This window comes from Adiantum capillus-veneris, chromosome 28 (assembly GCF_014529385.1).
Source record: "Adiantum capillus-veneris isolate H3 chromosome 28, ASM1452938v2, whole genome shotgun sequence".
NCBI lineage: Eukaryota > Viridiplantae > Streptophyta > Polypodiopsida > Polypodiales > Pteridaceae > Adiantum > Adiantum capillus-veneris.
In genome coordinates, this window is record NC_140958.1 from 97,946,100 (window position 1) to 98,018,188 (window position 72,089).

General features: G+C 42.9%; 2 protein-coding genes and 1 pseudogene across 2 annotated transcripts; 2 read left to right on the forward strand and 1 right to left on the reverse strand.

Moving 5' to 3' along the window:
• Window positions 1-9,856: 9,856 nt before the first annotated feature.
• On the reverse strand, window positions 9,857-44,451 carry LOC147420951 (uncharacterized). Its single transcript, XM_086504184.1, has 11 exons — window positions 44,297-44,451; window positions 43,828-44,176; window positions 43,254-43,332; window positions 43,040-43,134; window positions 12,044-12,148; window positions 11,878-11,957; window positions 11,451-11,544; window positions 11,228-11,335; window positions 10,783-10,869; window positions 10,612-10,680; window positions 9,857-10,527 (listed from the first exon to the last, which is right to left on the reverse strand). The coding sequence occupies exons 2-11, from the start codon at window positions 44,128-44,130 to the stop codon at window positions 10,363-10,365; spliced, it is 1,185 nt and encodes a 394-aa protein (XP_086360310.1). The 5' UTR covers window positions 44,131-44,176; window positions 44,297-44,451; the 3' UTR covers window positions 9,857-10,362.
• LOC147420952 (uncharacterized) lies at window positions 32,678-34,200 on the forward strand (annotated as a pseudogene).
• LOC147420953 (uncharacterized) lies at window positions 35,261-35,999 on the forward strand. Its single transcript, XM_086505066.1, has one exon. It carries the CDS (start codon window positions 35,274-35,276, stop codon window positions 35,739-35,741), a length of 468 nt encoding a protein of 155 aa, XP_086361192.1. The 5' UTR covers window positions 35,261-35,273; the 3' UTR covers window positions 35,742-35,999.
• Window positions 44,452-72,089: the final 27,638 nt, after the last annotated feature.

A 72,089-nucleotide genomic window follows, 5' to 3' on the forward strand; every position in this document is an offset into this window, starting at 1 on the left:
AGAGGATGTGCTCCACCAATCACGAGATCAACTCAAATGTAAAAGTCTTGGAATTGTAAGTAGACATGGTTTTTAAACCATTCATGCACCATTCTTGCTTCCCTCATCACGAAAGAACATCCTAATATCATCTCAGATGACATAGTGTGCTTGGAAAAATCCATAACAATGAAGGTATGCCTTATTTTATGTCCAAGGACCTTGATCTTGAGATCTTCTAGCATGCCAAAAAGGTTTTCCATTGGCCATCTTTACCACTATGTTTTTAGTCCCAAGGTGAGGTCTTCCCATAGATTCCCAACAATTTTTAGTTACAATGCTAACCCCAGCACCACCATCAAGGATTCCCTTCACAGTTAATCCCTTGGTAGTGATTGGTATGGTCGCATTGGATTCGTCACCTTCAAAGTATTGTCCCAACTTATTAATAAGTATTTCAACAACAAAGTTCTTATATAGGTTGGGTTGTGGATCTAAGTGTTCCTCCTCTATTGGCACCTCCCTAGCTCCATCCATCTGTGCAAATTGTGGTAGCCCAACTTTCAGTTCTCCATTGAGGAAAGCTCAAAGAGCTAAGAATAGCTCGGGGTCTCCATATAGTTTAGACATGATGGTGTTTCTAACTTCTGAAGCCATGAAATCTATCAATTTAAAAAAATTTAATGGCACTTTTTGGGCTTAAGTCCTTTGACATGGGGAAGATGGGATCTCCATTTCTTCGATAGGGTTAGATAATCCCTCTGTAAACATTCTCTCCGACAAGAAGGGAGTACGCCCACTTCCCAATGACTTAGTCACTTTCTTCTTGGATGACACTAGGTATGGCTAGTGGTCTATGGTCTTTGTGAGGTTAATTTTTTTAGGGAACATTGTGTCTATAATCTGGATCTGCCTAGATTCTGGCTCTAGATCCCTTTGGGTCTCTTCTACCCAACTCATTAATTGCTTGACTTGCTCAATCTCCTCTATAGGGTTTGGGTAAGTTCCTATCTTCTTCTTGGGTTCCTTGGGTCTTAGCCATTGTGGCTCATGATGATCTTCCTTGGTTGTTTCTTTCCTAGTGACCATTTTAGTCTCCATGGTCTCATTCGAATCAAAATCCTCTTCAGCGCCATTCATATACACGGGGTTGTCACCAGTCCCTATGTTGGTCTTTGAAATGGGATCTAAATTCGCTCCTTTTTGCGATCTTTTCCTTCGTGTTTTCTTATTCTTCCGAGATTGGGCAATTGGTGATGTGTCTCTTTCTTCAAGAATGTAATTTTGGTTTTGGAGCATCGATCGCGTGAGTACATTTACTAGTACCACACGTGTACTTTGAGATGGCTCCTCGATAACCTCAATTAAGTTCAATGGCATGATCTTTGGTGCATTTGGATTATTAGGACATTGGGCAATCAAAAGATCTATGCTACATCGCTTACACATGAGATCGGCATTGTAGTTGTACTCGCTTGATTGATTTGCATTAGTGTGGCATTCTTCTGTAGTCTAATAGGACACTTGGCTGCACGATGTGGATCCTCACACTCGTAGCATTGAAGAGGTAAATATCTTTGTCTCTTTAGCAATAGTCTTTATGGTCATTGGCTCATGTCCCGTGCTTGCGAGCTAGTAGATTTAGACTCAACAGACACTCTTTCTCCTTGAATCATTAAATTGTCCTCCAATTGGATCGCATTGGTGGTGACTGCTTCCAAGTGGTGATACCTCTAATGACTAGGCCATTGTAGATATCCTCATGGTGTAGTCCCCTAATGAATCTATCGAGAAATTGGTTATTATAGAAGCGCTCATTTGGATTACAACGAGAATTCAAATGCTTCAAGCAACTAATAAAGTCTCTCACGGACTCTCCTTCCTCTCGTTGGGCTTTTTGGAGCTGAGAGACTATACCTCTAAACACTCCCTCTTGTATGTACTCTTTCAAGAAGAGTCTCCTAAGAGTAGGGTAAATCATTTTCTCTTCCACCCTTAGAGCCCTATACCAATCCCCAGTCTTCCGAGGCTTAAAGCATTACTCTTATGCAGCTCATTGTGTTCTCCTAGGGAATTGCATATTTGTTCAAATACTACGATATGCTTTCTCACATCCCCGTCTCCACTAAATTTTTGTGTGAGCTTGGCTATTTGTATTGTCTTACTTCTAGGATCTCTATCAGGCATGTTACACATATTTTCAGCAATAGATCGGCCGTGTGAGCAGGTATAGTGGGGACAGGTGCTCTCGGGATTGCATGTGGAATGGGGGTTGGCATCGTGTTAGGCATACGGGTGATCCTCGGGTCCCAAGCTGGGTACAATGTTGTGCCATGTGGTGGCCCAAAGTTCGTATGTGTGGCCCTGGGCATAGCAAACGTGGGATGTGACATGCTAATGCTTGCTGGTATGGTCTCATTGAAATAAGGGGCTTGGATTTTGTGGTCGTGGAGCATAAGTTGTTGAAACAATGGGAGGGGTAGGAGCTACATGAGCATGAGGGCCCATAGATGCATATGATTGATACACACTTGTAGGTACTATTGTAGGCATTGGGCCACCATGTAGCAGTGCTTTACTAATAAATGAGGTCCGTGGCATATTTTTTGTCATGCACATTAGTGGGATAGACATGGTAGCCGTGGTGTCATCAAGAGAAAGATGAGCTAAACTTGGAAAGGTAAAGCTATCGTTTGTGGGCTCAACTTGTACTGAGACCCCCGGCAAAACAACATATGGAGGATCCATCGAGCTTACCGAGGGAGTCTCCATTTTTTATAATGTTGGTTGCTTAGCCTTCCTTGTATCCAAGAATATCATGAGACCCATTGAAGACATGTGGATCCCTCTATTCTGCCTCTCTAGCTCAATAATCCTATGGATGACATCACAAATTTTTTGTTGTTGCTCCTCTATGCTAGTAGCATCAGATGTGTATTGTAGGACATCTAACCAACCCATGTGATAGGTGTGACATGTGTATAGGCCGGTTAAAGTCTCCGTTTGTAGTTCATACTCCCAATTTTCATTTAGAAACGCTCCATCTAGTATTGAGGTGCTAGGGGTGTCCATTGAACTAGATACAATGTGGCTCTCTATGGTTTGACCCTTGGTGGTTGCCAATTCAGGAGCACTCGATTGCTCGACTAGCATGGATGTTGACATAGGGGCCTTTGCCTTTAGCTCTCTCCGTTGCTCTGCCTTGCGTAAGCTTTCGATTTCATTTTCCCTAGCTGCAAGGATATATTACTCAACCTCTTGCACTTCGGCAAGGCTTCTACCATGAGGTAATATAACCTTGGAGGGGGATAGCTCTGAAGAGTCAGAGAGTACAATGAATGGAGTATTCACATGCACACTCTCCAAGAGCATGGGGTCTACATTGGTCATGAATGGTGAATTTACTTCCCCACCCCCTTCATTTACATTGCTAGCTCCATGTTCGGAGCGAGTGGCTCTAATAAAAGTCTCTTTCAAGCGGCTAAACATGCTCGGCCCGGACCATGGACCCATGGCATGCATGTCTTGGCTTGAACCATCGGGATTGGGCGTCGGGTAACCTTCCAGAGGAAGAGTCACTAGATGCAATATGTGGGTCCTGAGTGGTACAACCTTGGGTTCCCACTAAGGGCCTAGAGCCTAATATGGAGTAATAATGGGTGCCCATGTAATCGGAGACACTCTCTATATGATCATCTTCTAGCACAATCAAAATCACACTATCCATTTGGGATATTTGTGCTTAATTCCATAGAAAAATCCATGGCCCAAAGTACCTGTAATATACTTTAGAACACGCATGTCCGCCTTTCAATGAGATTCCTTAGGCTTGGTAGCGAAAAACCTCCTCAGAACACCAATTGCTAAACGAATATCTGGTTGAATATTACACAAGAAATCAAACTTCCCACAAGCTTTGTGTACTTCTTGATGTCGACTAAGGGAGAAGAATCCTTCATGAAGAGTTTTACATTCACCTCCATTGGAGTGCTCACAGGTTTATAATCCATCATCCCAAATGTTTTTAGAATTTTTGTTGTATGCTTTTGCTTAAGAGATGACCATGCCCTTTGTGGATGGTCAAACCTCAATCCCCAAGCAACAATGTAAACGTCCAAAGTCTATCATTTCAAACTTAGAACTTAAACTCTTTCGAGTTTTTGAAATAAAGTTTTCATGACTCACATAGTGATAATTAAGTCATTTTTACATACAAGATAACAATGACTTGCTTTTCATTCTCTCCTTTTAAAGTAAAACTTTTTTTAAAACCTATCTATTTTAGCATGCCATGCTCTTGGTGATTGCTTTAAGGCAATATAAAGTCTTTTTCAACTTGCAAATCTTCCCTTTTGAATGGAACAACTCAAACTCTGGTTACTATTCTACATAAACCTTCTCCTTGAGAAGTCCATTTAAAAATGTTGATGCAACGTGCATTTGAAAAACAACCCATCACAAGATAGCAACAAGAGTGAGTACAACGCGAATAGTGGTCATTCAAGCTATGGAAGCGAAGGTTTCACTATGTCAAACCCTTCAATTTGTGAAAAAAAATTGTGCTGCTAACCTTGCTTTTTTTTAATAAGCCAGCAGCCTTGTGTTTGACTTTCTCAACCCATTTGATGCCGATGAACTTCTTCTTTGGTGACAATCCACTATTTCCTATGTGTCACCAAAGAAGAAGTTCATCGGCATCAAATGGGTTTACAAAGTCATTAGAGCCATGTTGACGATGAGTTTAGAGGCTCATTTTTGCTTCTCTACTCTCTTTTTCACATACCACCTTCTTCATCACGAGGATTGTGACAATAAGGATTTTGATCATCAAAGAGCTATTGAGCCCACTTTGGTAGTGGCTTTTCCTGTGTGCAACAAATTTGTTATTTCTGTTTTAATTCTCATTATCAAATAAGTCCTCCTCAATTTCTACTTGACTTTTATCTAGCACAAGTTGGATTTTCTTTACTTGATGAAAAGGTAGACGAAACTGTTTTCTCCACCGAATGTGGCCCTTCTTCAAATACATCACGACTAGTGTGTATCTTCTTTGCCTTTGGATCATAGAGTCTCTATGCCTTAGACTCTTCACTATATCCTAAAAAAAACACAAGTCTTGCTTTTTTCTAATTTTATTCTTTTGGAATCAGAAGCATGTGCATAACAAAAACACTCTAAAGTTTTGAAATGCAATATCAAAGATTTCTTACTAGAATAGGCTTCTTGAGGGGTTTTTTCAAAAGTTTTTTTAAAGCTTCAATTGAAGACATAAACTATTGTATTTATTGCTTCAACCCAAAAGGAGTCTGACATATCCTTGGCTTTAAGCATGCATCATTTCATCTCTACCACGATCCGATTGCGAAGTTCTATAACTTCATTCTGTTTTGGTAGGTAAGTAGTAGTAAGATGGCACTTGACGCCATGCTTGTTGGAGTAGTTATTGAATTGATTTGAAATAAACTCTCCTTCTCTATCTATGCAAAGTTTCTTGACCTTCTTTCTAGTATCTCATTTTCTACAATTTTGTGCCACACTTTAAATTTTTCAAAAGTCTCAGACTTCTCACGAATGAAATACTCCCATTTCTTTCTCGTCGACTAACATCAAAAAATAGAAAGATCAACCCAAAGTATAAGTAGATATTTTATTCCATAGATCCGCATGTACCGCCTTTAAGGCCATAATAAGTGATTGCAAAAATCGACAGTAGATTCTTCTTGATTTGTCGTACGTATAACACATTAGAGGGTTGCTTAGTTTCACCTATGCAGCTAAAAAAGAAATTCCTTTTGCTGGACATTTTGCATTATTCCCGAAAATTACACTGATGGGTTCTTGTAGAGGGTTCGAGGAACCATACCAACCTTTCTTACTAGTCATGTGTCTGAATGCTCCACTATCTAAAATCTAAGAACCATCAACAAACCGAGTTTGTGCAGATGAGCATACCTCTTCTATGGTGAGTATAGTTCAAGCTTTGCTTTGACATTGTTGGCAGATTACCTTTCCTTCCAAGATGCTTTCATGGTGTTGTTCTTCTCATTTCCTTTCTTCTTTCTCCAGTTTTTAATAACATGACCTTTCTTGTCACAATAAGAATAGCTACTTGTAAATTTCCTCTTCTTGGGCTTCGTCGACGTAGTCCGGCGTTGTGAAAGTAGCATCAGCCTACCATCCCTATTCTTGAATTGTAGCTCCTCTTCAAACAACATTTCACTCAGTTCTTCAAGTATAAGAGAGGTTGACAGTGTTGAGTGTCATAATAAGACCATCATATATGATTGGAAGTATGTGAATGCAATGCCGAGCTAAATATTCTAAAGAAATGGCCACACCAACATCAAGTAATTGATCTTATAGGTCCTTAATTCACTTAATAAAGGACTCCATCCACCTTCTCTCCGTTAATAAGTTTCTCAACAGCAAGCTAATTTTCAAGATTTTGAATTTTGGTGTGATTGTGCACCTCATATTGGCGAACCAATATGCTCCAAGCTTCATGTGCTTTAGTGACATAGTGAATCAAAGTGAGAACAAAAGCACTGACACATAATGATGCACAACACATTTGCATTCCTTCTCTTCAAGGCACGTAAAATTGCATATGGAGGATGACAAGATTTGGATTTTTTGCATCAAATGTTGCATCAAGCTCAGAGTCATCACCAATTTTTCCCAACGCTATATCTTGTAATTTATATGAATCCAAAATTATAGAAATATCAAATTTCCATAAAGTGTATTTGGTGCCATCAAGCTTGCCTTTCGTGAAGGCTGATGGAGGAATGCGTAGCAGTGTAGCATGGACAACAACATTTGAAGACACTGACACAAGAACAGATTTATATTGCAAGGTACTATAAGTACTTCTCGTACAATCTCTAGCTATGAGCACCTAAAGCTCTGATACCATGTAAGAAATGCAGAACAAAATAGGATCTTGTAGTTAGGAGAGTAGAGAGAGATACGATTCAAAGTAGATTAGACAAAAATCAAAATTTAGATTAGCACTTGGCCTCATCCACCCATGCGATCTCAAGATAGAGTGTAGATGGCAATATAAACTACTAGAGATAGTAGGCAAGAATACAAGGGACTGGTTATCCTTGAAGATAGGATTCCATGGTTCATGGAGATGGCCTCTTTATATAGTGCTACGGTGGGTGGTAGATAAGTGTGTATGTATGTATGTATGTGTGTATGTTCTGTGGAGTATTGAGCATGTCAACCCACCGTTCGCGCAGCCAGCCACCAAACCATAGTACTAATGGCATGTACATAAGGCTTAGTATCATATGGAATATTTTAAGAATATTCCTTCAAAAATTTTCTCGGAGGCATTGTCCATGAACCTCTACCTAGGGGGCCGTTGGCCATAAAACCCCCAATTGACCCCAAAGTTGGACTTCTAAATTAGCTATGTACCATCCACAATCACAAATAAAGTTCTCATTAGTGTGAAAGCTGGAAACCACCAAATATATGTGCACTATTGGCTTATGTTAATATAGGGGGCCTACAAACTGTGCTACATGACGGTAGGTAGCTATACTAACAGCAAAATATTATAGGAGTGAAGCAATAATCATCCATGAAGATAGCTTAAGATCTAGATCCATGGTTGAGAGGAGAGGAGGTGTAGAAGGCCTACGCATCGGGGGTCTACCCAAGGGACAAGAGGGCCAAAGAGGCTCTCACTCTCCTCCTCACCTAGCACACTCCCGGCTCTTTCTGGATCTAATGGCAGTGTGGCAACCCCCCTCTTGTTGAGAAACAATCACTTGTTGCGACTAGCATGGGGCAACTTTGGGATGTCGACAGGCATCACTGGGAATGCTGACATCTCTCGACGGTTTGGGGACTTGCAAAGAAGATGAGCTTGTTAGAGTTTGCCTCTCTTCCTTGGCCATGGGCACTATTTTGGTCATGAGGAAGGGCATGTGTAATCATGAAGAAGGGCTCCGAGCAGGCTGTGTTGCATGGTTGGTTGGTGATGGATCTAGATCGCATGCAGGCTTGGTGGATCTGGCTTGTGGAGGTGCATCTTGGGGCATGGCACGTTCTTGTGGTGTTGTCATGTTGTGCTACTGGAGGCTATGAAGGTGCACCAATTGTGTGGTGATCATTGGGGTGCAGCATGTTCTTGCTATGTGGATACTTCATTTGGCTCCTAGCAATTCTTGATGACTCTTGCATCGGGCTCAGCGGACATGCATGGGCGGGGTGGAAGCCCCCCATGCACAGTGGCATTCCCATGTCTGATTACATCTCCTTGTCTTCTATCGCCAAAGTAGCTCACTTTGGTATGCTCAGTCAATCGTTCGGGTGGCTCCCAAATTAGCCATGTTCTTAGACTTGTTATGTGAATCCCCTGGCTCATGATTAGGGTTTGGGATGTAGTGCTTTTTTGGTAATATATACTACTTACTCACCATTGTGAATATTGCCTATAAAAAAAAACAGATCCACATCCATGCTAAAGCAACATAATGGTTATCTAAAACGGTGCTTTTGCTCATGAGAAAAGTAATGCAAGGATTATTAGCAATTGTACCGTTTAAATGAACAAAGAATCTAGAGAAGTGCAACCATGATCAAGCATATGCCTATGATCACCAAATGCAGCCTATGATTATTAGCACTCTGAGGAGCCCATCGTAGATGCAGACTAAAAGTTCCTACAATAATGGGCCTTGTTTTACAAGCAAATAATAGCATGTGCAAAACACTCAACAAGGCTGTAACAGTGGCATCTCACAAGAAACAACTCTTATGCCGGTGGCACAGACTGTTGCAAACATAGAACACGAGGTGACTTTGTGACTTCAGATATCCCTTGTGAGAAATTATGGCACAAGCTTGTTACCCAAAAAAAAGGGTACCCAAGCACAGATACGACTGTTTCCAATGTGTTGAATCATCAAAGTCTCTCGAAATGGTTAAATCTGCATTCAATGCCAGCTTCGAAGATCTTGTGTTCATTTGAATGGCTGAAAAAACTTGTCCGTAGCTAATGATGGGGCATCGAAAAGAAAGACTGGCTGAGTTAGAGTCGGGTTAGTTGCAAGAAGAGGTGGATGGGGCGACTCAGCTGAGATCTAGTGAAGCTTCCCAATGACTCGTGGATTTGGGTGATCCAGGGAGGACCAATCGTCACTACACACCCTCCTATTCATTGCTTGTTAGTGTGTATATAGCTCTCTCGCAAGCGGAAATTGCACATCGGGCCAGATGTGAAAGACAGCATGTGATGAAACTTATTCACAACATAAATACCCTCGGGTTTCTATTTTAGGGGTAGGAGAGATCACACTATACAAGCCTTGATCCCTCGGTGATGTAGCACTACATGGGACGTAGCTTAGTAAATAGCATGCTCAAAAGATGTACATGCACTATACAAGCCTTGATCTCTCAGTGATGTAGCACTATATGGGACGTAGCTTATAAATAACATGCTCAAAAGATGTACATTCCCTGCCGACTAGTTAAAGAGAAACAACATAAACCAGCCCCTCTGCACTCAAAAGGACCAAATAGTATAATACAGTTTGAGGCAGATAGATTCCCAGAGAGATTCCATGTAAAATTATAGTACCTCAAAAGATTTGCCCTTTGTGGATGCAGACCAAAAGTTGGCACAATAATGCACTTTATTTTACGAGCAAATAATAGTATCATCAAGTCTTACCAAACCACAGCAACCCATAGCAGCCCCAAGGAAAAAACTAGTGGGTTAATATTTACTGCCAGTTTTCAGTTCTTAAGACTGCCATAACCAAGTATACAATCTAGGGGAGGTCACCTAGAGAAAAATGTGCCTATCACGTTGAACAAGTACTGACATGGAGATACGACAGTTTCAACTCAAATGTGAAGAATAAGCAAACTCACTTTTCAAATTATTTCTCTAATGTACATTTAATGCCGGCATCGGAGATCCTCCGTTCATTTGAATGGCCAAAAAGACTTCATTGTAGTCAATGATGGGGTGTCCGATAAGAGACACCAGCACCACATAGAGACCCTACTGCCCATATCACTTGTCTCAAGCCTAAGAAAATCTGTTTTCCCAGGCCAGACAAGAGATTTACAAAGGTCTTTAGCATACTATTTACAGGTCTTAGCAACGGTCAACCTGTCAATGCCTTTCCATATAGTAGGCTGGACAGCCTTCTCTAACTGCGGCGATCATAATACAAGAGATAGTGAATCTTTGATTGGCTTTCACCATCTCAAACTACTGAAACAAACCACGGGCCCGAAATCAATGGGCTACGTAAATTAGTGAATGTGGATCCTTCAGCGCTGTATAGATAGTCAAAAATGCGAACAAGCAAGCCTTCAGAATGGCATGTAGACAACGATGTGATCATCCAGTTAATGGATTTTCACATTTCCTTCTTGCGTCGTCGAACCCGTCCTTTGCAGAAGATTTTTGCCCTTCATCCTCAGTTTAATTCTCCGTTTGGCAAACAAGGTTTGCATAGTGTTCGCAAAATTCCCCAATGCCATGATAAGCAGTAAGATGCCACAGCTAATCACCTGTATTCAAACACATGCCGACATAACAAAGCATGCAGAAAAGTGTGAAAATGTGTTTAGCACTCCGGCAGATTTTTCCCTTACCTGCCACTCACAGTCATCTTTAGTGAAGGCAGTCAGCAGCAGCAAAAATCCTAGATAACCTTGAAGAAACTGGAAGAACCCAAAGAAATTATCAGCAACAAAAGTGAGATCAATATTGGACAGATGAGCTGATATTATGAATCAGAGGAGTCTTGATATAACGAATCCTACCTGTAGTATGAACAGAAGGGGGTAGAGAAGCCAAAGCTGGCCGACAACACCCGCAGTTTCGCCCCAAACAACATCCATTCGTCCTGCCTATTATCCATGGTCAAGAATAATAAACACCAGCATGATTACAACAAAGACTTCACCAAATGCTGTAACACTCTACCAAGGGATTATATCAAGAGGAAATGACCTACGTTAAAACAGGTATCAACTCGTCTAAAGAAAATGAAGAAAAGACACAGCAATGAGAATAAAGTGGTTTCCAGTATCTTGATGCCTGGTATTGTTTGACACCACCAACAATAGGTCTTGATTTAAAACAGTGCAAAAACCATCTAGAACAACCACACAGGCTTTTAGTAAGATGGTCTTTTAGTGAGATGGTTCATAAATGCGCCCATGTTTAGAAGAATAGCTACTAGAAAGCAAAGCTCCAAAAGCACACCTTTCCAAGTGCAATGCGAGTATAAAGCCTTTGACGTTGGTATCGATTCTGAAGAAGCATAGCCACACCTTGCACCACAGCCCAAACCAAGAAAAATCTAACTCCGTGCTGCCAAGGGACACCAGAAATTGTAAAAGGAGCGACCCAAGTGATGTAAACCTGATACACAAATCCAGGCTCTGGCCACTGGAAGGGGACTTTTAGCAACCTACAACTAAGCTACCTGCTTTTTCTGACAATAGGGCGGTTCTCCTTTGAAGTCCCAGGTAAGAGAGACCACAGCCATCAGCATAGCACAATAATGATGATAAACCCACCTGCAAAGACATCCATGGCGCAAATCATGGTGAACTCATAACTGGGAGTATTGCTTGTGCATGGAGCGTTATTGAAATAAAGCTTTTCTAGCTCAAATAGTTTTGATCCCTGAAGTTTGACTTATCGCACAACACAGATACAGAACCACCCCTCCATACAAAGAGAGTGGCAACTTTCTGAATAGTTACTAAATTAGTCCTCCACAAGACGACCCTGATATGCACTAAACAAACTGATTCTCTCTCCACACTGCTGTTAGCAATGAAATATCCCTGACAGGTGCATTTGCTTGAAGCTCAATTGAACCAAAACAATGACAGCATTGAGATTACCATGGTCGAATGTCACTTCCATTGATTCGCAATATATTCTCACGTAAAGCAAGGCTTGTATAGAAGAACAGCAACCAGGCCTGCAAATAAATGGCAAAGGAACCATCCTTCTTGTGACATTAAAATTTTTACAGTAATTACTTCATGAAACAAGATAAAAAGTCACCTGATAAGCTTGGACAGGCAGCGCAGGAAAGCAGCCTTTCCATAGCCAATTTTTTAACAACAGAAGGATTGATGGAAATAAAAGGAACAAAATAGCTGTTCTATCCTGAAACGAAAAAAAATGTCATCCAACTGGACAAGCATCATATAAAAAGAATTCCTTGCACCATTACTCCACATATCTAGAACTTAGAACATAAGACAGATAAACCATTTTCAGTATATAGTGATAGTGATTGGGTGAACCCTAAAACTGAGATTTGTTTTGAAACTGCTCTTGCTGACTTGCCCAAAAATCAACCAAAAACTTTGGGACACCCAACAGTGTGAGAAAAGAATTCAAAGGACTGACTAAGTTAAGTATTGAGTCAAGTTGCATTACAAGAAGCCACCTTATATCTAGGCTATTAAAAAAAAGTCCAAAATGTGCACCCACAAGGATAACTCCTAAAATAACAAGGCTTACAACTCTGTTTACAACTTCTTAGGAGAAGAGAATGCGAACTTTTCACACTTCATGATGAAAATGCTTCAGTATATATCCACCAAAAATTGCTGAAATTATCACATCGTGAAGAAAGAACTGGTATTTACCGACATTACTGCCCTTTCCCAAAAGAGACCCAAATCCTTCATCCTCCAACCAAGATACCCCAAAACCGCGAACTAGTACAATTGCCAACACATCTACTTGACGGCTAACTCTTGAAGAGATGGCACGGTACAGACCAGAAGTAAGGTATTACAAATGTGGCCTTCAAGGCCATATTGTCTGAGGGTCCAGCTCTACGTCCAGATGTCCCCCAAAGAGTGGCCCATGGTGCACTTATAAACTTACAAGGGTAGCTCATGCAAAACTGTCAAGCATCTGACAGTGCAAAACGCAAAATTCCATATGTTGTCACGTGGCACCTGTCAGCACAAATTGCAGAAAATTCATACAGTGTTTCCACGTGTCACTGTCAGCACAAATCACGGTGTCCATACAGCCAGCCATGTCAGTAGAATTTATGCAAGGCTTTTATTTGATAAAGTCCTCTAGGGGAACCTTTTTTATATTTAGGCCCCCTCGGCAAAACTTAGTAAGTTCATATTTTACAATTTTTTCTGCTCTTCCTCTCTTTAGGCCTCTTTGTAAGGATTCTAGTTACTAATCCTTAATTAAGTACTTAGACCCATGATTAAGACTCAAGAAACTTGAACTTGACTCAGAGACAAGACTCAATAGACTCTATGTTTGATTGATTGAAACTGTGATACAAGGGCTCCTTATTTAGGAGACGAACAGGTACATATCAAAAGGTATGACCCTTCACAAAGAGACACATCCTTTAGGCGAATAGACACATCCATTCGATGAAAAGCCGCAACCATTGGTTGAAGGGGCATGACTAGTCGTCGAAGGAGTGTGGCTGTTGGTAAAGAGGCATGACTTTAGAGTGAAGGGTTGTGACCATTTGAGAACAGGGGTCCTCGTGGGTTAGTCACACTTTGCATCTGCATCTCTAATGGATCAAGAAGAGTGTATAATGTAATAACAAGTCACAATCGTGACATTCCCTCCCATTTAAAATAAAGCCCAGGGTAGTATATGCTATGATACCACTGTAAGGATTCTAGTCACTAATCTTTAATTAAGTACTTAAACTCATGATTAACACTTAAGAAACTTGAACTTGACTCAGAGACAAGACTCAAAAGACTCTGTGTTTGATTGATTCATTCATTGATTGAAATGTGTTACAAGGGCGTGCTTTAAAGAAACTAAAGAGACAAGATGAACAGACATGACCATAGGTCAAAAGACATGACTCTAGGCCAATAGTCATGTCCCTCTACTGTAGTCGTGACCCTTCGGCGTAAAGGTGCAGCCATTCGCTGAAGAGGCATGGCTATTCGCCGCACAGGTGTGACTGTCACAACGTGATGACATGGCTACCAACACCAGAAACCCTAAATTCTGCCAAAAAATTCCTGCAAACCCTAATTTCTGCCAAAAACCCTAATTTTTGGAAACCCTAACCCTAACTGCTGACTGGAAACCCTAATCAGGCGGGGAATGCCACGTGGCAACAGGTATCGATTTCCAAGATTTGCGGCGCGAATCATGGAGGTGGGAAAAAGCATCAACGACGCAATTTTTAATTGCTTTTTGGCTATGCAATGAAATTGGAGAGAGAGAAAGAGTTGTTATGCTTTATTTTACTTGCTCTCATTGAGAGAGAGAGAGAGAGAGAGAGAGAGAGAGAGAGAGAATCTGCTTTTGCTTTCAAGCTTTTTGGGGCTCTGCTTTTGGGCATCCCTTGTAACATTTAAATACGCGGATTAGGGCTCACTTCTTAGAGCATCTGGATGCAGAGTCTTAAGAGTGAAACCCTAACCGCTCTTGTACTTTGACATTGATTTAATACATAAAGAAATACCAAAAGGGACGCCAGTCTTTGGGACCAATATCTCTAGGCACAGAACTCCGCCAGGCTAGTGCAAATCTATTGTGATCTGTGAATTGTTTTGAAGTGGTTATTTGGTGTTGTCGCGATTGATTCTTGACTTGGAGTGTCCAAGTCTGTTACAGCGACTCTTAGGCGAAGAGACACAACCTTTTGAGAACGGGGGTCTCTGATCTGCTACATCTTCATATCTGCAAAAGAATCAAGTGAAGAAGGTAATACAAAGACAAAGAATACGTCACAGTCGTGACCTTCGCACCCATTTAAAATAATAAAATCCAAGGTAGTTGAAGAAACTCCGGGAGAAGGAAATTTTTGTACTGCTTCTGCATCCAAAGCTCTTTCTGTTAGGTCCCATGTCATGGCACTGTTATTGATCAAGACTATTTTGCCAAACTGAAAACTGATCATATCTGCAACTTGATAAGTGCCTTTGTCAAAGTCTTTTATAACTTTGAGCTTTTTCCAAGAAAAATTTGAATCTTTATCTGCTTCAAGTGAAACTATTGGTAAATTGACTTGGGTTTTCTGTTGAGTGATGACCATTGGTTGGAAATCTGCAAGGTATTCCATTGGTTTGTCTAAAACAGTAAAATCCTCTTGAAGGGATGTCGTAGACTGAGACAGAGTAGTGTTTGAACTTACATCCATCTGTAAAGGTTTACTTGTGGAACAAGTTGTGTCCAAAGATTCAATTGCAGCGACTGAAGTCAAGCTGCAAGAGTTTGCATTTGATTTATCCTTGCACCATTGAAGGCAAGGAATGGAGCCTTCAAGTTGAAAAATTGTCATTCACCTAAGCATTTGGCATCCATTCGGAAACAAAGACTTTATTCTACAAGGGCGGTGACGAGGGGACTTTTTCTGCCTGGATCACGGCCAAAAATGGGGTTATGTGCTTGTCCGTTGTTACACAAGAACCGGGATCTTTTAAATCTTCAGTTGTTTCAACAGGTATTAAAACTTCCAATTGAGAAGGGGGAAGGTTGAGGGAATTGTTGCCTCTTAGACCTCTAAAGAATCCTCTTGCACAAGGAAAGGATCAATAATCTTCAACTTCACCACCATCAAACAAGAAAGACTTAAATGTAGGGCACGGCTCACGAGGGGGAACTTGTCCAGCGTCGTGGCATTCACGATCGAGTACTCGACTAGGGTCAGATATGTGTGCCACTAAGTAAGCCCATCTTGACATGGCTAATTGCCTTTTAAGATGAGATCCTTTGGAAGCTTCATGTTGCTGCTTTTGTTGCTGATGACTCCAATAAGAAGTTAATTGCTTAGAATTGTAACATTTCCAAGAATATATATGCTGAGACTTTTGTTGCTCGCACGAAGGTACTTTGTGTCCAATTGCCTCTAAGAAACCATGCTTTGGGTGAGAATTTGACTTCCGAAGGCTTTTGTTTGAGTGGTTCTTCCTGGTCGACCACTGAAGCATCGGAAGAAGATGGTCGAGAAGCAGCTTGTGTAGTCCAAGAAGCAGTTGGGTAACTCCGAGAAGAGGTTTGCATCTGTATTTGATCCAAGCGAGTGTGAATCGATGCGAGGCTTGTTGAAATTGCTGCCATCTGCTTTTTGAGAACTGCTATTGGGTCCTCGGCTAAAATATTGTCGTCGACATCCTGTGATCCAGTCATGCTGACTCCTTACAGAAATTAAATGATAACTTGGAATAAGCTCACGAACTGATCTTTTGAGAGCAGGAACTGTTTTTTTGGAGCGGATTCCGACTCTGGCCGAGGCTCGAAAACAAGAACGGGAACGGGAACCAGTTCTATATGGAAGTGATATCGGAGTATCCAAGATAATTATTACCTCGCATGTTGAAGGGTTTTCCAGCAAGTCGGCATTTGGAATCTCGTCTATATACGAGAGATACGACGGAGGCACATTGAGGATTTGGTCGGCCATGAGGGCAAAATGTGCCGCGTGCAACAAGTGCACACAGAGCCAACGCTAGCGCGTCAAGCAGCGTGAAAATTCTGGAATCTCTCACTAATCATCATGCTGGGTTCTTTATTGTTTTTACGTAAGTTTAATTGAAGGGGCTTTCACACGGGAGTTTAAAATTATAGGGTGTGTTCACGTTGGCTTTAAATTTGGGGGAGGCCAGCCAATTTAATAAACCTTGGGTTTGATGTAGGATTAAATTATATAGCGCTGCTGGATTTGACGTTAAAACATAAGTGAAGAATTCAGCCAACAAAAAGGTGCCAGCGTGGGATGTTTTTCAGCAGATCACGTGAGTGTTTTCAGCCCGGCGTTTCAGCAATTCAGCCAGCGAATTCAGCAAATTAGCCCAGCAATTCGGCCCAGCGCAGAAATTCAGCGTTTCAGCGATTTCAGGCCAGCGCTTTGCAAAAGGGCATGGCTCTCCGCAAGAAGGTGCAAGCACCGGCGAAGGGGTGCGTGAAAATTTCAGCCGAGCAGCCCATCTATTTTCACAAAGGGGTACATCTCATGGAAGGGAAGGGTTGCGAGCACGGGAGAAGGGTGTTTATTGGGCCGTCTTGTGTCCTTTCGCATGAAGGGGTGCGAGAACGAGGGGTACTACTCAAGAAAAGGGCACTTGAAGAGGCACCGACAGACGGGTTCCCAAAATGCACCAGGTACGCAATCGACGCACATCTATGTTCGGTTCTTTAGTTATAGAATTGGAACACAAAATTTCATGTTACCGCATGCTCGTTTGTGTGTGTACCACCTTTCTTGTGCTTCCATGTAACTCCGGGAAGGGGGGGAGAGGATAGCGGCGAGGGTGAGAGGCTCACAACCTTCGGGTCCAAGGAAAAGAACTTTGCTCTGATACCACTGTAAGGATTCTAGTTACTAATCCTTAATTAAGTACTTAAACTCATGATTAAGACTTAAGAAACTTGAGCTTGACTCAGAGACAAGACTCAAAAGACTCTGTGTTTGATTGATTGAAACTGTGATACAAGGGCACCTTATATAGGAGACAAACAGGTACATATGAAAAGGTTTGTGTCACGGGGACGTGGCAGCTGTTAACTATGTCACGAGGGTGTGGCAACTGCTAACTTTAGTTGTTGGTTTCTTTCCAATGGGTTTTGTTTTATTTTTGAGACCCTCTTCTTGAAGTAGCAAACGGTCGGACATTGTATGGCCAATGTGAACGGCAGTTTCACCCGCAGACGGTCAATGTGAATGTCCCTCCAGTAGTACAAGGCTTTATGACTAGGCAACTTGAGGATGATGCAGTCAGGACTCAGTTAGTTGCTGCAGTGAATGTCTTTTAGCAGCTGGTGCAGAATCCAAGGTTTATGTAGTCCTTGCAAGCGCCAACAATGCAACAGCAAAATAGACAACCTACGCCACGTACGGAGCGTGTTGAGGCTCAAGCCCAGGTACTTCATGCGGCTCAGGAGGAAAGGGAACACTCGCATGTTGCGGAGTCAGCGGCTCCAAAACAGGTTCCTCCTGTGCTTGAAGAGGTGGCTAGAGCGCCTATTCCACAGGCTATGCGAGTTCAGCCCGCCACCTTTCAGAGCCCGCATGCTGTCTTGAATGGACAGGGAACTGGATACCAGGCTATGCACCCAGTTTTTCCACCACCCACGGTACATCCTGAGTATTTCGGGGGTGGATCAGTGTTCCAAAGTATGGCTGGTTATGCGCCTGGAAGTCAGCCGTACATGCCAGGAACAATGTTTGGGGGTATGCAAGGCATGATGCCAAACCCCATGTATGGTAGTATCGGCATGTAGCAGGGTTTTCAGAGCAACCACGGCCAGTTTGGGGTGCCACAGGGTCATTTTCGCATGGCTGGTTTTTCTGGACAGCAGCCAGATATCACACCTCTGACGCAAAATGTGAATGGCCAAGATGTGCCGATCGTGCCTACTACAGTGCCCATGTGGCAGACCATTCCTTATGACAATTTGGGGGCACTGGAGAAGCCAAAAGCTTACAAAGAAGGTGGTGCAGCTGTAAAGTTCAGTACTTTCAATGGCTTTGAAGATAAAGCAAAGGCTCTTACTTTCCTCCAGCAGTTTGATACAACTTATGCAGGAGGGAATTTAATAGAGGCCTCAAAGGTCAGGAAAGCTGCCACTTTCTTAAAGGACAATGCTCTTACATGGTGGACGACATTGTTAATGCAAGGGCAGGCACCCGCCACTTGGGTTTACTTCAAGCAAATGTTTGCATCTGCTTGGCTGTCAAATGAATTTGAAGCCGACGTCATGACAGCTTGGCACCAGCTTACTTCAGCTTCGTGCAAGAGCTTGCTGGAGTACAATAGGAGGTTTTGTAAAGCGTTACTCTCAGTGACCTCCTACAGATTTGTGCCATTGACAGAGCAGATAGAGAAGTACTATTGTGGGTTGCCTAAAGGGCTTCGCGATTACTGTACAAAGAACAGAGTGGCTATCCTCACTCAGCTTATGGAAGTTGCGAACACTGGTCTTGCCTTGTTGACAGGAGAGGACAGTGGGTTTCCGAGTAACGACAAAGGAGGACAGCAAAAGAAAAATTCAGCGAAGAAGCCCTTTGTGAAAACGACACCTGATGCGTCACAGGCGTTAGAAAAGGCCACCAAGGACAAGGATTCAGTCGGGACTTCTGGAGTGCAGGCAAAGAAACAGAGAAGGAAGCCTTTTGTGCGCAAGTCGCTCGAGGAAAAGAAGGTCCTAATGGCTGAAAACAAATGCTTTATATGCGAGCAGCCTGGTCACTTTGCTACTAATTGTCCACAAAGGAAAAGACCAGCTGACTCAAAGGATAAAGAGGACCAGAAAGGCAAGAAGCCTAAACCCACGGCAGGTTTAGTGCCAGACATGGTGGGTGACAGGCCCAATACAGATGCCAATGAGTTATGCAGGGCATGGGGTAAAGTTAGGGATCATATGGCACTCATCTTCTTTGATCCAAGTGCCAAAGCCAACTTTATCTCACCAGAGTTAGCTATGAAGTTGGGCATCAGAGCTGAAGAGATGGGGTACACACCAGAGGCAGGGTTGGCATGTCCTGGCCACTCAGAGTGTTACTCCCATCATTGGAAAGTTGCGTCTGCATATTATGTCGTATGTGGACACAAAAGAGTTCTACATCATGCCGTTGGAAGGATGTGACGCCTTGTTGGGGATCCCGTGGATGTTCCGAGTGCATGGAGTCTTGGATGCCTACAACAAAAAGATCATTGTACAGCATAGGGGCAAAACTCACATCTTGGATGTAAAGCTTAAAGGAGAGTCAGTCCCTATTGTATCTGCTTCTGCTATCACTTCTGTAATAAAGAATCATCTTTCTGTTTACTTGATTTTTGCACGTGATGTCTCAGATAGTGATCAGTCAAATTTATCTGTGTTAGATAAAGAAAGATCAACATTTTTGCAAAAGTTTAGTGACTGTTTTTCCGACTCGTTACCGTCGCAATTGCCGCCAGAGAGACCTGAGGACCATCTAACAGATTTGGTGCCAGGGTGTAGCCCACCAAATAGACCTCCCTACAAGGTAAGTACGGCGCAGCAGAAAGAGATTATGGGCTACGTTGAGGAGTTATTAGAGAAGGGGCTGATTCAGACTAGTTCTTCACCCTTTTGCTCCCCAGTGCTCCTAGTGCAGAAAAAGGATGGCTCATGGCGCATGTGTATTGATTACCGTGCGTTGAATAAGAATACCATCAAGAATAGGTTTCCTATTCCTAGAATTGATGATACTCTCGATCGTTTAGAGGGTGCTTCTTGTCAGAAGCTTCTTGGGATTGTGTTCCTACTATGGAAGGTTTATCAGAAATTTTGCAGAGATAGCATCGCCTCTTCACCCATTGCAAAAGAAAGAGGTCACTTTCAAATGGACCCAAAAAGAGATTTCAGCTTTTAGTCTCTTAAAGGAAAAGTTGACTTCAGATCCAGTAATTGTTTTGCCAGATCTCAAGAAGTCATTTGTGGTCCAGTGTGACGCGTGTGGTAGTAGCATTGGAGCAGTGCTAATGCAAGATGGACGGGTAGTAGCTTATGAAAGCCGAATTTTGCAAGGGCCAGAGAGAACTATGCAAGTCTATGAGAAAGAGCTCTTGGCCGTGATTCATGCGCTTTCTAGCTAGAAACACTACCTCTTAGGTGCTGATTTTGTTGTCCAAACAGATCATCAGACCTTGCGATACTTCTTGACACAGTCAAAGTTATCCGAAAAGCATATGCGATGGGCAAACATTCTTTCCATGTTCCACTTCCTGATTATGCATGTGGAAGGCAAGAAGAATGTTGTGGCTGATGTGTTATCAAGAAAGCCACAAATTTCAGCTGTGTCGATTCCTTATCATCATGAGTTAGATGACATGAAGGAACAATATACTGATGATGAAGATTTTGCAAGGATCTTTGAGCAGTTACAAGAAGGGCAACATCATGAGCACTACCTCCTCAGAGATGGTTTTATGATGATGCATGGCAGACGTTGTGTCACTAGGCCACTGCGACATAAGGTCATGGAAGAGAGTCATGTCCCACCGTATGCAAGGCATCGTAGCATTGATGCAACAATTAAAGCGGTAGAGACATTCTTCTATTGGCCTACCTTGAGGAGAGACGTGGATGCCTTTGTACGAGCATGCATAGTTTGCCAAAAGGTCAAGTTTGACAGGCAAAAGGCACCAAGGTTGTTACAACCACTGTCAATTCCGGATAAGCCATGGGAAAGCATTGCTATGGACTTTATCTTTGATCTTCCAAAACGCCAACACGGAATGATGGTATATGGACCATTATCTGCAGGTTCAACAAGCAGGCCCATTTTATCCCTGTCAGGAAGAAGATAAAATCTGATCAGATGGCACGCTTGTTCATGTACAATGTGTTTAAGTACCATGGTATGCCCAATCGATTATCAGTGATCGTGATCCTCGCATGACCAGTTTGTTCTGGAGAGGATTGTTTGAGAACATGGGCACTACGCTCAAGTTCTAGTCTTCGTTTCATCCACAAACTGATGGACAGTTAGAAGAGGCTAATTCTACTGTCTTAGATCTGTTGAAATGCTATGTGTCAGATAATAAAGGCAAGTGGGAACAGTATTTGCCTATGCCTGAATATGCGTACAATAATACGGTGCATTCGTCTACTAGCAAAGCACCTTTCGATATTGTTGAAGACGGCAAAAAGGTTCCTCCCATTTTGCATACAAAGGACAAGATCCTTGAGGCAGATCGATATGTTGAGAACATGGATGAGATGTATAAGAAAATTAAAGTTGCCTTGGAGAAGACTTGGGCAAAACAGAAAAAGGCTGCTGATTGTCACCGTCGTGAATTGCTATTATCACCTGGTGATTGGGTTCTGTTAACGTTCGAAAAGGCAAGGTTAAAGAAAATAAAGGGCAAGGAACGGCTGTTTCCTAAGCTCAGTATGCGTTACTATGGGCCTTTTCAAGTGCTTGACAAGATCGGCGATGTGGCTTACAGGCTGAAATTGCCTTATGCGTGGAAGATTCATAATGCGTCTCACGTGAGTCTCTTAAGACCCTTCATGGGTGATGTGTCGGAAGATATGCCTGATGAGGATCAACCAGAAGTTCAGAAACTTGATGAGATCCTGGTACCTGAGCAAGTTTTGGCACATAAGGACAGAAAAGTTAAAGGACAAGTTGCAAGACGCTATTTGGTGAAGTTCAAGAACTATCCGCCTATGGATGCAAAGTGGATGGAAGAGCATGAACTGTCAGAGTCACCAAATGTATTGCAGCTTTACCTTAAAGCCTTTGGGTTACAACCTACCTATGCCCCAACCCAATGTGTGCAAAGGAGGGGTAATGATGGAGCTAGTACATCAAATGTACATATGAATTCAGTGTAATAGATGGAAATGACAAAAGTATTAAGGTCTCATTAAGTCATTTGTATCTATGTGTTACGACCTTTCTTGCGGATACATGCGATGATAAAAGAGTGTTAATAGAACAAGATCATCAATGGCGTGTATTTATGGTATGCAGTCGAGGACGTTTGAGATTTCAAGAGGGGGGTATGTCACGGGGACCTGGCAGCTGTTAACTATGTCACGAGGATGTGGCAACTGCTAACTTTAGTTGTTGGTTTCTTTCCAATGGGTTTTGTTTTATTTTTGAGACCCTCTTCTTGAAGTAGCAAACGGTCGGACATTGTATGGCCAATGTGAACGGTAGTTTCACCCGCAGACGGGAAGTGGTCGGCACTGGAATTCGTATCGTAAGAGGATGTCTAGACTCAGAGCAAGCTCATATAGGTCCCCCCGTCGCACTTAGCAAGTTGGTGGATACTAGGAAGTGAACTCAATAAAGGCATAAAGTCAAGGTGGGACTATCACCAAAAAATATCCGACAGTTGGGCCACATTGCATTTTTGGATGCGGTCCCAATGAGGATAGATGGTCAGATGACCACAGGGAGCCCAACGGAATCATTTCCTAAAATTTAGGGAACTGCTATTTTGGGCCGCGAAATGTGTTCGCGTCATTACCTCCGGAATGACTAGGGGAATACTTTACAACTCTTCCGTGAAGTCAACTGGGCAACCAATCGGGATATTTTTAGGCGGCAACCCCGAAACGGGCAAAAGCTTGTAAATGCGCCAAGTCACTTTTTCATGAACTTGCCTCATGCATAAAAAAAGGGCGCTGATTTTTAAGCTGGGAGAGGCTTCATTTGGGTTTTTGTCAAAGGTTAAGAGCTATGGAGTGCTTTCTTTCCCTCCCATGTACAGTGTGGTGCTAGGAGTGATGCCCTACACGCTACACACTGCTCTCTCTCCCCTACGTGCAGTTATGTGATGCCCCACAAGAGGGCTCTTCATTTGACTGATGTACAGCTGTGTGGGTTCATGCTTTTGTGTTGAGGCAAGAGCCTCCTTCAGTAGGAACAAGGGTAGCTAGCTGCTACTCCAAAGCAGGCACCGGTGAGGGTCATAACCTCACCATACAGGTGCAAATTCAGCGTTGTGTATGCGCAGAAAATTGACTGTTTTTCAGCCATACGGACGCCAAAACACTTGGGAATGTTAGGTGCAGCGGAATGAATGTTTGCGCTTTGCTCAAGATGAGTGCTCCGAACTGTGCTCAAGGTTCCTTTTTGTTCTTATGGAAAGGAGAGCCTTCCGTCCTTGATGAGAGAATGCTATGATCACAAACAAAGTGAATGGACACTGTGCGTGCAAGTGTATGAGACTGAGAGATAGAGAGAGAAGAGAATACGACACCAGAGATGTTGTAAAACCCTCCTCCGAAGGCCCCACTCTCGTTGGCGAGAGTGGTCTACTTATGATTGCACAATCTGGTACAAATTGTATGCATGTGACTGATGCAAGTCTAGGCTATGTCGACGATGACGACGGGGATGACAACACCGACCTAAGGGCTGAAATCTGCAATCTTGTATCTGCTGTCCAAAAACGCTATGGCTGAAATCTGCGGCTAGTCCAAAAACGCTGATTTTGGGGGTTGTTTCTGTAGGTCTTTGTCGCTGAAATTCTGCAGGTCTTAGGCTGAAAACTGATGGTCTTTCCGGCCTGAATCTGCTACTCTTTAGGGCTGAATCTTGCTAGGATCAAAAACGCTAGGCATGGGGGTTCTGTGGCGATGGCAAGGGCTGAAAACGCTGATGTGTTGCAGCTTTGCCGGCGATGATACTAATGCTGAAAACGTTGTGCATAAGGATCTGCTGCGGTGACTACTTGTTCCAAAAACGCCAAGGGCTGGGACTTGCTTGGCGATGATGCCTTGTTGCAGAAACGTTAGGTTGGATGCTCATGAAGAAAACGCTAATGCTGAGTCTTGCTTGGAGGGGAGAACCGCCAAGGTCTTGCTTGAGAAGTTGCCTGTTGAGCTTAGCTCCTGTTGCCTCTTCTGCCAATCAGTGCTAGTCTAGGTTTGCTTATATACAAACTTACTCAATTTGCCCTACCTACTTTCCAACAAAAGTCACTTAAAAATAGTAAGTGAAAAATGTCAAAAATAGGTAAAATAGGCTAAATGCATTGGAAAATTCCCCTGAAGGATTATGATGGGAATTCTTATGATCATGTTGTGTGCAACCAGAGGATATGCATCTATACTAAGTGATTGGGCATGCACGGTCTACGAATAGACTCACAAAAGTGCAAGATCACTTCTAATCTAAACTGACTTGACTGAACTGAACCCTTGTCGTGCTGTAGCTTGTCCACGGACACATACGGTTGGATGTGTCACGTGACACGGAATCGTGCCCCACTGGCAGAGGACAGCTAGGGGACTGTTTGGGGCTGAAAACAGGGCAAAAACAGCGAGCTGAATTGACTGTTTTTGGGCAGGAATCAGAGGGTTTACACCAGTGCAAGTGAGATCCAACAGGGGAATTGATTTCGCGCAAGATTTAGGGTTGTTATGCTGCCGAAATTTGGCCAAATCAGGTAGTATCTAGTGTGATACAGGTAAAGGATTCCCAGGACCTTACTTTGTAATTTACCCTCTCAAAGAATAAAGAAATACCGAAAGGGGCGCCAATTTTGGGGCCTACAGGTTGTCGGCGTCTGTTCGGGGCATTCTAGCTTCCGAGCCGTGTGTGTATTCAAGTGTTAATTCCCGTCGCAGGTTCTCTTTGCAAAGTGCTCTGTGTGTGTGTCTAAAGTAAAGAATTTCGGGTGAAAGCCAACACCTACCGCCCTACGGACCGGTTTCAATTTGACCCTTCACAAAGAGACACATCCTTTAGGCAAATAGACATGTCTTTAGGGGAATAGACACATTCATTCAATGAAGAGCCGCAACCATTGGTTGAAGGGGCATAACTAGTCGTCGAAGGAGTGTGGCTGTTGGTGAAGAGGCATGACTTTAGAGCGAAGGGTTGTGACCATTTGAGAACAAGGGTCCTCCTGGGTTAGTAACACTTCGCATTTGCATCTGTAATGAATCAAGAAGAGTGTATAATGTAATAACAAGTCACAATCGTGACACTCTTGGACGATTCTTGCAAAACTCTCAATCAAGTTAGTTCACCGACATTATTGCTTTGATCAAGAGATTGGCATGGACCACCTTTTTAGGCGAAGTGTGTTACGTTCCCAGACATCAAGATGGGAGCCTGCAGTTATGTCCGGCTAGTGTGAACATGGCCCTTTGGTTATGAAGTCCTGTAAATAGGACTTCAGTCTCATTTGAGAGACATCTTGTGTGATCACCACACTTGGGACTCTTGGCCCTTGGCAGATCTGTCTGCACACCGGTATTGGTGTGGGTTTGGTGGTATGGGACACCGGCCCTTGCGTCAGAGGCTAGCCCGCTTTTGGCTGCAGGCTCCCAGGCTCAAGGGTGAGCCCGTATTGGCTCTATGGCGGGGAGGTGAACCGTGAGCCTAATGTCCGCTCATTACGCGTCCCTAGGTGTGAGTTTGGCTTCTATCTATGTCATGTGTGCAGGTTGGATCAGGCGAGGGATTAACATTGGTATCAGAGCCTCCTTCCTGCTCGTATGCACGACATGGCGACGTGCAAAAAACCACTAGAGCTCATGGGGCCGTGACAGCCTAGCCTGACAGGCTCTCCCACCACTCGTATAGGGTGGTATGGGACGCTACTAGCGAGAGAGGAGAGCAAGGGGGGCACATGCCAGCCGGTGGTGAAATTTTCTCACAGGTTTTCATGTGATGGAATGTTGATTTGACTGTGGCAGTCACATGGATGCTTGGTGAGTCTTGTTTACCTCCCCGTTACCGATGATCTGCATGAGGGTGTCCATAAGAGCTACCACTTTGAGGGCATGGCAGCCCCTCCGTATGCAATCGGTGGGAGGTCTTTCCGTTTATAAAGCATGTTTTATTGGAGTTCATAGCAAAGGAGTTTTTTCTTTTTTTTTAAGTGCGGGGGATGGAATTTCCTTCGTTTGAATGGCACCTTTGGTGGTCATGGTGGCTGAGGTACTCAGCCCACGCTTTGAATACTAGCAGGCTGCCGTATATGCAGCAGCTAGAGGGAACAGCATGCGGATGTATGCGCAGGCCAGTATGCCAGCAGGCTACTGTATACCCAACAGATAGAGGGGGCAACGTGCGGATGTACGCACGGGTTAGCACGCAAGCAAGGGGCCGTGCGCAGTGAGCAGGTTGCAGGGTGGCAGCGTGGGACCAACCAGCAGAGCGGCAGCAGTAGGGGAGGGGCATGGCGGCAACCACCCTGGTGGGTAGCAGCCTAATCGCTGGTGCGTAGACAGCAAAGCTCACGCCAGCAATGATGCAGGCACGCAATTCAAATTCAAGGCGGTGAATTAAAGGTGATGCTAAGCCTTTTGAGATCGCGCTGGGAGGTTAATTGTTTTTTTGGTCTTTTTGAGCCTTGTAATTCACAGTAGTGACCACCTTTTTTTTTTCAAGGTGTGAACATGGCCCCTTATTAAAAGAAGAGTCATACACTTATAAAAAGACCAAGCTATTCCTCTTCGAGGCTCTTCGCCCCTTTCTCCACTTGCTTCTGTAACAGACTTGGACACTCCAAGTCAAGAATCGACCGCGACAGCACCAAATAACCACTTCAAAACAGTTCACAGTTCACAATTGATTTACACTGGCCCGGTGGAGTTCCGTGCCTAGAGATATTGGCCCCAAAGACTGGCGCCCCTTTCGGTATTTCTTTTTAGTATTAATCTGAGTTCAAAGTACAAGAGTGGTTGGGTCTCACTCTCAGACTCTGCGTCCAGATGCTCTGAGAAGTGAGGCACTGCCCACTATTTACAGATACAAGGGATGCCCAAAAGCTTAAAATCAAAAGCTCTCTCTCTGTTTCAAATTGCGTAGAAAAAGCAATATCAAAAACTGCCGTAAAAAGCCAGCGTAAAATCCGCCGTAATTTCTGGCCGTCCGTATTGTTGCCACGTGGCATTTCTACCGCCAAAAATTAGTGTTTCTAGCAGTTAGGGTTTCTGACAAAAATTAGGGTTTCTATAGCAGAGTTTAGGGTTTTCAGCCACGTCATCACTCTGTGACATACCCCCTCTTGAAAGCATTGTAATCGCCCTTGATTACGCCTACGAAACAGACAGAGGCCATAAACCGTCTTAGCAGACACTAACTGTTAGCACCTACGTACTAGGAACACACATCTAGCACACGTACCAATCGACAGTCACATCACAAGACATCACTAGGCATCACAGGACATCACATGACATTCAACGTTTATTCGGATCTTAGACCATGATTTATCGACAATGTAGCCAGCAATCGCATCTAGATCCAGTCGGGACCTCATCGATGTCCGATTGACTAACCCCTATTGCAACCATGTCTATTCGAGATCAAGTAGACCAAAATGCTGCAGTCATTTCATCTATCAATTCCTGCACTTAAAAACAAGTCAAGAACAAATCAGTTTCATAATCAGGAATTCCATTTCGTAAAGTCATACAGCAGAATATTGTCAGCTCTCAGTATCCCTGAAGCTCAAAGAGACATCAGTGACTCTAGTATCAAAATCGAGGCATCAGTTGACAAAGGAGCGGAGTAACTCCCCTCTTGTGCATCCCACTGCACTAGATCTCCGGCCAAGCTGAATTCTAGGTTCCATTTGGAGTAGACTATGCTAAACAAAAAGCTTCGAGGTAAAGTTTCACAATCTGAGGAGTATCTGATAGGTCCTCCTCCTCCATTCACTTCGCATCCAATGCAGATAGTTCTTGAACTTAACCAAGAACCGCCTTCAGACTTTACCTTTATTCTTTGTATCCTTATGTGCCAAAATCTGTTCAGGAACAAGAATCTCCTCGTTTTCTTCCACTTCGGGTTGCTCATCAAGCTCCCCATCATCAGGCACATCACCTTTAAAAGGTTTCAAGAGACTCACATGGAATGCATTGTGAATCCTCCAAGTATCAGGCAGTTTCAGTCGAAAGGAGACATCATTGATCTTTTCAGAGATCTGGAAAGGTCCGTAGTATCGCATACTAAGCTTTGGAAAAAGCCTCTCCTTTCCTTTCTTCTTTCTCAGACGTACGTAAGAGCACCCAATCATCCTCCTTTGATTTCAAATCGCGACAATGGCGATCCGCTGCCTTTTTTTGTCGTTCTTAAGATTTTTGCAAAGCCTCACGAACCTTGGCAAAAGCCGTGTCTAAGTCGCGCGTATACTCATCCGTTTCAAAAATCTTATCTTTCGTGCTTAGGAAGGGTCGAACCTTCTCAACACCTTCAACGATCTCAAATGGCGTCTTCCCCGTCGAAGAGTGTAGCGTGTTATTGTAGGCAAATTCCACCAAAGGTAGATACTTTTCCCATTGAGTCTTCTAATCCGAGATATAAGACTTCAATAAATCTAAACCACTCAATTGGCAATCTCAGATTGCCCGTCAGTCTACGAGTGGAACGATGACGAGAACTGCAACCGCGTGCCAATGTTCTCTCAAATTGCCTTCCAAAACAAACTCGTAGATCTGGGATCCCTGTCGGAGACAATCGTCTCAAGCATGCCATGTAATCTAAAAATCTGGGCCACAAACAGTCTCGCTAAGTGATCCGGCTTGAATGTTTTCTTTATTGGTATGAAATGAGCCTGCTTGCTAAATCTGTCAATAACAGTCCAGATACCATCGTGACCACTCTGTGTTCTCGAGAGATCAAAAATGAAATCCATTGCAATACTTTCCCAGGGGCGGGTGGGTAAGGGCAAAGGCTGTAACAATCCCTGTGCTTTATGCCTGTCAAACTTGACCTTCTGGCATACCAAGCAACTGCGCACAAACTCTTCCACATCCTTCTTCAGTCTCGGCCAAAAGAAGTATCTCTCTACCCCTTTCATGGTGGTAGCAATGCCGTGGTGACCCGTAAAAGGTGGACAGTGGCATTCATTCATAACCTTTTCCCTCAACAGCTGCATAACGCACAACATGGTTTTTCTCATCAAGTAGCCATCCCGAATGGAATATCCCGCTACTGTCTCCCCATCTCGTATCCGTGTGAAAACGTCCGCAAAATCTATATCTGTGGCATATTGGTCGACCATATCCTTGAAGCTCTTATGATGTATCTCGGAAATAGCCAGAACCAACGGCTTTCGAGACAAAGCATCTGCCACCACATTCTTTTGTCCCTGAATATGGACAATCTAGAAGTGAAACTGTGACAAGATGTTCGCCCACCGCATCTGCTTTTCCAATAGCTGCTTCTGTGACAAGAAGTAGCACAAACTCTGATGGTCTGTAAAGACAGTAAAATCCGCTCCGAGTAGGTAATGCCGCCACTGAGTAAGAGCATGGATAACCGCCAAAAGCTCTTTCTCATAAATCTGGGCTATCATTTCCGGCCTTGAGAACAATCGACTCTCGTAAGCAATGACATGGCCTTCTTGCATTAAGACCGCACACAGACTATGACCACAAGCATCACAATATACTTCAAATGACTTCTATAAGCCCGGCAAAGTCAAAACTGGTCCCGTATTCAATCTCTCTTTCAAAGTTTGAAAGGCAATCACCTCTGTGGGTCCCCACGAGAAAGGGACTCCTTTCTGTGTCAAGATATGCAAAGGGGAAGCAACCTCTGCAAACTTTTGAATGAACCACCTATAGTACGAATACAATCCCAAGAAGCTTCTAACTTCATGGACATTCTTCAAATCGGGCCAATCTCTCTTTCAAAATCTAAAAGGCAATCACCTATGTGGGTCCCCACGAGAAAGGGACTCCTTTCTGTGTCAAGATATGCAAAGGGGAAGCAACCTCTGCAAACTTACGAATGAACCGGGCCAATCACGAATAGTCTCTATCTTGGCCAGATCCATCTGCACTCCTACTGCTGACACAATGTGTCCCAAAAAGTGTATCTCTGGTAGGAAAAATTCACTTTTCTTTGCATTAATCACTAACTTGTGATCTCGTAATGCCTGAAAGACCTGAAGCATATGATCTCTGTGTTTTGCCTCATTCTTGGAGAAAACAATGATATCGTCAAAGAAGTGCCAACAAATAGCCTGTACTCTCGAAAAATCATGTCCATCATCCGGTTAAATGTCACAAGAGCATTGGTAAAGCCAAAAGGCATCACCAAAAACTCAAATAACCCAAAAGTCGTCCGAAAAGTTGTCTTGTAGACGTCTCCCGACGCGATTCTGATATAATGATATCCACTCTTCAAATCAATCCTACTAAAGCAAGAGGATCCCTACAATGTGTCGCGTATATCATCGATCCTAGGAATCGGAAATCTGTTCTTGATGGTGATTTTGTTGAGAGCTCTATAATCGATGCACATTCTCCAAGACCCGTCTTTCTTCAAAACCAACAACACTGGAGAGCAATACGGTGAAGTACTAGGCTGGACAAGACCCTTTTCCAAGAGGTCTTTCACTTGGTTCATAATCTCTTCATTCTGTGCTTGGCTCACACGGTAAGGTGGCCAGTTCGGTGGTGTGCTTCCAGATATCATATCAACGGTATGATCTTCAAGACGAGCAAGTGGTAACTCGCCTGGTAGGCCCTCTGAGAAGCAATCGGCGTGAGAGTGGAGAAAATCTTGGCGTTCTTTATCAAGTTTAGATATATTTGTCCTATCCTTATCACTCAATTCTTTCATAAAGATCGAGTAAACAAACAGACTAGATTTGATTAATTTGGAAATGGCCGAAGCCGATACAATAGGGACACACTCGCCCTTCAGTTTAATGTCAAGTACAATGGTTCTACCCTTCTTTGTAGTCAATGTCGCTTTCCTCGCCCGATAATCGACCACGGCGTTGTTCTTGTAGTACCAAGGAATTCCCAAGAGAACATCACAACCTTTCAAAGGCATTATGTAAAAGTCCTCATGCCCCAAATACCAATCACAATGCAACCGAAGTTTGCCAATGGACAGGTGTAATGGCTACGTCCCTGCCGGGTGCCGCTAGAACAGCCTCTGCAAGTGGTCCCATCCGATCGGGAGTGATCTCGAGCCGCGCCGCCAATTCCGGTGAAATGAAGTTGGCCTTGGCTCCTCCGTCAAAGAAGATCACGGCCTCGTGGTCTTTCACTTTGCCCCAAGCTCGACAAAGTTCTGTACTCTCGTCCATGGTGTTGGGATCGGTGCCCACACAATCTGGAACCAATCCTGTTTTCATCTAGCCTTTTCTTCCACGTTCCTCAGATGCTCTCGAACTCTCAGGCCTTTCGTCGCCCTTGTCATTATGTTCTTTCTGTGCCTTTTTAGGGCACTTCGCGGAGATATGTCCATGTTCCCCGCATCCAAAGCACTTTCCCTCCCTGATGAAGCGAGCTCTCCTGAGGAGTAAGCTTGGGTCGTGCATCTTTCTTTTCTAGGTTTCTCTTTCTCTTTCTACTTTCATTAGTTGAAGTCTGTTCGGCTCGTTGTGTCATGACCTCATCGGTGGGGTAGGTCAAACTGCCAGAATGAATCGCAAAACCCCCTTTCGCAAGGCTCAATCTGTTCTCTGAATGAGATCTTCTTGAATGAAGAGGCGGGTAGAAAAGAGCTCCAAAATCTCTACAATAAGCGTCCACTGTATCTTTCTTAGTCATCCGAAGATGGCTCACTGGCGAGATTTAGACTTCTTTGCCTTTTTCTTGCCCATTCCGAAGCGTTGTTTCTTGCTTCGCTTTTTGCCTTTGCGGTCTTCTTCGCTTGAGTCAGAAGAGCTAGAAGAACTGTCAGAAGAAGAAGAAGAAGTGGGTACTTCTTCAAATCGAACACGCTTCTTTTGTTTCTTTGCCTTATCAAATGTCGACTGACGACCCAAATAACCCGAAAAGTCAGTGCCTTTCTTCTGATTTTTCTCGTGCTTTTTAGCTTTGTTTTGCGCGTCAAAAAGCTGAGCAATCCGTGCATCAACCACCTCTTCTAATTCCTTCTCTGAATATTTCTTGTGGGCAGAAGGTTTCTTGAGAGCGGGTTTCGGGGGTGGTGGTGTTTTTTTCTGCCACTCCTCGTGCACTTCCTAAAAAGAAGTCTCGCTCATATATTTTGCAAATTTTGGATCCTTCGCAAAATTGAGCATCATCTTTGTTGCATCGCCGATCAATTGACGACGCTCCATCTCTCGTCGCTCCGCCTGAGTAGGCTGAGGCGGGCCATACTCCTTGCCGGAATCTTCGTTGTGATCCCTTGCCGCATCTCCGGATGCAAAGGGAGTCGACTGATCCTTGCATGAAGCCATAGGTGCCGCGAAAAAAAAAAAGTGGGATCGCATTTCCCGTAGAAGAGAAATCGGCTGTGCTCTGATACCACTGTAACAAATTTGGACACTCCAAGTCAAGAATCGACCGCGACAACACCAAATAACCACTTCAAAACAGTTCACAATTGATTTACATTGGCCCGGTGGAGTTCCGTGCCTAGAGATATTGGCCCCAAGACTGGCGCCCCTTTCGGTATTTCTTTTTGTATTAATCTGAGTTCAAAGTTCAAGAGTGGTTGGGTCTCACTCTCAGACTTTGCATCCAGATGCTCTGAGGAGTGAGGCCCTGCCCACTATTTTAAAGATACAAGGGATGCCCAAAAGCAGAGCCCCAAAAGCTTAAAATCAAAAGCTCTCTCTCTCTTTCAAATTGTGTAGAAAAAGCAATATCAAAAACTGCCATAAAAAGCCAGCGCAAAATCCGCCATAATTTTCGGCCGTCCGTACTGCTGCCACGTGGCATTTCTGCCGCCAAAAATTAGGGTTTCCAGCAGTTAGGGTTTCTGACAGAAAATTAGGGTTTCTGAAATTAGGGTTTCTCTGGCAGAGTTTAGGGTTTTCAGCCATGTCATCACTTTGTGACAGCTTCACCTAAGCCCTCAATTCCACCGCGAAGGCAAACAAGGGACATGACATTCCCTAGTCACCGTTTGTCCTCTCTCGAGCTCCCCCTCTCTTTTCTTCTCACCCTCTGCTGTATACTCCCCCATATTCTTTACCTTGGCATCATGGCGTCACACGACGCTTCTCGGCACGAGAATGGCACCGCTAGCACGCATCAACCCATGGAGGAGGCGCCTCTCTCCCCTCCCGATTCCACACACACGTACGAGGTTCGTCCCGAGGGTTCTTCTCCCCCATCTTCCGCCTCCAACGCATCTCTCGTCGCTATACTGCAGCAGCAGTTACTTGGGGAGTTACGTGCCACGCAAGTCCCGTTTTCGCCCACAGCCATGAGCACTTTGCCTCTTCAGTTCCATTCCGACCCCTTCAAAGGGGAAAGGAAGGAATGTGAGGAGACCGCCATCGACTCATGGCTGGCGAAATGGACGGGTCTACTTTGTTTTGTATCATTTCACTGATGCCCAGCGCATTAGTCAGATACAAATCATGCTCCAGGGCAAGGCATATGCGTGGTGGGCTGGCTTACAACCTAAGCCAACGACTTGGGCAGACTTCCAGACGGTCTTTTACGCTCGCTTTATGCAAGTCCATAAGATCGAGTGCTTCAAGAAGCTATTCAAGCTGGAAATAGGTAAGAAAACCCTGGACGCCCACAAGACGAAAGCCTTGGAGGATCCGCAAGTTATACTGCATATGCTTTATCTATTTGGATTACCGCCGGCTTACCAGAACGAGGTATTGCGGAATCCAGTCACTTCCCTCGAGGACATCTACAAGTTCACCAAGAACTATGACAACACCTTGGCGGCTTCAAGAGGTGGCCACAGATGGGGAGACTCCTCGCCGTGGTCCCTCCACGTCAAAATACAAGCGTTCAAACGCTTCTACAACCGTGAGTCAATCATCGGAACTTCTGCAGAAGAAACCGAAACATGACAGCAAATCAAAGGCAGCTCGCATGGAGGATCAAAAGAACCGTTGTTTCGACTGCCACCATGCCAGCCACTTCCCCGGCGACAAAGCCTTGTCGTGACGTTCCGCGGCCACAATGTGAAGCTCAGTCAAGACATGATTTTGGGATATTATCATTCCACAGGCAAAATCATCGTGATTTCGAAGATATGCTCGGTATGGTAGTAGAAAAAATGTATATCAAAGGTGGTGCACTTCGAGAAGCACTTTGAGACAAAATGTATATCAAAGGTGGTGCACTTCGAGAAGCCCAAGCAGAAGAAGAGGCTAAGGAGGGCGAGCCTGAGAGAAGGCTTGCAGGGAACTCGACGACTACAGAGAAGCAACAAGTGGAGGGCGGCTACAGAGCATCATGGAGCAAGCTTTTGGGGGAGCATAGATCACAGATAAAGCGCTCAAGGAAAGAGTCCCAGGCTTTGGTATCGCAGCATGAGCAGATTGAGAGGCCGAAGTCCAGGAGCTGGCATACGAGAGCGAGGAGTCAACAGAGAACGAGGAGGAGGAGGAGCCGCCGCCGACGGGAGGAGCCTCGCCTACAAAGAGCGACAAGCAAATTAGCAAAGCAAGGCCGGGCTTGCAAGAGAGTGACGAGTAGTAGGCGGCTGAGACAAGCTGGAGGAAGCGCCGACAAACAAGAACGTGACAGGAAGGGACGACTTTTGCAAACGAAAGCCGCCGATGATCACGGCCAGTACAGGGTCGAGCTGCAACGCATACTATTTAGAGCCGTTCCCGACCAAGAGGAGGAAAGCAGAGGGCACGAGCAAGGACGAGTTGGAGGCAGGCTTTTGATGAGGAAGCGACCTGAGGGAGGAGCGTCAGGTTATGTATGATCAAGTTAAAGTATTTCAAAAGTCATTTCTTACGCTTTAAAGCGTCTCATAAGTCCATTGTTGGTGTTATGCATCTTTCTCTAATACTTTTCCCACAGCCCACAACCTAGTGCTGACCCGGCTCACTAACAACACGTAAACTCCCTGACATCTTTGGTGAACCCGACGTGAAGCGAGCCGGGGTGGGAAATTTTGGCAGAGAAGATCACGACGACGTCTCAAGTAGAAATGATGCAGCTATTTGATGCTTTCTTGCAGCAGCAGCAGCAGCGTCAGGTTACTTATGAGCAATTTGGTTTGGACCAAAAAGATTTATTGCCAGGATTTGCGCGTTCAGATGAAGCTGAGATGAAGCAAGCAAAAGTGGATGAAGCAATGGAGGAAGCATTGGATAAAGTTTATGCTGAAAGAGGTACATTTGATGGCTACGATGGTGATGGATACCTTGCATGCTACAGGTCAAAGATGGAGCTTATGGGTATTCCAACTAATCATATGATCAAGGACTTTGACCGGTTAGTAGCTCCAGAATTACGTGATCAAATACAAGAGCTTATCGATATGTATGCCTATAACTGGGCAAAATTTGAAGCAACAATTGTACAGGTGGGTGACCGGCACATAGCCCCAGAAATAGAGCAGATAACTCAACAAAAGCAAGTTACTTTCATTAAAGGTGATGGAGATCAATTGTAGACAATCAGCTATGATGAATTTTGGGAGCAAATTCATGTAAAAGTAAAGCTAAAGCAGATGCAACTTTGCAAGTACCAGATTTCATCGCAAAGGATCATTCAGGCAATCTACCACAAGTAAATAATGAATTTTAAACTAAAGCCATTGAAGGAAATTTTTCAAAGCTTGCTCGCATGGTAGCCGCTTCTAACATTGATTCTTGTGAAGATTTAGACGAAGGTGAAAATTCTAAGGTCAGTGTTCCACGTACTAGTAATCTTTGCAGCGTGGATTGTTCTCAAGAAGTTCAAGATGATCCTTTACAAGGTGCTGATGGTCGTCTCAGCACAATGGAAGCATGTGAAGTCAAGCAGAACAACAGGCTTCTTGAAGATGATTGCATTGATAAAATCATTTATACTGTAACAAATGAAGTGCAAGAAATCATGGAGTCAATAGAGGATGTGCATGAGGGTATACATGAGTCTACAATTGCTACTGGCAATATGCTTATAGGTGCTGATATCACAAAGCAAGATGAAGATGCGAATAGTGATGCTTCTTTGTCAGGGTTGAGAGAAGAGGATGCCATTATTAATGTTTTCTTATTTGATTGTGGTATCTATGAGCAACATACTATGGATGATTTCTCTGCTCTTAGTACCTATTCAGAGGAGGTGCACGAAGAGTCTTCACAGAGTATCGATGGAGGAGAGCGTAATGAAGAGATTTATGAAGATTGCTTGGACGATGTTCTTTGTGTGCCTAATATTTCTGACATGATTGAAGTACAGAATACCTTGCAAGAAGAAGCAACCCACAATTCTTTGACAGATGATGAGGGTAGTCAGTGCTCTACTGATCCAAAAGTGAATGAAAATTTACAAGTTACATCTCTTTTTCATGGTGAGGTTGGAGTTTCAAGTAATGATGTCTCTGACACTGATGCAAGATTTTCAGAGGTTCGTGGTAACTATGAAGTCATCTGGTTCAAAAGCAAAGCCAAAAAGCTCCCAGCGTAAATCACAGAAATCCGTACAACCTGCCACGTCATCAACCAGTGCAAAACGCGGAAATCCGTACAGTCTGCCACGTCATCATGTCAGTGCAATTTTCGAAAATTGCCGTACAGTTGCCACGTCATCAGCTTTGCATGGCTGTGTGCAGGTCCTGCTTTATTTTAATCCTTTGTCACTTGGGGCCCCATCGGACGGGGTCCCCATAAGTTGGTAGGACTTCTTCTTCTACTACTACTTGTTCTTCTTAGGGTTTAGGCCCCTCGGCCGACGTCTGCAAGTTGACTCCATTCTTCAAGGCTTTGACACGTCAGCAGTTTGTTACATCTCCCCTTCTTGAAACAGAGTAATCATCCACGATTACAACATACCTGCAAAACAACTCAAGTTAGCTAAAAAAATTCCGAGGGACAATCAGTTTGCTCTTTTTATTAAGGAGTTAGCTTCTCCTTTCTGCTCTTTTGATCAAGGAGTTAGCTTCTCCTTTCGACTGTTTTGATCAAGAAGTTAGCTTCTCCTTTCTGCTCTTTTGATCAAGAAGTTAGCTTCTCCTTTCGGCTGTTTTGATCAAGGAGTTAGCTTCTCCTTTCTGCTCTTTTGATCAAGGAGTTAGCTTCTCCTTTCGTCCAGATCGGAACTCTTGATATTCCGGCGTAGTAAAATTAGCCATCACACCCAGACCGTACTGATCTTCCACGGGTGTCTTGATGCACTAAAAGTACATACCCAAGCAATCTCATCCAATTAGGAATATTCAGTAATTGACACATCACAATGCAACACAAATGCTTACATATGCATGCTGCAAGACACAACAAACAGCGCCGCTGAGCACTCCCCCAAGACAAACGGTCTGCGGTATGAAGCTACTCAACGACTACCTCGTCACTCCCCCGCAAATAACCTAAATAGGTCCCGACCATGAGCTCAGAGGACTGTACAACCAAACGCTCCCTAGACCGCAATCTGCGTTGCTTGGAGACTCAAGCATACAACCAAACACTCCCCAAGCATCCGCTTGCGTCGTTCGGAGGTTTTCAAACATACAACGAAATGCTTCCCAGGCATCGAACTGCGTCGTTCCGAGGTTCAAACAATACCAAAACAGTATTTCACTTCTCCACCCCGGGGTAAAATCACCAATCAATGAAACCAGTAATTTCAAATCAGCACCAAGACAGGTACAAAACAGATACCATCCATTTCAAACCAATTTCAAACAGGATCACCAAACAAGTTCTCAAAGAGATTTCAAACTAAAAAAGCAATCTCGACATCAGTCGAACTCGAAAAGTCGACTGACTTTCCATCCTGAAACCTGCACCAAAAAATTAGAGTTAGGTTCATTCCATAGGGTCGTAGCAGAGCACAGCATGGTCCATCAAACAGTGTTTTCGTTGGCGGCGATGGTAGTCCGAAGATAGCAATCAGACCGAACCTCCCAAGTTCCTCTGCTCATGAAGAGACATCTACTTAGAGATGTTGAGAAATTTCAAGTTATAATCAGCTAGGGTTTTCCATGGCAAGCATTTCAGGATACCCCACTCTGCCAGAAGTTGCACTCCGAAGGAAGATATCAGAAACCATATAACTTCGGGCAAAAAAAAAAAATTGAAAGCTTGCCAAGTACTTAGAGTATGCTGCTTGGTCGCTATTAACATCTGCATGGCACTGCCTCTGAGAAAAACAGCAGCTCGAAACAAATCTTGGATCCTTCTCTTGCAAGTGATCTTTATGGCTTATGCCCTATAAGACATGAGCGGTGAAGACAAGAGCGTGCCCGATGCGCGATGAAGTAAGGGTGGGAGTGGCTAAAAAGTTCGGGTTGGAGGGCGAAGATACCTCAAATAAAATTCCAATAGCTCTGTCCGCTCTTTTGTAGGACCGGTATGCTTTCAGAAAAGCACACCTGATGCTCTGATACCACCTGGTTGGAGGGCAAAGATACCTCAAATAAAATTCCAATAGCTCTATCTGCTCTTTTGTAGGACCGGTATGCTTTCAGAAAGGCACACGCCTGATGCTCTGATACCACTATCACAAGACGAGCACCACGTGCCAATAGACAAGAACAGACTGAACAGACTTTTAGCACTTTAATAACAACTGAACTAAAAGAGAGACGACACACGACACGGAGTGGCGGAATTCCACCCCAGAGAGTATCGGCCCCAAACCTTGGCGTCCCTTTCGGTATTTCTTTATATTGCATCAACACAGTACAAGCCGATACTCAAGACTCTGCACCTTCACCAAGAAGCATGCCAGAGAAAGAGCCCTAACCTTATATTTAAAGGCCCTAGGCCCCAAAAGCAGTTTACAGTAAAAAAGCCTTCAAACTCAAAAGCATCTGGTTCAAAAGCAAAACCAAAAAGCTGCCAGAGAAAATCACGGAAATCCGTACAACCTGCCACGTCATCATGCCAACGCAATTTTTGGAAACTGCCGTGCAACTGCCACGTCATCAGCTTTGCGTGGGTGTGTGCAGGTCCTGCTTTATTTTAATCCTTTATCACTTGGGGCCCCATCGGACGAGGTCCCCATAAGTTGGTAGGACTTCTTCTTTTGCTACTTGTTCTTCTTAGGGTTTAGGCGCCTCGGCCAACATCTGCAAGTTGACTCCATTCTTGGCTTGGACACGTCAGCAGTTTGTTACAGTGGACATGATGTTGTTTGGGTCGTCATCGATCGACTCACGAAAATGGCGCAATTTATCCCCACGCGTTCCACTGTAAAGAGCCATGAGTTAGCTCAGTTTTAACACTTGTACAAACTATTTTGGTTCGCCCAATGAAATTGTCAGTGATTGTGATCCAAAATTCACAGGCAATTTTTAGCAAACAGTCTTCCAAAAATTGGAGACCCATCTGTGCATGTCGTCCTCAGATCATCCTAAAACTGATGGACATACCGAACGCACAAATCAAACTATGGAGGACATGCTGGGAGCATATGTCTCCCGACGACAATCTGATTAGGACAGCTATCTCCCACAGATTGAGTTTTCTTATAATAATACAAAGCACTCGGCTATTAGTTATAGCCCATTTATGCTTATATACGATTATCAGCCAAAACCACCAATTTCCACTGGACAAAGGGATCGAGATGCGATCAGTGGCTGATTTCTTACGCGATATGCAAGAAATCCTTCAAATCGCAAAAGAGAGCATAAAGACGACACAGGATCGTGCTACTTTTTATGCCAATCAGCATCGGCAACCTCGCTAACTCCAGGAGGGCATGTGGGTGTACCTTAGGGTACCGAAGCATTCCGAAACAATCCGAACTGGCCAATGCTTGAAATTGTCTTCTCATTTTTACTGTGGTCTGTTCCGGATCACAAAAAAGATAAGTGGGGTTTCTTATAAGATGGACCGGCCTCTAGGCATTGCGGTTCATTCCGTGTTCCATGTGAGCCATCTCAAAGAAAAGCTAGGGCAAGATGACTCGGTAATTCCTCTTGAGCAAGTCCCGAACTTAGAAGACCACTTGTTATATTCCACTTGAACCCGAATCGGTTCTCGATCAAAGGGTCCGCAAATCTCGCAGCTCTTCGTACCCCGAATATTTGATCAAGTGGAAGCATCGTCCTGAGTCCCAAGCTTCTTGGGAGTCAGTTAGAGCACTAAGCAATCTTCCCCGGTTTTATAACCGAGGATGTTGCTAAGGACAGCAATGAAAAATAAGGGGGGAAGTGTTACGTCCCAAGATATCAGGATTGGCGCCTGCAGTTATGTCCAGCTAGTGTGAACATGGGCCTTTGATTATGAAGTCCTATAAATAGGACTTGAGTCTCATTTGAGAGACATCTTGTGTGATCACCACACTTGGACTCTTGGCCCTTGGTAACCCTGTCTGCACACCGGTATGGTGTGGGTTCGGTGGTATGGGACACTGGCCCTTGCGTCAGAGGCTAGCCCGCTTGGTTGCAGGTTGCAAGGCTCGGGGGTGAGCCCGTATTGGCTCTATGGCGGGGAGGTGAGCCTGATGTCTGCTCACAACGTGTGTCTAGGTGTGAGTTTTGGCTTGGGTCATGTCATGTGTGCAAGTTAGATCCGGTGAGGAACTAACAGAGTGAGTCTGGGGCGGGCCAAATGAATGCATTGATCCGATGCGTCTATGACCTCGACGTAAACTCGTAACTCTAAAACCCATCACACATCCTCACTGTAATGGCATATCTCCGCCATGCCATTTTTATCACTTTATTGAGGACATTTGCCTACATAGTAATACTTGTCACAAAGTGATGACATGGCTTATCCAAATAAATAGCATCTGTTTAAAGGACCCGAAAGTGGCCAAACTTAAGTGGACGAGTCCAAACACTAGAAATATGATGGCGTGGCTATTGTACGAACATTCCGAAAATCACATCACAAATCATGGAACTATGCAAAAGTCCCGAAATTTATAGAAATCGGCCTTTTGGCACCAGCTTTTCATATATTATGTTTTTCGGCCTACTTTTCATATATTATGCTTTTCGGCCTAAGGCCTTTAAATATGAGCCTTCGGGGTCCTCTCTGGCAATCCAAACGTTTGCACATTTGTAGAGAAGCACTCCCCGATAATTATATCTTTGTTCAAGATCAATATAAAAGAAATACGGAACGAGGTGTCAAAGTCGACGATCAGAAGCGTATACAAGCAGGGAGAATACGAGAGAGAGAGAGAGAGAGAGAGAGAGAGAGAGAGAGAGAGAGAGAGAGAGAGACTCTAAACCAACCAACCTTGGCAATGAATTGATAATAAGACAATGGGAGTTGAGGATTGTTATATAGCAACCTCAGTAAATTGCCCTACCCAAACTTTGACAATAAGTGAAATAAATACCTAAAAGCCAAACTAAATAATAGGATCACATTGGGCAGTTCACTTGAGATGCCAAAACTCTACACCTGCTCTGTAGCTCACAGTAAACATAAATAGTGAGACCAAGTCAAAACGCTGGCTGCTATGGCTGATCCGGCATAGATGCTCGCAATGAAGGTCTAAAATGCCAAGGGGCTGATCTCCAAAAACGCTTGGCTCCAACTCGTGTGGAAAACACTAGACTGAGGGTCTCCTTCATACTGACTTTTTGGGTCACGTCAAGAAATTTGTGCCAGGTCGGGAAAATGTGCAAATGTGCGCACATGGGAGTTTTATGACGATAACTCACTATTCTGTGACCCATTTGGTGAACGGTCTAGACCAACACGTTCCTCTAACCTAGACCTACATGCACGTCATGTAGGATGCCCACCATAGTAAACAACATCCGTCAAAACGCTTGTACAATCCAAAACTGGAACATTGGCTCTAGCAGTCGATGAAGCATGTCCACGTGGCACATACAGCCATGTCACATGTGCACGTGACAAGAGGGTTCTAGTCTATGTGGCCAGATGGATCAAATTTGTCATGTTCAATCATCAAGTCTTATCTGGTAGATAGGCTTGAAGGGGGGAATGTTAGAAAGCCTCCTACATGTCATATACCTCCTAAAGCATGCAGAGAATGCACCACTAGTTTGATTTGATTGGTTGAGGTATTGAGAGGTTAAGGTCAAGTCTTGCATGAAGGCTAGAATGCTTTAAAACGACACTGTATACATCTTCTTTTAATAGTGAGAGCTGCATGTTCAAGTTCTCTCTTGAGTCCCTCACTCGTTGCTTGTCATCTCCTCCATCACCCTCTCCCCTCCGTTATCCAGCTTGCATCTCTTTACACCTCGTCCTATTCGGCATAACTTAAAACCTCTGTTTTTAACACTACAACGTTTACATACATGCAAGATGTTTCAACATAGAATGTTTGCACATGCATGAGATTAAGAGCTCATTGGTAGATGAGTATAAAGCTATGTATAAGATCTTTGTGTCATTAAGCAGCAGAAAATCATAGCATCTTGCAGGCCTCTCAATGCCCTGGAAAAAATAGCAATTAACACTTTACAGCATTCATGAGTCTTGCCATGTGCAGAGTATCTGGCCCAAAGAATTGGGGCGGGGGGGGGGGGGGGGGGGGGGGGGGGGGGGGGGGGGGTGGGGACTAAGGTGATGCAAGGATTGTGGGCATGCAATAGAAGCTTTCAAGCTATATCTGGAAGCTATCATATGAGACAAAGAGAGAAATATAGTCTCCGATACACTTGTTCGTTCATTAAGTGTGAGGAAATATGCAACCAAAGCACCTAAAATATCCTCTTCCCTCAGAACGTCAAAGTTGTTAAAAGTTGGGATTCACACAAAGATTCCTTCATAGATTCTGACTGAATTTTAGCTAAAACGTTTTGCAATAGATATGTTTACCTACCCTGTAAGCATTGTATTCTTCCTTCACTTTAAAACGGACATCATTTCGCGATGCTTTGACATTGACAGGGCCAAGAAGCATGCGAAGAAAAAGGCCTGTAGAAACAGGATACAAAATTAAAAATGTTGCCATATGAATAGCTACACATTAACACTTGACACCTCAAGCACCCTAATTTCAACATCCAGTCTCAATCAAAACGAAAAACGCTTACCATTGTATTTGTGAGGAAGAAGTGCCCCTACATCCCCCTCGCAGATCATCCAGTGTGCTCTGTCAATCTCCTCCTCCAACTGTAAAAAAACTATGGTCCGATTTCCACGAGATAAAAGTATGAAAACTGTGATAGTGGCATAGCAATACAAGAGGCTCAATACAACAGACTACCACCGCTAAGATCCGATAGAGCACCAAGCTAAAGTAAATGGTATGACAGCCATTATAATTATAAAAAGCAACTTGCAAAACTTGACGACCAAGCAATCAGTCATAAGCACAACACTTGAAAGAAAATAATGTGGATGAATGGAGAAGGCAATGCTCCTTTTCATCTATGATCACTTCAGGCCACTTTGTTATCTCCCAAGCACTTATGCCATCATGCACATCGATGTACCTCACAGCTTCAAGCATAAGCAAAAAGCTACAATGCAATGCAAAAGGGCATTGCATAAAAAGGTCCGGCAACCTTTAACATAGTCAGTTGCTAGTCTCTTTTGTGCAGAATGAAATGCTTGTAGTAATGTGAATTGTCACCAAGAGTAGAAGAAAAGTCGCATGGATCGTACCTTCTCAGCAAGCTGAGGGATAATCTCCTCTCTCTCAACTGCAGAGAAAACATCAGATCTGAGGCTCTGCATATCCTTCTCAAGTGCGAGGGCCTGCTGGCTGAGGGCTTGCTCCTCGACCCTCAGGCGTGCACTAAGGGCTGAGGCCCCGCTCTGTAGGGTTTTGGCTTCCTGTACAAGTGCACTCACGCGCTTGGGAATCATGCTTCCAACAGAGCTGCAGCTCTCTGCTCCATCTCCCTTCCCTGTGTGCTCTTGCTGGTGCGGATCATGATGATCTCCGTCCTCACTCTCACCATTCATCTTCAGCTTATCCTAAGGTTCAGGCTATTATTTTCTCCGTGAAGCCCTGCATCAAGGAGGAGAAAGAGAGGCAAATGAAGAAGCTCTCTCTCTCTCTCTCTCTCTCTCTCTCTCTCTCACACACACACACTCGCATGCACACACATAGGATGTCAGCATCAGAAACCTGATCTTGTCTATCTGGTTCTTTCTGTGTGCCGAGGAGATCGCGTGCTCTTGTTTTGAGCAGAATCCCGCCAGAGATGTGTGCGTGTGAGTGAACCTTTTCGCCCAAGTGTCCGAATGCACGAATCGAAGCCAACTGCACTGTAGTCACTCAGATTTATTCCATCTCCTAAATTTTAGTCTATTGTTTGCTTCCAAGCTGACTCGTCAGTCCTCGGTAGAAAATGCAATTGCTTGGAAACCAGGGTAGTAATTTTTGCATTTTTCTTGAATAGCATAAGAATTTTTCGTCTAGTCCAAAGGAGCTAGCTTGGTTGGTTGAGCGTTCATCCGATGTGACCTAGGTCATGGGTCATGGGTTTGAATTTGGTCAAGTGATTAGGATGCCGCTCACGGACGTGCTTTGTATCATCGCGAGTGGTAATGCTAGCACTATTGCAAAAATTAAAAAGCATTTTTCGTTTGAAAAAGGACTAGTTTTAGCACAAACTTTACTTCTCCCTATACTACAAACAAAATTGTCCAACCCCAATAGTATCCCCTCTTGATGACTTCTTTGATAAGGTCAAAGTTACCACATCGCGTACACCATAGGATTCATTCTACCTTTAGATCCCAACAATGCTCGTTGTCAATGAGGCTTATCAGGAAACCATGTATGGCTCAAGTGAGCTAGGCTCTGCCTGATCAACCCTCTATGGGATGATGTTGTCTTAGCATGGCCACATCTGGCTTTGTGTGAGGGAGGGTGTATGTGGTGGCACCCATGCTTCAAAGTTCTCCTTGTGCTGCCTAGGCCCTCATGGCAGATCTTCTGCATGAGGTTTTAAATGCTTTGTAATCTATTTGGGTTGTGGCTCCTTGTAAAAGCAAGGACTGATGGAATGGTTTTCTTTCTATAACTTCACTAAACTCATGATAGGCATTGCTATTTTTATCAAAAGAGAGCGACGAGCATTTTGGAAGCCTTTTTAATAATGTCATCTAGAAAGGTTTTAAGAGTAGGAAACATTTTGGAAGCCTTTCTAATTGAAGTAGGGGACCGCTTACAATCAAAGTGTTGCAAGTGCCCCATTGAATATAACTCCGATAGAGTTAATAGTGGACTCAGATGCCTTAGGTCAACAATCTCATGCACATCACTATCCCCTACAAATAGAGGTGGCATCAAAGAAGATTGAGGAGTTCATATACTCATGCAATCAACTATTCTGCCTAAGCTTTGGTTTTGATGCAAGAAGGTAACAAGTCATGATCGACTACAAAGAAAAAGGAGAAGTATGTGAAGGAAAGTTGGATCAATAAATAACTCGGGAAAACTTAAAGTTGGCTCCTCAAGTTCCACGCGCTTCATATGTAATGATTAGTTACTTTGGCAAGCCAAAGATAATACATTTGGTTGGGATGCCTTTGGCACAACAATTTCTAGGCCTCCTTTCTTTTATATGCCAAAATCAAGAGAATTGATACACAAAGGAGCCACATATCCACTAAGATAAAAGTGTGACTGAAATAATTGAGTGATCATTAATGGCACTTATTTCACTCCCAAGGGTAAGATGAGATGAAGAAAGCAAACAGAGCAACTCCATACATGGAATGGAAGCATTGCATGAAAAAAAGGTTCGGTATTGTGGACACACACAAACCTTGGCAAGCGCCACGCCGCCTTCTTTTTGCTATGACATTTATATATTTTTGTTGTGCAAAATGTATGAAAAGGTTTTGATCCAAAAACACTAAGATCTATAACCATTGACTTGACCATGTGCTTCGTATCCATTTGTTGACACACTCTATATGAAACTTACTTTTTGAATTGCTTCCACCATGTGAAAAGAGGGAGGGAAAAACTTTGAACCAAGCCAAATTTCTCCACCTCCACTTGAACCCACATAAAGAACATGTCAATCAAATGCCAAAAGTTTTGTATTAGACAAGCCTCTCCCAAAAGATTGAGTTGAAGAGTGTTTGGAGGGCCTGTGAATGCAAACTCGAAACTTATAAGCATTTGGAGGTTGGAGTGGACCCCTACGCTAGTATACAATTCAATTCAACCAGTGCATAGAGTCCTTTTTCCCATGGGTGAACAAAAAGGCCATTTGTGGTAGTTTATATTGAGAAGGTCCTATAAATTCAAAGAACTCCTTTGTTTTTGTCATGGGAATTTTTTAACTGTCACGAAGGGAATCTTTAGTCTTCGGAGAATGAAGTCTTCAGCCCCGAGAAAAATTGTGAATCGTTGGAGAATGCCTCTTGATTAGCGCTAGTGGCAAAGGTTTATCTTCCTTTTATTTTGAAAGAAGCATATAAATAGTCATCATCTCATATAGGCGATTATGACTAAGTAGTCGACACTTGTTTTTTGCTTGTATTTTTGGGAAAGAGGTGTCTCGATGTCATTGTGCTCTTTGAGAGACAATCCAATAGTAAATCGACACAAGAAAGTCAAACTCCTTTGTTAAATAAATAAGACTAGATAAGAGTTATAATTCAAACTCCTTTGTGAAATAGAACCAAAGAAATGAGGAGGATTTGAAGCTCTCTTTTTGTCTTTTTTGGCTCGCTTAAAAAAGCCTTAGTGATAAAATTTAAAAGCTCATGCCAATCTCATAGTGTTGGACAAATCTTAGCAGTGATTAAAATTTCATATCACGTTTATTGCAATGTAAGGTTTGCATTTAAGTGCAACCTCTAAGACTCCATACGTTTCTGGTCTACATGAAGGTTTAATAAAGCACTAGTGGTTCAAACCAGCCTATGAACTGATATGTTTTATTTCATTGCCTTTTGCAAGAGTTTTTTATTACAGAGCGATAAGAGCTTGGAGAAAGACTCCAAGCCAAAAACTTGTCAAAGACTTGTTGTGCTTTGACAATTGAACAAGGCTATGTGCGTTGACCATGTCAACTACTTGCATCCAAAAGTAAATGAGAAAAAAGACAACTTGAGCTCAAGAAGCTACTATTAGAGCTCCCCCATACTAGTAGACAATTCAATTCAACCAATACACAGAGTAATTTCCCCTCCATAGGTGAAACAAGGTGAAGTCTTCACGGGGGCTTTCAAAAGGTTAAAAAGTGTATGTTGAGGGTCAGGGATCATGAGAGTTAAAAATATTTTTTGAAAAGGTAGAAACTCATAATGATCTGAGAGAGAGAGAGAGAGAGAGAGAGAGAGAGGCAGTGTTTTAAAAAAACCTTTTACTTAGCCCTTAATGTAAAGGGTAGATTTACAAATTTTAAGCTATTAATTGCGATTTATGATTCAAAGTGCGCAAATTTCGAGCAACAGTTAAGGTACAAAAAATAGAAATGGGTAATTATCATTTTTAAATGAAAAGCTACTTACAAAGCTTAGAAAATCACATTTTGAAAAACTTTGAGTTGTAAATTGTTTGCCTGTGCATTCTTAGGGAACCTCGTTAAAAGGGCTCTAAAAGCATACCTCCTTACAATGCATCTTGCTCTATCTCATCTGCCATGGAGGGAGATTGCACTCTTAAAGAATCATGCATGCATGCCACTATAGAAAAGTACTCTTTCACAAAAAACATCCAAACATATTAAAGAGATTTTTTCATAACTAGTTAATGTATATGAGGAGATGACTTTACACACACAGCCACTTTAGGAGTTTGAAACTCCTTGGGATGATGGCTTTACCACCTCTGTAGACGGCCCATTTACCCTGCTTGCACGCTTCGTGCACTTTCTTGAGGTTTTTTTTTTAAATCTTGAGCTGATTTGTGGTCAGTTCCTTAGTGATCCATACATTTGTTCCTTTGAGTACTTGCAATTGGCGTAACAACTTAATCTTTTCCTCCTTATCCTTGAAAGTGAGAACACAATGCTAGGGCGGCACATGCCTATGTGTATCATTGATCCAAGAGATTGTTTCTGGTTCGATGTTAACTGGTTGAAAGTGCTTCTTTGAGGGTATCATCGGAGGTGCACCATGGTGAGGTTAGCCCACCGATCTGGACCTTGAGGACGTTCTCTTCTTGTAGTCATTTTTCGTGAAGCTTCATTGTCACACAAGTCTACACCTTGGCAATGGTCATTGAGTGTGCTTGGGATACCTTCGCTTTGACTTGTTTGACCTTATTGTTGGTGAGATTGACCATGGAATCAAAGCATGCCTCTAGCTCGCTAAGGCGAGTTTTGGGATCACGGTTTTCTTCCATGACTATCGAGAGTCGCTTGAAGTTGTGTGATGCCGTCAAGTTTACTGGGGGCAGCTAACACTGTGGCAAAAGTCGGCCATGCTCTCAGAAGGGGTCCTCTGGGAATTTGTCATCCTTAAACTCGAACAAAATCTGCTCCGATGTACCTCAAGACTCTGCTCCAAGTATCTTCATACACTGCTCACTTTGCTCTGCTTCAAATGTGCCTCCAGACTATGCTTGAAGTGCCCGCTTTGAGAGCACCTTGAACCTCCTCTGATTGAGAGTACCTTGAATACTGCACGTGGTTGTGAACCCTTGAGGCTCAAAACATGAATGTCTGAGAAAATAAATCAAAACTTGTAGTGATGAACCTAACAAACGCTAACAAGCACCCTAATGAGCTAAGAACCTGACGAGCCTGAGTTTTGGCGTGCTCAAAACTTGAGCCAATGATCATGTTCAGGCTGAATTGGTGAACCTCTATAGAAGCGAGGTCTCCTCGATCTTATTGGGGCTGACCTTGGCGTTAATGCCTACCCCATAGGGTCACCCCTCACCCTGAGGGAGGTACACAAGGCACAAGAAGGGAAGAAGCTAGGGTATACGAGAGCGAGAGAGAGAGAGAGAGATTAAAAAACTACTTTAAAAGATGTTTGGTTTGACATTTACAATATGAAATGAAAATTTGACATTGACCCATTATTGGCATAATGGCATTGCATTAAGTTGCCTTTCTCTTTTTGCCTTGTCTAAAAAGAACTTTTCGTTTTTTGGTTCTTATTGGATACAATTAAAAATCAAAACCCTTCACCAAATGTCTTGATTTCAAAGTGATTAGTATCCATAATTGAAAAAAAAAAGTCTTAATTTCAAGGTGATAAGGTCTCCACAATTGAAAAAAATAAAGTGATTAGGTCTTCGCAATTGGAAAAAAGGACTTAATTTCGAAGTGATTAGTCCCGCAATTGGAAAAGATAAAAACTCCTTTCAAAACATCTAAAATGCAAAAGTGAAGGGTGAGAAAATTAAAAGCTTCTTGCTTCTTGCAATTGAGAAGTGAGAAGACTTTTGATTTAATTAGAGCATTTAAAATGCAAAAGTGAAGGGTGAGAAAATTAAAAGCTTCTTGCAATTAAGAAGTGAGAAGAATTTTAATTTATTTTATATAAAGAGGTGACCTTGCTTATATGCAATGTACAGGATTTTGTGGAATTTACTATACTTTTTTTTTTTGGCCAAACTCACAATAGGAGGGAAGGAATTTAATTTCTTAATTTTAAAACTAGTATGTGACCCGTGCGTTGCCTCGGCTACATGTGCGTCAATTGAAGCAACCATTGTTCTCCTTCCCTTCAAAGAGAGGGCAAATGCCCATGATTCTCAAGTAAGATTTTATAGCTCTTTAATACACTTATGCATCAACCACCACTATAACTACTTCTAGATGACAATGTATGACGATGCACAAGGTCTAAGTGCCCTCCACATTCACATCAACCAAGCACAAATCTATCTTTTGGATAAACACTATGTCTACTTTTTCGAGCGTAAGATCGAACAACTAATGAAGTGTAGTTACTCTCTACATTCTTGTGGATTGACCAAAGACAAATCTCCTTTTAGTTGGTCATGCCAAGCTCCAACATACTCCTCCTAATCATGGCAAGTTTGTCCCTCGTCCCCTCCCCCCCCCCCCCCCTCCCCTTCTACATGTGTGTGTGTGTTGAGTTCAAGAATTATCAGGTCAATTTGAGGTCTCTTGGGAATGAATTAAGTAATGGGCTCCCTTCGATGATGTCTTGTCTTAACATCCTATGTTTCTCTCTAAGGAGGCGATGAATTTACGATTAGGTTAGAGACGTCCCCCTCACACAATTGGTATGGGACCCTGGTGAGTTGTAGTGGCCCTCCAAATAGACTAATAGAGAGCTGGTATCCTTCTTTGGATATAGTGTTTGCATTGAACGATGAATTCTTTAGATGCATTAGCATCCCCTCTCACCATCCTTACCAATCAAGGCATTGGTCATGATAGCAACTCTCCCATGCTTCTCTCCTGTAGTTTTGGTCTTGCATTTGGGGCATCACAGTCAACTAAGTCATCAACTGCTATTTGTTGGCACTTAGGATGCATGTACCAGCCATGACCCAACATGCCAACATTACACCACATAGTAGTAGAAGAAACTTGCCATTGGTATGCACAATTGATTTAGTGAGTAGTGTGTCGTTTGCTTCTCAAAGGCAGTATTCCAACTTTGTCTCTATATGTGGGTAAATTTCAAAATTTACAGGTTGGATTGCACTCAATCTAGCAGGCATGTATACTTGCATCTACCAAGACTTGTCGCATGGATGTTGAGGTCTCTTGCAATTGACCATAAGCATGCTAGTAATATAAGGCGCATATTGTTTTTTTGTGTACATTTGGGCACCATGGGCACCTGAAAATGTGAGGGTAATGGAAGCAAAAAAGTTCACTCAAACGTTTCTCTTTGCAAGAGTTTTGGGCATCATGCTAAAAGAAAGGGCGTGCTGCAAAATACACACATGCATGTTCTTTTTTGAGAGAGGAGACTGTATTCAACCATTCACATGCTTGCCCTTACCCATATTTTATACCATAGGAGCCATTTGGCTTAGCTCCCACTCCCTTAAATGTGTGAGAGAGCATTGAGGCACTACATGGAGGAGAGTCTCTTTTTGTACGCGAACTATATCCTTTAACAATTTGAGAGTGCGATCATCATACCCTACATGAATGCTCAGCTTTTGATCACATCAAACTTGCTTTACCCACATTTTGGCCCATACCATGGCCTACATACCTTTCTCTCCTAGCCACCTCATGGATTCAACTTGTCAGTGGCCTCCCTTATATCCATAGTCTTCAAGCATGTTACATGTTGTACTCGGTCCATAGGTCAATTTGATCTTTAAGGATGATCTCTCTCTCTCTCTCTCTCTCTCTCTCTCTCTCTCTCTCTCTCTCTCTCTCTCTCTCTCTACCTTTGAGGTCATTGTGTCCCCCTCTCCTTGTATAAGTATGTGAGCATGCAAGCCCTTGAGTTCAAGAATCAGCGTTCATCGGCTAAAATTTTTAGGTCTCTTAGGATCTTCTTCTTCTTCTTCTCTCTCTCTCTCTCTCTCTCTCTCTCTCTCTCTCTCTCTCTCTCTCTCTCTGGCTGCATGTCTAGTTTGTATTAAAATGAAGCATGTGAGAGGCGAAGAGCCTGGTCACGTGTACCAGCGAGCCTACTTTCTGCCCAGTCACGAGTCGGATCTTCTCTCTCTACCTATCTAATCGTGGTAGTTAAGAGCCTTGAAATGGGCACAGTCTTTCACATGGTTGACTTTTGTTTCCCTCTTGGTTAGCAGGAACCTGCTCAAGATCTGTCTCATCACTCAGTCAAATCAAGTATTTATATTCAAAAAGCCACCGATTTTCTTGACTTGCAAACAAAGCTGGAAGGCTATTTAGCCGTTCCAAAGTGACCAGGCTCTAAATGTAAGCATAATGACATGGAGGGAGTCCTACAATGGAGGCACATGCATGGAGGTAGCCCTACAATAAGAGACCGGAGTCATCATTTCTAGGGGGAGGCAAAGGGTCCACATCAGGTATGCAACACCAAGGAGGATCCAAATGAGCAAAGGATTGCTAACTCCAGGACCAAGGCCAATACCCTCGACTGGCAATGATCATCCTCCAATGCAATTACATCAGTGTTTTGGAAAAATATTTTTTTCAAACATACAAAATTGCTTTCCTTTAATTTTCCAAGAGGAAATTTAGAAAATTAGGTTTATTTTGCAAATTTTTAGACTATTTTTATCTATTTTGGGGCAGAATATCTCCTTTTCCCCTTGAAATTGAAAATAGCATGATATTAAGTTGAGACACATTTTTCCCAAACGCTGAATGGAAGACCCACCTTGTACGATCATTGTCGTGAGCACTGTAGCAGCAGTCAGGAGTTCGAGATGTGAAAACTTGGGAAAGCTAAAAAGCTTGGATGATCACGTTGGAGCTCTCAACATTGTAGCATCCACTGAATGGCCAAAAAAAGACGAAGAAAGTGTGGAGACGGATGTGGGACTCTCTCTCTCTCTCTCTCTCTCTCTCTCATGGTGTGGAGGATCGCAGCTAGGCAAAAATGGAGCTCGCCAGGATCAAGGGTGGCGGACAGGTGGCAGTAGAGGAGTAGGTGGCTCAGCAAGCACTTGTGGCGAGTGGGACGTGTATTGGATCCACAGTCTTGGTGTCCTGGCCAGTAGAGGATTGAGGTTGTATAAGGGTGTGGGGCTTGTGGTGGATCAGCTATTAGTAGCTAGGGGTGTTGATAGACTAAACTACATGAGGCATGTTGTAGCAACATTTGAGAAGTTGTACATGAAGTAAGTGGTGGGTTGTGTTCATGATCGAGTTTGGGGTGGGGAAGGGAGGGAGCATTCGCTGTCAAGCGCCAAGGCCAACCAATGGCACTCTCTCTCTCTTTCAAACAGAAATAGACATATGACATTGCTCAATAGGACTAAATGGGATTGGCACTCTCTCTCTCTCTCTCTCACACACACAAACACACACACACATACACACACACACACACATGAGATCCCGCGACACACACGGCGGTGCCGTAGAAAATGAAACCTATTCTCTCTCTCTCTCTCTCTCTCTCTCTCTCTCTCAAACGTGAATATGCCACATCTCTCTCTCTCTCTCTCTCTCTCACACACACACACACACACACACACACGCACGCACATTCGAGACAGACCAACTTATTGATGTTTGGTACAACTCGCTGCTCGTTATGTTTCCAAGCTGCGAAGTAGAGCCATCCTTTACAAAAACAAAAGTAATCACCCTTCAAAATTAAAGGCTAGACTAAAACTCTATGGCCTTGCTAAAGAGTTTAAATAATATAAATATATATATGATACTAAGTATTGTGACTTTTTGACAGAACTCAAGAACTCAGAAGTCAAAATTAAGTCTTTTCATTTTCTACCATCATTGTACTTGCTACTTACCCTTCACTTTTACATTTCAAACCAAAACCAAATGATTTCTGACTTACCTTTCACTTTTACGTTTCAAACCAAATGTTTCTTAAGTTCTTGAAATGAAGGAGAGAGTGACACATGGATGCCCTCTCCTTCCTTGAAAATTTTAAGCTCAATTATATATAGTATAGATGGTTTGTGATACACAAAAAAGAATCAAAAGTTTCAAACGATTATTATGTTCAAACTTCAAGTCATTTGTTGCACCCCCTTAATAAAAAAAAAAGAAATTGTGGCTCTTAGGGAAAGATAGTTTGAAAAGACATGATTTCTTTCTCTTAAAAACTTTTGAGGCTCTTTTGATGACACATGTCAAACAACAAAAATTGAACGTCCATACTGATACTAAGACCTTTAGAGGCCAAAAATTGCCTCTAAAAATTATTGAATGAATACATATCATGGATCAACTACTATGAATAGTTCTCTCAAGTCTTTTGCAGCATGCAAAAAAGAAATGAAAGCAACTTTAGAAAATAGCATTTGAAGAGAAATGATTTCTTTCAAATTTTAAGAGACACATGTCAAGCAACTAGAATTGAACGACCTTCACTCATATGGATACCAAGGCCTTTAACAAGCCAAAAAAGGTCATTTATGGTAGTTTATATTGAGAGAAGGCCCTTTCAATTCCAAGGCCCCCGCAAAAGTACTCCTTTTTTTTTTTTTGGTCATGGGAGTTCTTTTAATGGTCATGAAGGCAACCTTCAGTCTTTAGAGAACGAAGTCTTCAACTCTCGGCAAAAATTGTGAACCATTGGATCGGACCTCTTGATTAACACTACGTGGCAAAAGTTCAACTTCCTTTTCTTTTGAAAGAAGCATTAAACTAGGCATCATCTCACGTAGACGATTATGACTAAGTAGTCGACGCTTTTTTGTGTGTGTGTGTGTGTGTGTGTGTGTGTGTGTGTGAGAGAGAGAGAGAGAGAGAGAGAGAGAGAAAGAAGGTGCCTCCATTTTATTGTACTCTTTGGGAGACGATATCTTAGTATATCAACATAAGAAAGTCAAACTCCTTTGTTAAATAAGACTAAATAAGATAAAAGGCAAACCAATTACTTACTTTTAATGTTTGTCGGCCCTGCTGCTCGACAGCTCTGGCGACGTTGCATGAGCGGGGTGCTCCAGGTGGGTCTGTCCAAGGGTTGAGGATGTGGGGGCTGGTTGGGGAGAATCCAAAGGTGGTGGACCGGCTCGCACAAAATTCTGTTTAGTTGTGCAGAGAGTCGAAGTTTGCTCCGGCAAGGGGGTGCTCGGCGGCTCGTATTGGATCTCGTCTGGAGCTTCGACAACCAAGTATTTTTGGTGCCCGGGAGAGGCAACCCTCCTGCCTCGTTCTGGGAGGGCAAAGGGTTGCCGATACACTCTGATCCCCTCCTCGCAGGTGCTCCGCTCAGTGGCAATGTGGGTGGCTCATCCAATGACAACAAAGAGGGTTCCGTATGGTGCTCTGCTCACGATGACTTTGCATCTGATGTTTTGGAGTGGCAACTAAGGTTTTGAATTGCCAAACCATACACTAAGTACATACATAAATTATGTTAACATGGCTGACAATAACCAAGAGAGTAGAATGAACATTGATAGCTTTGATTTTGCACATGAACGTGCTAATGATGATGCCCCCATGTTTGTGAATTATCTCGTAACTAGGTTGCAGCAAGCTATGGGCAACCCTGCTTTGCAAGCCGAAGTTACTCAACAACTTCGCACTTATGGGATTTCCCTTCCTTTCCAAGAGGAGAGAGATCTTAGGAGGCCTCTTAAAAAGACCCCCAAAAGAAGACTCTCTCCCATACCAGAGGAGGAATCCAAAGAGCAAGAAAACAATGAAACTTTAAGTTCCACTGAAGATGTGGCTCCACGAAGACGGCGGTCTAGACGATCGCCCATGCAGTGGTTCGATGGTGCAGGATAGAGCTTCATGGTCCCTTTTTGGCACTTGGCCTGCTTCAATGGCCTAGTTTCAAGTGTTCGAGGGTGGTCATTTGGTGGATCAGTTAGGCATGCATGTGTCCATGTGGCCTCCACCTACTGTTGGTGGGAGTGGTTCTCTTGTGCGGCTTTGGATTTGGTGGAGCTGAGCAAGATTTTCTTGCTTTAGGGCTTCATTCTCAGCAGTTTTGGTGGTTCTGACCAGCTCGGTGGACAGGTCTTGCGGGCGACAATCCGTGAGACTTGGTGGCATCCATAGTTATTCTTGATTCTCTCCTCAGAAGGGTGGCTCCCTAAGCCGGTCCTCTTGGGTCAGGATGGCTTCCTTGGTAGTCGTTCGGATCTTGTGGTCGGGTGGCTCTTGGATCATCAAATGTATGTAGTTTTATCTAGTCGTGGTTTATGGTTGTATGATGGTACCCTTAGCTCGGTGGATGAGAAGGATCGAGTCTTTTTTTTTTTTGTTTTTTCAATACACTACCACTCACTGCTGTGAGTTTTGCACCAAAAAAAACAAGGTGAGGACTCACGATGGTCTGTTGAAGGTAAGGGGGGAGGAAAGATTTATCAAAAGTAGGTCTTAATCAGTGTTGTAGTTGTATTGTTTTAATATAAAATTGTATTGTCCATATTCACACACAATTACAAACTAACGGTTTCAGAATGGCTTACTGGTCGATTTGACCCCCACCATTGTCTTCAACGACGGATTATGTTATAAATGCCCTACCTCTTATTATTTAAGGACTTCTTTTTTAATGCCTTCATAAAAAAAGGTAGGTTTAATAAACATAAGTACATAAATGTATATATGTGTGTGTGTATATATGTATGTATGTATGTATATGTATATGTATGTATGTATGTATAGAATTTACTAGAATTATGTAAGGTGAAGCTTCACTTTAGCATTCTAAAAGAATAGTATGCAAGAGAAGTCAAGCCATGTGAGGATGCGAAATGAAAGGTGAAATAAAAAGATCCATTTAATATTATAAAATTTAAATAACATTTAAGGTAAGTCTCAATCATCAGTGGAAAATTTGAAAGTATGTCTAACTCAACTCTCGTCTAAGATTTCTTTTAGAAAGACAAAAATGAATGTGGTAATTTTAATTAAAAAGTATGATTTAAAGTGACTCTACAGATTGAAACCAATCAAATAAAAATTCTTTTGGGATTCCATTTTACATAAATTGTATACACTCTTATGTATCTTGAGATTTGGTTCAATAAGACTTATCAAAACATTAATTTAATTGTAACTATCTAAGCACGGAAATGAGAATATAAAATGCTTTAGTAAGATTTTTCTTGTGGAGTTTGCTATGATTTATTGATCGATGTAACTTTTTGAAGTCATGCTCATCTTAATAGCTTATATTGCCTGTTAACAAGAATTTTTAGTGTGCAATTTTGCAATGTAAAAAAAGTATTTATAGTTTTCATTAATATCACTAATTATTATCCTAAGTAATTCTTAAATAGCATAAGTGAATTAAGGAGAGATAGTTTAGATACATGAAGAGACAATTAGAGATACTAACTTTATTGGAGGTCTTTCAGCTAATAGGCCACGACTCTATAAATAAGAGCCTCACTTAGCCTAGTTTTTCTCTTGAAAAGTTCAAGATTTTGTATGTGGGATTCTTGTTAGACCTCTCAAGAACACCAATAAATACCATAACAAGGCCTATATTTGCTAAGATTTAGAAGAAATTACATGTGAACTGTAAGAAACAATATGAAACTTCACATGGGCATTCTAAAAGAATCAGGAATGGAAAGTCAAGTCACAGTAATGTTGTGAAATGAATGACAAGCGAATTTTATAATTATTTGTACGAAAAGGAAGGTAGATCCAATCACTATAAGGAAACAATAAACTTGCATAATGTCCATGAAAAGGTGATGTAAGGAAACAATTGAAGGGACAACAAAGTTATTTTACAAAGACCCTTGCCATGTGGCGCTCATCTAGCCAAAGAATCCAACGGCTTCGGTGTTGCAACAACCTTGCACAACGAACCCTATGGCCTTCCACATGCCAAAAAGACTAGATAAGATAAGTAAAGACGTTCAAACTACTCTTTGAAATAGACATGAAAAATAAGAAGAATTTCAAGCCCTCGTTTTGTCTTTTTTTGGCTTGCTTAAACAAGCCTTACTAATAAACTTTAAAAGTTCATGCCATTCACCTAGTGTTGGACATGTCCTAGGAGTGGTCAAAGTTTCATATCATGTTTATTGCAATGTAAGGTTTGCATTCAAGTGTTACCTCTAAGGCTCCATTCATTTTGGTCTACATCAAGCCTTAATAAAGCACTAGTGGTCCAGACCAACCTATGAATCGATCTGTTCCATTTCATCACCTTTCACAAGAGTTTATAATTACTGAGTGATAAGAACTTAGAGAGAGACTCCAAGCCAAAAGCTTGCCAAAGATTCGTTGTGTTTTGACAATTGAACATGGCTATGTGTGTTGACCATGTCAACTTCTCGCATCCAAAAGTAAATGAGAAAAATGACAAATTAAGCTAAAAAAGCTACTTACTATTGATGTATGTGCATACATTATCTTTTTTATTGTGCAAAACTCACAATCGTGAGTGATTATATTAGAAGTCAAAGATAAAATTACAGACCAACCTCAAGTTCATGCCGAGCCTTGAGGTACTAAAATTACATAAGATTCAAACTATTAACAAGAACGTTGTTAGGGGCTCGTCTGAATGGCACGGGTTGCCTTGAGCCAATCATCCGGGTTGTGACTTCTACCTATCACATATATAAGCTCCTCATTTTCTTGTACAGTTGTTGAGAAACTAGCCATAGAGAGGTCATTATCAAAGATGCGGCAATTCTTGACCTTCCCAATATTATAAAAGAAGCAAAATCTAACAATTTGGGTACAAACAAGAAGGGCAAGACTTTGAAACTGTTTCCCCCCTAGACACATATCCTTCTTGAAGAAACCTATGTTCCATGTTCTTTGTATCCACTTGCACACCTTCCCCGTCATTCCTCTAATAGTCGGACAGTCCAAGAAAAGGTGTGGGAGGTCTATGCTAGCCCCTCAGCACCCTGAGCACCTATCGGATCCAATGTCCCATGCTTGAATCTCGATGCCCATTGGCAAGGCCCCCCATAGCACCTTCCACATAAACACCTTCATATACTTGGGCCATTGTGGCCCCCAAATGTTCATCGTGACCAAAGCCCCGACCCATTGTTTGTTCAAGGAGGCAAACCAATCATCCTTGTGCATGAGCTCTTGATAGATGTTCTTGGTGCGAGGTTTTAAAAAAAGGCTAGTCTTGCACCATTTCCAAAGTTTCCCACTCGAAGGTGCATTCCCGAATCGGCATCAGACCGTTGTCCATGCCTTCAACCGCTCTGCATACAAGTACCTTTTCCATGCCATTCACTTGAAGCTGGTCAGCTAGATAGTCAAAAGTTAAACACTTTCATATACTGGGGCCTTTGTGGCCCACAAATGTTCATCATGACCAAAGCCCCAACCATTGTTTGTTCAAGGAGGCAAACCAATCATCCTTGTGAGCTCTTGATATATGTTCTTGGTGCGAGGTTGAAAAAAAAGGCTACTCTTGCGCCATTTCCAAGGTTTCCCACCCGAACCTGGATTCTTGAAGCGGCATCAGACTGTTGTCCAAGCCTTCAACCGCTCTGCATACAAGTACCCTTTCCATGCCATTTAGTTGAAGCTGGTCAACTAGAGAGTCAAAAGCTTTCCAACGCTTGTTGTTATCATCCCAAAAATGAATCGATTGCTAGAGTCCTTTATTGTTCATCCTTCTAACAATTTCCTTCCAATAAGAGTTCATGCTAACTCCAGCTGATTTTGTTAGCCAAAAGGGACCAATGCGAGGTGGAGTTTTGAAAGTACTTGATTAATTCCCTCCATTCAAGAACTTGTGTCGCTCGGTTGCACTTTCACACCAACTCCCCCGTTGTGCCACCCATTTTTAGACTAGACGACCTTGGGGCTAATAGTTTGTCGGGAACCTCGTTCCCTTTCCATTGGCTTCCTTCATAGCAAAGCTTTGACTTTCAATCATGTCCTTGGTCATGATAGCCCATGCTTGTTCTTGTTTAGCTACAAAGACCACAAACTTGGCACAAAGAGCCTCAACATGGACAACAGGGTTGAGGATTCTGAGGCCACGTTGGGTAATTAGACGAGCTATAGTCTCCCACTTTGCCCACTGCCATAGTGTCGAGGCTTTAGTGCTATTCTTATATAAGAATCTCTTAACAGGTTTCAAAAACTCCTTCCAATTACACTTGGCAATTTTGAGGAGAGGGCTAGTGAAGGCAATGTAAGGGAGCATACATGAGTTGATCACTTTTATCCGACTCAGGAAGATGGATCTTCTCCAAAACCCATTGAAATTATGAGTGACGTCCACCCCCAAGAGTGTGCCCAGATGTTGAAAGATCCTCCCTTTAGATGTAATCTCCCTCGACCAGTCTGATGGGTCGAATGAGTCGTTTTCCGTAAGGGAGATTAGTCTCGACTTCTCGATACTACATTTCGACCCCGAAGTCACGGAGAATGTATGTTACGATCTCTATCGGTTTCTTGAGAACCTGAGGACAGGCTTTTAAGAAGAGGAGGGAGTCCTCTGCAAACATCTTGGCAAGGAATTGATCGTTGCCAGGCAGGTTAACCTTGAATTTCCCCCTGCGTAGCAGCAACTTCAAGCATCATTATTAGGGGATGCGAGCCAATGGAAAAAAGAAGAGGGGCTACGGGGCATCCTTGCTTGATCGGTCTCCTAGCTTCAAAGGAGCCCACAATTCTTTCATTGAACAAGAGCTCATATTTCCAGTCTATGTACATACATTATCTTTCCCAATTCACTCCATCCATCTATCAATGTACTATTTCAATTAAGAACATGGACCATTTTTGTTAGAACTTTAAGTTCACCTTCCAAATGCTTTCACTCTTGGCTATTACTTTTCTCACATGCGCACGGCCCTTCGTTATGGGTTGGCCACCCTTTCACCCTTTTGGTAGGGATTCTAGGCACATTAGGGTTGCTCTATCAAATTTTTTCCATTTTATATTTTATTCCAAGCTTGTGGATTTTCTATGTTGGTTATTTTTAAAGGTTTTTCTCAACCCAAAATTGGCACCCTATATTAGTGTTGCCATTGTCCACTCTTTGGTCACTTTGTATCATTTTCATATAGAGTTATTTAGTTGCCAGCTTCCCCCCCCCCCCCCCCCCCCCCCCCCCCTCTCTCTCTCTCTCTCTCTCTCATGGTGTTCTCCTTCTGCTACACACTCTCTCTTTCTCTCTTGTGTCCTCACGTGCATGGTACTCCCATTTTGCTACACACACTAATGGTTTTGTCCTATAATAAGGGCCTCTATCGCGGCTCTGACGACACAGATATTTCAAATCTCTCATTGATTGTCTTCCAACACTCATCTTGGGCAATAGGTATAATCTCAACATTCTGTGGAAACCATAAAGGCCTCCTTACTCTGTAGCGTACCCCTGCACCTCCCCCAAAATTTTGTTCAAGTCCTTATTGACAACCTCTCAATGGAGGGTCTAACCTTCTAGGTAGCTTTTGTGGCAATTGTCTGCATAATGGAGTCAGGAAAGAAGGGGTTGGATAAATGACTCTGTTCCTCTTTGTAAAAGCTTGTGGACTGGAGGTCTACAAAATACTTCCAAAAATTTTTTATTTTTTATTTTTTGCCTAGCTCTGTAATGTATGTGGCCCTAGTGATTGCAGTGTTATCAAGACAATCTGATTCAGTAGCTCCTCATAATAGTACTTATTGTCTTTTTAGCCTACACAAAATACTGATGGTGATTGGTCCACACCTCCCCACCCCCCTTATCTTATCCTTCCTCATGCATTCTTCCTTTACAATACATTTCAATTCTTCTTACTCCCTTGCTATTCCACTTCTGTCGCATGCTCCTCTTGCTGAGTGTTTTCATGATGGTCTTGATGTTTCTCATTACCTCCTCCATTCTACTCATCCAAATTTTCCCTAATAGCAACCATTCTCTCGATGATATGCTTAACACGCTCATCTTGCCTCATTAGCAAAACTTTGTCATTGCCCCCTTCCACCAATGTGCTCTCAAGATTTTCCTTGAGGACCGATGCCTCATGTTGAGCTAGATTAGATACCTCAGCCCAAGAGGTGTGCACTACTGCATCTCCTCCTTTGTTAACAAAATTCTCATCTTGGTCTATAATATGTGCACTTTCTTGTAAGGCTACACTAGTAATAAAACTAGCAAACATGTCTTATCTCGATTGTCTACCCTTTGTCTCTTTTTGGTGTAGCTCCAAACTCTTCTTGCTGAACCTACAAATTTATCGTAGTCATTGAAGTTCAAATTACATTTCAATTGAGCATAATGTTTCCTCACAATTTGACATAGTGAAGGCATTTAGAATCATACCATAACAATGACCTACTTGGTCCATTCCACTCACATTAGCAGGAATCTTAGGAGATCTCATCTCAATAGCATTGACATACACTGGCCATGCATATCAAAACCAACCATCAGCTTTGAACTCATGGCATCTACTCAACAGAGCAGTCTCTCGAGCTAGCTGACAGGCTGTAAGAGCACAGCTGCTCTTCTTACGAGTTAAAAAATAAAAAACAACCTTTTTGCGCCCTTGTTCCTCCCATGCCATGCATCCCCCTCCACCTGGATTTCTCCATGTGCTCGTCGGGCAATTGGCTTTTTTTGTCCATAGTTTCATTTTGAAGGAGTACGAGCGGAAGTGCGACGCGAGAGAGAGTGTGAGAAGAAGAGCACGACGATATGGTGAACTCGCTCTACTGTAATGTGTAGAGCATAGTGAGTTCTTATTAGGTTTGTACAAAAGAATATGTGTACATACCTGGCGGCCCGCCCACTTACCTGGGTGACCACATTGGGCTTTATACCCCAACAACCTCCCACTTAAAGTCCAATGTGGTACTTTAAGTGTGAGAGAAGCTACTATACAAGCTAATATACAAGAGATGTAGAGAAGTGATGTACTACCCTACACCTAACTGCTTGCGAAAATGCGCAAAGCTCTCTGAGGGAAGTCCTTTTGTGAGTAGATCAACAGGATTTTCTGTGGTGTGAACTTTGACAAGCTGAAGTTGCTTATCCTCGAGCATTTCCCTGATGAAATGATACTTCACATCCACATGCTTTGTCTTTGAGTGATAAACTGGATTGCGAGCCAATTGTATAGCACTTTGACTATCACAATATAACACAGGCATCTCTTCTTTGATTCCCAAGTCTGTTACTAGTCGATTAAGCCAAATTGATTCTTTGCATGCCTCTGATGCTGCAACATATTCAGCCTCTGTAGTAGACTGAGTAACACAATCTTGTAATCTAGAACGCCATGATACTGCTCCACCAGCCAATGTAAAGACATACCCTGACGTAGACCTTTGGTTGTCTAAGTCACCTGCATAATCTGAGTCTGTAAAACCCTTAACACTTAGCTCCTGACTCCCATAGCATATACACATACTCTTTGTAGCTTTCAGGTATCTCAATATTCCTTTCACTGCCTCCCAATGTTTCTTGCCTGGGTTTGACATGTATCGACTTACTACTCCCACTGCAAATGCAATGTCTGGGCGAGTAGCAATCATTGCATACATCAAACTACCCACTGCAGACGCATATGGAATCTTATCCATTTCAGCTTGTTCTTCCTCAGACACAGGACAATCTTGTTTGCTAAGTTTCACATATGGTGGCAATGGAACACTCAATGCCTTTCCCTTCTCCATATTGAAACGTTGCAAAATCTTGTCAATATACTCTGTTTGAGATAACCAAATCAATTTCTTTGATCTGTCTCTCTCAATGCGCATACCAAGTATATGACTTGCCTCATCCATGTCTTTCATGTCAAACGATTTTGCCATCTTTGACTTCAAAGCTGAAATTTCTTCCAAGTGCTTGCCAGCAATCAACATGTCATCCACATACAAAATAAGGATCAGCCAACTGCCATTCTTAGCCTTCTTTGTATATAGACAGTGATCGAACTCACTACGTTTGTAGCCTTGAGAAAGCATAAACTTGTGGAATTTATGGTACCATGCCCTCGGTGATTGTTTTAAGCCATAAAGACTCTTTAACAACTGGCATACCCAATCTTCCTTGCCTTTCTCAACAAACCCTTCTGGTTGCTGCATGTAAATTTCCACATCTAAATCACCATGCAAGAATGTTGTCTTGACATCCATTTGGTGCAACACCAAATCTAATATGGCAACCAATGCAAGAAAGCATCTCAATGTAGTCATCTTGACCACCGGAGAGAAGACTTCCTCAAAGTCAATGCCTTGTTCTTGCTTAAAGCCCTTGGCAACAAGCCTTGCTTTGTACTTTGGCTGACTATCATGAGCGGTGATCTTATACCTGTAAACCCATTTACAGGGTAGAGCCTTTTTGCCTCGTGGTAATTTAACTAGCTTCCATGTCTGGTTTTTATGCAGAGCTGTCATCTCTGACTGCATGGCCAATTGCTAATTCCCGGAGTCCTTCATTTGCACTGCTTCCTTGTAACATGAAGGCTCATTGCAATCAGTCAACATGACATAGTTCATAGATGGAACAAACCTATCAGGAGGTCACGTGACACGTCCAGATCTATGCACAATAGGTGGCTCAGGCTCAACCACAACCTGTGGTTCCACTCTATCCTGTCCTTGCTCCTCTTGAGCCCTGACATTTTGTCTTGCAAGTGCAGGTCCATCTTCTTGGAAGACAACTCTTCTAATCTCCTCAACCCTGTCTGATTTAGAATGATATTTGGATTCATTAAAGTGAACATCATTGCTGCGGACAACCTTTCTGGATTCGGGATCCCAAAGTCTGTACCCCATCTCACCAGAGTTACCATAGCCTAGAAAGATGCACTTTCTACTCTTTGGCTCAAGTTTGTTCCTAAATTCCTTTGGAGCGTGAGTATATGCCTCACAGCCAAAGACTTCGAGATGCTTGTATGAGGGCATTTTGCCTGACCATACCATCTCTGGCACTGAATCCTTCTGCAAAACCTTGCTAGGAGATCTATTTACAAGATGAACAGCTGTTGATACAGCTTCAACCCAAAACCCATTTGGCAGCTGTGCATTAGACAATATACTTCTGACCTTCTCTTGTATGGTCCTATTCATCCTCTCAGCAACACCATTTTGAGGAGGATTGTAAGGAGCAGTAAGTTCACGTTTTATACCTTTTGACTCACAAAAGTCCTGAAAGGCCTTTGAAACATACTCTCCACCATTGTCAGTGCGTAAGCATTTAAGCTTCTTGCCACTCTGATTCTCCACAAGTGTCACAAACGTTTTGAAAGCACTAAACGCTTCATCCTTGTGCTTGAGAAAGTAAACCCATACTTTCCTCGAGTAATCATCTATAAATGTCATAAAGTAAGAAGCTCCCCCTAGAGGTAGGTTAGGCATAGGTCCACACAAATCACTATGAACAAGTGCCAACTGTGTATCTCTTCTACTGCTTCTATGCTTATGTGGCTGCTGTGTTTGCTTACCATACAGACAATGTTCACAGAATTCAAAATCATTAAATGAAAAGCCAGGCAAATAACCAGAACGAGACAAGATTTCCATTCCCTTCTTGGACATATGTCCTAACCGGCTATGCCACAAAGAAACATTCGGCTGCTCGGTTACATTGATTACATTTTTAGAGACATTTGATACATAAATCATGTAAAGTCGTCCAGACTTTACTCCATGTGCTACTGTCATAGAACCCTTGGATATCTTCCACATGTTCTGTCCAAAAGTGGTGACGTAGCCAACATCATCAAGTAAACCTGTGCTGATCAAGCTCTTTGTAATTGCGGGAACATGTCTCACATTCTTCAGCGTGAAAGAAGAGCCATTCTGAAACTTCAATTGAACATCTCCAACACCTAAGATCTCACATGTCTGCCCATTGCCTAGCTGAACATGATCTTTAGTGGTCACATAAGAAGTAAACCACTCCTTGTTTGGAGACACATGAAGTGATGCCCCTGAGTCTATAATCCAGTCACTCAGTGCATTTCCATCAGATGCTGTAAGAAGAGCTGAGTCCATTGTATTCTTCAAGAAGTAGATGTCTCATGACACTAGACTGTCATCCTCTGCAATAGTGTTTGTCACATTTATTTCTTGAATCTTTAGTGAGGACTTGTTCTTCTCACCATGGTCTTCAGCTTTCTCTTTGCCTTTTTCTGCTTTCCATTCTCTGCAGTCTCTTTTCATGTGACCCTTCTTGCCACAATGGTAGCATTCTATGTCACTCTTGCCTTTAGCACTGCGGGACTTGCTACGAGACTGATTCCTCTTTCCACCTTTGTACTTTTCTTTGGTCCTTCCCCTGACAACTAAGGCTGTTCCTTTGCCTTTGTTCATTGTCTTTCTATTGGTTTCTTCAGTAAGCAGACTTCCTTCTACACTTGCTATGTTCAAACCATCTGGAGGTGCAGAATTACTCAAAGCTGTGCGAAAAGTGTCCCAACTTTCCAACAATGTGATCAACAGGAACATAGCTCTAACAGGTTCATCAAACTTGACACCTTGAGCTGACAACTGACTGTATATTGTGTTGAATTCATTCAGATGATTGGACATAGGTGTCCCTTCTTTCATCTTCAAGTCAACAAGCTTCTTAAGCCAGTATACCTGTGAAGCTGCACTCTGCTTCTCATAAAGATCACTCAGCTTTATCCATGCTTGATAAGCCGACATCTCGTCTGCTACATTGAAGTAAATGCTTTCTGCCAAAGTCAGCATAATGGTAGAAAGTGCCAATTCATCCATTTTGCTCCATTCATCTTCGTCCATATCTTTTGGTTTTATCCCCTTGAGCTTTATAGGTTTTATCTGCTTCTTTTGTACCAACACGTGCCAAATCTGCTTCTTCCACAATGGGAAATTGGTTCCATCCAGCTTCTTGATATTGTAAAGAGAAGTGTCTTGTGATCTAGCCATAGCTACGCTTCACAGTAGTTTACTTTCCTGGGAAAAATTCGGCAGAGTTTCCCTTGTAAACTGACCTCTGAACCAATATCAACCTGTCAAATGAACCAAGAAAGCTTCAGATTCTGCAGAAATTTTGGCAGAGTCTCCTTTGTAAAATGGCTCTGGTGTACTAAAAACAGACCAAAAAACAGCTCAAAAAACACTGTTTCTCTGACACTGTAAGCTGCGGGTAAACCTGTCCTGCACCTGTACTGTCTCTGACTGTCCTGTCACTGTCCTGTAAGCATAGACTGTGACAATGCCTCAACGGCAGTAAAGCAAAGATGCAATCCCAACTGTCTAACTCACAGTCAATACATCCTAGCTGCCTGTCTAAGGGTGCTCGAGGGATCGCTCCAAGACCTGTATCACCGAAAGGATCTATACATTCGAGAATCCCCCAGCTCAATAAAACCTCACTCGACCCTCAACAAAGGCTGTAGTAAATCTGACAGTACATAGACTTCCCACAAAGTCATACATCCACAAATTTCCCACTGTATGCTGTAACCGCCGCGGCGGTTGTTTGCTGCGTGACTCACAGCCATCAAACCCTCAACAAACATACATCATCTCTGACAATACATCCCATGTGGAAGTACCTGCAATGTCAGGATGAAATCTGGAATATCAAGCAGCAAACACTTGATGAACTAGTGGATGTCGCCTACAGTCTGTGTGTAGATGCGCCCTTGTCATATGTGACACGCCTCCAAGAACTGTGAGCCGTCCTTCGATGTGTAGACAACCACAAATCAACACTCTGGGAGTGTCGATATCCTCAGCACCTGCATTCGTAGGCCGAAAACCCCAAATTTGCAGAGTCGGATCTGCACCCGTCGAGACCACGTAGTCGAAAATGGCCTTCGCAGACCTTTGTCGAAGCCGAACGGTGGCCAAGATGACCCCCGAATGAAATTCTGACAACACCTAGCCCTTCGGGCTATCCCACGAGATTTGGGGCCATGTCTTCGCCTGTCGAATTTCACTCCAATTTGAGTTGGTGACACTAGCCTCCTGCAGTGCTGCCCCGAGCCTCGATCTGAGCTCTGATACCAGTTGAAGGAGTACGAGCGGAAGTGCGACGCGAGAGAGAGTGCGAGAAGAAGAGCACGACGATATGGTGAACTCGCTCTACTATAATGTGTAGAGCATAGTGAGTTCTTATTAGGTTTTTACAAAAGAATATGTGTACATACCTGGCGGCCCGCCCACTTACCTGGGCGACCACATTGGGCTTTATACCCCAACAACCTCCCACTTAAAGTCCAATGTGGTACTTTAAGTGTGAGAGAAGCTACTATACAAGCTAATATACAAGAGATGTAGAGAAGTGATGTACTACCCTACACCTAACTGCTTGCGAAAATGTGCAAAGCTCTCTGAGGGAAGTCCTTTTGTAAGTAGATCAGCAGGATTTTCTGTGGTGTGAACTTTGACAAGCTGAAGTTTCTTATCCTCAAGCATTTCCCTGATGAAATGATACTTCACGTCCACATGCTTTGTCTTTGAGTGATAAACTGGATTGCGAGCCAATTGTATAGCACTTTGACTATCACAATATAACACAGGCATCTCTTCTTTGATTCCCAAGTCTATTACTAGTCGATTAAACCAAATTGATTCTTTGCATGCCTCTGATGCTCCAACATATTCAGCCTCTGTAGTAGACTGAGTAACACAATCTTGTAATCTAGAACGCCATGATATTGCTCCACCAGCCAATGTAAAGACATACCCTGACGTAGACCTTCGGTTGTCTAAGTTACCTGCATAATCTGAGTCTGTAAAACCCTTTACACTTAGCTCCTGACTCCCATAGCATATACGCATACTCTTTGTAGCTTTCAAGTATCTCAATATTCCTTTCACTGCCTCCCAATGTTTCTTGCCTGGGTTTGACATGTATCGACTTACTACTCCCACTGCAAATGCAATGTCTGGGCGAGTAGCAATCATTGCATACATCAAACTACCCACTGCAGACGCATATGGAATCTTCTCCATTTCAGCCTGTTCTTCCTCAGACACAGGACAATCTTGTTTGCTAAGTTTGACATATGGTGGCAATGGAACACTCAATGCCTTTCCCTTCTCCATATTGAAACGTTGCAAAACCTTGTCAATATACTCTGTTTGAGATAACCAAATCAACTTCTTTGATCTGTCTCTCTCAATGCGCATACCAAGTATATGACTTGCCTCACCTAGGTCTTTCATGTCAAACGATTTTTCCATCTTTGACTTCAAAGCTGAAATTTCTTCCAAGTGCTTGCCAGCAATCAACATGTCATCCACATACAAAATAAGGATCAGCCAACTACCATCCTTAGCTTTCTTTGTATATAGACAGTGATCGAACTCACTACGTTTGTAGCCTTGAGAAAGCATAAACTTGTGGAATTTATGGTACAATGCCCTCGGTGATTGTTTTAAGCCATAAAGACTCTTTAACAACTGGCATACCCAATCTTCCTTGCCTTTCTCAACAAACCCTTCTGGCTGCTGCATGTAAATTTCCACATCTAAATCACCATGCAAGAATGTTGTCTTGACATCCATTTGGTGCAACACCAAATCTAATATGGCAACCAATGCAAGAAAGCATCTCAATGTAGTCTTCTTGACCACCAGAGAGAAGACTTCATCAAAGTCAATGCCTTGTTCTTGCTTAAAGCCCTTGGCAACAAGACTTGCTTTGTACTTTGGCTGACTATCATGAGCGGTGATCTTATACCTGTAAACCCATTTACAAGGTAGATCCTTTTTGCCCTGTGATAATTTAACTAGCTTCCATGTCTTGTTTTTATGCAGAGCTGTCATCTCTGACTGCATGGCCAATTGCCAATTCCCGGAGTCCTTCATTTGCACTGCTTCCTTGTAACATGAAGGCTCATTGCAATCAGTCAACATGACATAGTTCATAGATGGAACAAACCTATTAGGAGGTCGCGTGACACGTCCAGATCTACGCACAATAGGTGGCTCAGGCTCAGCCACAACCTATGGTTCCACTCTATCCTGTCCTTGCTCCTCTTGAGCCCTAACATTTTGTCTTGCACGTGCAGGTCCATCTTCTTGGAAGACAACTCTTCTAATCTCCTCAACCCTCTTTGGTTTAGAATGATATTTGGATTCATTAAAGTGAACATCATTGCTGCGGACAACCTTTGTGGATTCGGGATCCCAAAGTTTGTACCCCATCTCACCAGAATTACCATAGCCTAGAAAGATGCACTTTCTACTCTTTGGCTCAAGTTTGTTCCTAAATTCCTTTGGAACGTGAGTATATGCCTCACAGCCAAAGACTTCGAGATGCTTGTATGAGGGCATTTTGCTTGACCATACCATCTCTGGCACTGAATCCTTCTGCAAAACCTTGCTAGGAGATCTATTTACAAGATGAACAGCTGTTGATACAGCTTCAGCCCAAAACCCATTTGGCAGTTGTGCATTAGACAACATACTTCTGACCTTCTCTTGTATGGTCCTATTCATCCTCTCAGCAACACCATTTTGAGGAGGATTGTAAGGAGCAGTAAGTTCACGTTTTATACCTTTTCACTCACAAAAGTCCTGAAAGGCCTTTGAAACATACTCTCCACCATTGTCAGTGCGTAAGCATTTAAGCTTCTTGCCACTCTGATTCTCCACAAGTGTCACAAACGTTTTGAAAACACTAAACGCTTCATCCTTGTGCTTGAGAAAGTAAACCCATACTTTCCTCGAGTAATCATCTATAAATGTCATAAAGTAAGAAGCTCCCCCTAGAGATAGGTTAGGCATAAGTCCACACAAATCACTATGAACAAGTGCCAATTGTGTATCTCTTCTACTGCTTCTATGCTTATGTGGCTGCTATGTTTGCTTACCATACAGACAATGTTCACAGAATTCAAAATCATTAAATGAAAAGCCAGGCAAATAACCAGAACGAGACAAGATTTCCATTCCCTTCTTGGACATATGTCCTAACCGGCTATGCCACAAAGAAACGTTCGGCTGCTCGGTTACATTGATTACATTTTTAGAGACATTTGATACATAAATCATGTAAAGTCCTCCAGACTTTACTCCATTTGCTACTGTCATAGAACCCTTGGATATCTTCCACATGTTCTGTCCAAAAGTGGTGACGTAGCCAGCATCATCAAGTAAACCTGTGCTGATCAAGCTCTTTGTAATTGCGGGAACATGTCTCACATTCTTCAGCGTGAAAGAAGAGCCATTTTGAAACTTAAGTTGAGCATCTCCAACACCTAAGATCTCACATGTCTGCCCATTGCCTAGCCGAACATGATCTTTAGTGGTCACATAAGAGGTAAACCACTCCTTGTTTGGAGACACATGAAGTGATGCCCCTGAGTCTATAATCCAGTCACTCAGTGCATTTCCATCAGATGCTGTAAGAAGAGCTGAGTCCATTGTATTCTTCAAGAACTAGATGTCTCCTGACACTAGACTGTCATCCTCTGCAACAGTGTTTGTCACATTTATTTCTTGAATCTTCACTGAGGACTTGTTCTTCTCACCATGGTCTTCAGCTTTTTCTTTGCCTTTTTCTGCTTTCCATTCTCTGCAGTCTCTTTTCATGTGACCCTTCTTGCCACAATGGTAGCATTCTATGTCACTCTTGCCTTTAGCACTGCGGGAATTGCTACGAGACTGATTCCTCTTTCCACCTTTGTACTTTTCTTTGGTCCTTCCCCTGACAACTAAGGCTGTTCCTTTGCCTTTGTCCATTGTCTTTCTATTGGTTTCTTCAGTAAGCAGACTTCCTTCTACACCTTCTATGTTCAAACCATCTAGAGGTGCAGAATTACTCAAAGCTGTGCGAAAAGTGTCCCAACTTTCCAGCAATGTGATCAACAGGAACATAGCTCTAACAGGTTCATCAAACTTGACACCTTGAGCTGACAACTGACTGTAGATTGTGTTGAATTCATTCAGATGATTGGACATAGGTGTCCCTTCTTTCATCTTCAAGTCAACAAGCTTCTTAAGCCAGTATACCTGTGAAGCTGCACTCTGCTTCTCATAAAGATCACTCAGCTTTATCCATGCTTGATAAGCCGACATCTCGTCTGCTACATTGAAGTAAACGCTTTCTGCCAAAGTCAGCATAATGGTAGAAAGTGCCAATTCATCCATTTCGCTCCATTCATCTTCGTCCATATCTTCTGGTTTTATCCCCTTGAGCTTTATAGGTTTTATCTGCTTCTTTTGTACCAACACGTGCCAAATCTGCTTCTTCCACAATGGGAAATTGGTTCCATCCAGCTTCTTGATATTTTAAAGAGCAGTGTCCTATGATCCAGCCATAGCTACGCTTCACAGTGGTTTACTTTCCTAGGAAAAATTCGGCAGAGTTTCCCTTGTAAACTGACCTCTGAACCAATATCAACCTGTCAAATGAACCAAGAAAGCTTCAGATTTTGCATAAATTTCGGCAGAGTCTTCTTTGTAAAATGGCTCTGGTGTACTCAAAAAACAGACCAAAAAACAGCTGTAAGCTGCAGGTAAACCTGTGCTGCACCTGTACTGTCTCTC

Bases quoted from the DNA above. Each gene is read 5' to 3' on its own strand.
- LOC147420953 (XM_086505066.1), top strand. From the start codon at position 35,274: ATGATGCAGCTATTTGATGCTTTCTTGCAGCAGCAGCAGCAGCGTCAG.
- LOC147420951 (XM_086504184.1), bottom strand. From the start codon at position 44,130: ATGAATGGTGAGAGTGAGGACGGAGATCATCATGATCCGCACCAGCAA. The intron at 43,333-43,827 runs GTACGATCCATG...GTTTTTTTACAG, and splicing joins TCCCTCAGCTTGCTGAGAAG to TTGGAGGAGGAGATTGACAG. The intron at 11,545-11,877 runs GTAATCTCAATG...ATGTCTTTGCAG, and splicing joins GGAAGTGACATTCGACCATG to GTGGGTTTATCATCATTATT.